General features: G+C 39.5%; 1 protein-coding gene across 9 annotated transcripts; it reads left to right on the top strand.

The window, feature by feature from the left end:
* Nucleotides 1-14958: 14958 nt before the first annotated feature.
* Nucleotides 14959-59189, top strand: EDA2R (ectodysplasin A2 receptor). 9 transcript variants are annotated; one of them, XM_030806783.1, is made up of 7 exons: nt 14959-15056; nt 38508-38604; nt 49621-49799; nt 50341-50426; nt 52044-52208; nt 54981-55367; nt 56750-59189. In XM_030806783.1, exons 2-6 carry the CDS (start codon nt 38518-38520, stop codon nt 55355-55357), a joined length of 894 nt encoding a protein of 297 aa, XP_030662643.1. In that variant the 5' UTR covers nt 14959-15056; nt 38508-38517; the 3' UTR covers nt 55358-55367; nt 56750-59189. The 9 variants fall into 9 exon arrangements, with proteins under 9 accessions (XP_030662643.1, XP_030662644.1, XP_030662649.1 ...); XM_030806781.1 differs by lacking the exon at nt 14959-15056 and adding an exon at nt 15207-15290; XM_030806780.1 differs by lacking the exon at nt 14959-15056 and adding an exon at nt 15207-15290 and having other exon boundaries at nt 54975-55367.
* The last annotated feature ends 12900 nt before the right edge of the window (nt 59190-72089 follow it).

The following is a 72089-nucleotide window of genomic DNA, read 5'->3' as shown; positions in this document are numbered from 1 at the left end:
TTCAGATTTTCTATTTCTCAATGGTTTAGTCTTGATAGGCTGTATGTTTTTAGCAATTTAACCATTTTTTTCAAATTTATCCAGTTTCTTGGCATATAGTTTTTCATAGTAATCTTTTACAGCCATTTTTATTTCCATGGTGTTAGTTTTAATGTCGTGTCTTTAATTTGTAATTTTACTTGTTTATTCTCTCTTATCTCAATCTAGCTAAAGTTTGTCAATTTAGTTTATCTTTTTCAAAAAAGCAACTCTTAGTTACATTAATCTTTTCTATTGCTTTTCCTTGTATCTATTTTATTTATTTCTGCTGTGTTCTGTGTTATTTTCTTTATTCTGCTGAAGTTGAGCTTCATTTTTTCTTCCTTCTCTAGTTCCTTGAAGTCTCAGGTTAGGTTGATTATTTGAGATCTTTCGTATTCCCTATTGTTGGCTTACATTGCTATAAATGCTCCTCTTAAAATTACTTTTCTGCTGCATAAATGTTTTGTTATGTTTTGTTTCCATTTTCATTTTTCTTAAGACTTTTATTTTCCTTTTTTGGACCCACTGATTGTTCAGAAGTTAGTTGTTTAATTTCAACTTATTAGTGAATTTTCTCATTTTCATCTTGTTGATGTTTAGTCTTATTCCATTGTGTTCAGAAAAAAATACTTGATGTGATTTTGTCTTCTTAAATGTTTTATTAAGAATTTTTTGTGGCCGGACATATGATCTATTCTGGAGAGTGTTCTGTGTGTGCTGAATAGAATGTGTATTCTGCTGCTGTTGGATGGAATGTTCTGTACATGTGTGTTGAGCCAGTTGTTCAAATCCACTGTTTTCTTATTGATTTTCTGTCCAGATGATCTATCCATTGTTGAAGATGTGGTTTTGAAGTTCTCTACTACATTTTGCATTTGCTACTATTTTTGCATTTGCATTTTCGCAGAAATGCAAAATAGTCTTCCTTCAGCTCTGTTAATATTTGCGTTATATATTTAGTTGCTGTCATGCTGGTTGCATATGTATTTACAATTAATTGCTATGTCTTCTTGATGAATTGACCCCTTTATCATTATATAATGCTTTTTTTGTCTTTTGTCACAGTTTTGACTTAAAATTTATATTTTGTTTGATATTAGTAGACATATCCCTGCTCTTTTTGATTACCCATTGTATGAAGTATCTTTTTCCATACCTTCACTTTCAGCCTATCTGCATCCTTCAAGCTGAAGTGTGACTCTTGTAGAAAACATAAGTGGGATCTTGTTTTCTATTTTGTCACTTGATTCCTTTTTATTGGAAAATTGAATCTATTTTCATTTTACATAATTTTTGATACTAAGAACATACTACTTCCATTGTGTTTTCTGTCTCTTTTGTAATTCCTTTGTTCATCTCTTCCTCTCTTGCTGTTTTTCTTTGTGATTTGATGACTTTTACCAGCATGTTTTGATTGTTTTCTCTTTATCATCTATGTATCTAATATTGGCTTTTTATGTAGTTACCATGAGACTTAGAATATACATCTTACATAAAATGGTGTACTATTTGCATATAAACTCCACATATCTATTCATGTACTTTAAATCATCTCTAGATGTAAGCATAATATGTAATATCATGTAAGTTCTATGTAAATACTAGTTATACTGTATTTTAAAATTTGTATTATTTTATTGTTATTGTTATTGAGTTTCAAAAAATATTTTTGATCTGTGGTTAGTTGATTATCTGGATGCTGAACTTTCACATATGGAGGGCTAACTGCGTATGGTTTCCTTGATGGTATCCCATAAGTCCCACATGCTTTCATCACCTTTTTCTTTTATTTTTGTTACTGTTGCTTTTGAGTGGGCAATTTCAAATAATCTGTCTTGGGGTCACTGCTTTATTTTTCTGCATTATTGAGCTGCTATTTCCAGCTTTCTCTAGGAATTTTTAGTTCAGTCATTGTGCTCCAGAATTTCTATTTGGTTCCCTTTTATGCTTTCTATCTCTTTGTCAAATGTCTCATTTTGTTAAAGTATTGTTTTCCTGTTATCATTTATCCACAGCAAAGGGCCTGGAGCCTGGGTTCATTGTAGCAGGACTTGATCCTGGATCTGCAGGTGGCATACTAGATTGTAAGTCTGCAGGTGGTGGTGTGGAAGCTAGGTCTATAGGGGTTGGCCTGGATGCTGGATCTGTGGGAGCAGGCCTAGTACGTGTCTGGGCCTGAAGGATGAGTCTGTGGGCTAAGCCTGGATCCTGGGGCTGTGGGGGGTAGTTCTGCAGCCTAAGGCCATAGGCTGGCCTGGTGCTGGGGCCTACTGAAGCAGGTCTGGTCTCGGGGTCCACTGGAGTGTGGGGCCATGAGTACTAGCACAGAACCTTGGTGTGTGCATGCTGGCCTCTTGCCTAGTGCCATGTAAGACAAACTGGAGCTGGGGTCTGTCAATTTTGTTCTGATACTCTAGCAGGCCTGGAGGCTGGGTCTGTGGATGCCAGCATGGAGTCTAATGCTGTGTGTGGGGACTAGCCTGGTGCTGGGGTTTCTCCAGAGTCTGAGACAGGCCTGGAACCTCAATATATAGGGACTGGCCTATAGCTGTGGTGAGCCTGGTAACTAGGCCAGATATATTAGCATGGATAAGTTACCTATCGTTTATGTGCCTCAATTTTCTCATCTATAAAATAGGAGCGATGTCATGGTTTTTGGCGAGACATGGGGGAGGGGTAATATGGATAATGTAAAACTTTCTTTCCTTCCTTCTTTGATGCATCTTTTCTTATTTCTGTGCTATGTCCAGGTGCTATAATCTCTCACCTGGATTCCTTTACTCTTGTGAACATATTTTTGTTCATGGATAGTTTTGTTTTTTGTTATTGTCATTGTTGTTGTTGCTTGTTTGTTTTGGTTTTTAAGAGAGTTTTGCTCTGATCACCTAGGTTGGAATGCAGTGGCATCATCTATAGCTCACTGCAGCTTCAAACTCCTGGGCTCAAGCAATCCTCCCACCTCAGCCTTTTAAGTAGCTGATACTACAGGCTCATACCATGACAATAGGCTAATTACTTTTTTTTTTGTAGAGATTGGGGTCTCGCTTTGTTGCCCAGGCTATGGATTGTTTTTCAAATTGATGTTTCTACAAGAGGATGAGTGCTGAAAAGTTCTATCCAACAATGTTGCTGCTGTCACTCCCACTTAATGTTTTATATGTTTACTTGTTTCACTTTTAAAAATGGAGTTAATTATGGAGGTGCTCTGGAAGGGTTAGTGAAATAACTTACATAAATTACCTAGTATAGTGCCTGTATATAGTGCACATCCAACAGACAGCCTTCTGCCCTTTCCAATTAGTAAATTGCTATAATAATAGCAATTCCACTTTCCTGTGATTATAAAGATTGAATGAGGTACGTGTGTACAGGACTTTAAAGGGTTATATCCCACATTACTTTAAAGTAATATTATTAACAAATACATGTGTAGAATAGTCAGTATTGCAGAGCCTTCTGGTCAGTGTGTGCTGGGCTTCTGAGTATAGGCCTGCTAAGATATAGAGTAGGCATAGAGGTTTGGCTACTTGTCTGAGTCAGAATTACATTTGAAGTGATTTGAGTAAGGTGAGAGCAGACAATAACAGGAAGTAATGATAAGGAAATTACTCATGTAACCAAGTACCACCTGTACCCCAATAACTTATGGAAAAACATTAATTTAAAAAATAAAAATAAATAGAAAGAAAAAGAAAAATAGAAGGAAGCCAGCGGACAGGATTTTTTTTTTTCAACATTAGAAAGAGTGTTTTCCAAAGAAAAGAGTGACCACTACTGGAAAAAGCTGTGGATAAATCAAGTAAGAAGATGAGTGAAAAAAGCAGGTCAGGTGGTTCCAAGATGGCCAAATAGGAACAGCTCCAGTCTACAGCTCCCAGCATGAGCAACACAGAAGATGGATGATTTCTGCATTTCCAACTGAGATTTGAAGACACTAATGGTTCTCCCAGAATGCAGCTTGAGATCTGAGAATGAACAGACTGTCTCCTCAAGTGGGTCCCTGACCCCCAAGTAGCCTAACTGGGAGGCATTCCCCAGTAGGGGCCGACTGACACCTCACATGGCCAGGTACGCATCTGAGACAAAACTTCCAGAGGAACGATCAGGCAGCAACATTTGCTGTTCACCAATATCCACTCTTCTGCAGCCTCCACTGCTGATTCCCAGGAAAACAGGTTCTGGAGTGGACCTCTGGCAAACTCCACAGACCTGCAGCTGAGAGTCCTGACTGTTAGAAGGAAAACTAACAAACAGAGAGGACATCCACAACAAAACCCAATCCGTACATCATCATCATCAAACACCAAAGGTAGATAAAACCACAAAGATGGGGAAAAAACAGAGCAGAAAACCAGAAAATTCTAAAAATCAGAGCACCTCTCCTCCTCCAAAGGAACACAGCTCCTCACCAGCAAAGGAACAAAGCTGGATGGAGAAAGACTTTGACGAGTTGAGAGAAGAAGGCTTCAGACGATGAAACTACTCTGAGCTAAAGGAGGAAGTTTGAACCCATTGCAAAGAAGTTAAAAACCTTGAAAAAAGACTGGACAAATGGCTAACTAGAATAACCAATGCAGAAAAGTCCTTAAAAGACCTGATGGAGCTGAAAACCATGCCACAAGAACTACATGACGAATGCACAAGCCTCAGTAGCCGATTCGATAAACTGGAAGAAAGGGTATCAGTGATGGAAGATTAAATGAATGAAATGAAGCAAGAAGAGAAGTTTAGAGAAAAAGGAAATGAACAAAGCCTCCAACAAATATGGGACTATGTGAAAAACCAAATCTACGTCTGATTGGTGTACCTGAAAGTCACAGGGAGAATGGAACCAAGTTGGAAAACACTCTGCAGGACATTATCCAAGAGAATTTCCCAAATCTAGCAAGGCAGGCCAACATTCAGATTCAGGAAATACAGAGAACACCACAAAGATACTCCTCGAGAAGAGCAACTCCAAGACACATAATTGTCAGATTCACCAAAATTGAAATGAAGCAAAAAATGTTAAGGGCAGCCAGAGAGAAAGGTCGGGTTACCCACAAAGGGAAGCCCATCAGACTAACAGCTGATCTCTCAGCAGAAACTCTACAAGCCAGAAGAGAGTGGGGGCCAATATTCAACATTCTTAAAGAAGAGAATTTTCAACCCAGAATTTCATATCCAGCCAAACTATACTTCATAAGCGAAGGAGAAATAAAATCCTTTCGAGACAAGCAAATGCTGAGAGATTTTGTCAGCACCAGGCCTGCCCTAAAAGAGCCCCTGAAGGAAGCACTAAACATGGGAAGGAACAACTGATATCAGCCACTGCAAAAACATGCCAAAATGTAAAGATCTTCGAGGCTAGGAAGAAATTGCATCAACTAACGAGCAAAATAACCAGCTACCATCATAATGACAGGATCAAATTCACACATAACAATATTAACTTTAAATGTAAATGGGCTAAATGCTCCAAATAAAAGACACAGACTGGCAAATTGGATAAAGAGTCAAGACCCATCAGTGTGCTGTATCCAGGAAACCCATCTCACCTGCAGAGACACACATAGACTCAAAATAAGGGGATGGAAGAAGATCTACCAAGCAAATGGAAAAAAAAAAAAGGCAGGGGTTGCAATCCCAGTCTCTGATAAAACAGACTTTAAACCAACAAAGATCAAAAGAGGCAAAGAAGGCCATTATATAATGGTAAAGGGATAAATTCAACTAGAAGGGCTAACTATTTTAAATATAAATGCACCCAATACAGGAGCACCCAGATTCATAAAGCAAGTCCTCAGAGACCTAAAAAGAGACTTAGACTCCCACACAATAATAATGGGAGACTTTAACACCCCACTGTCAATGTTAGACAGATCAACAAGACAGAAAGTTAACAAGGATATCCAGGAATTGAACTCAGCTCTGCACAAAGCAGACCTAATAGACATCTACAGAACTCTCAACCCCGAATCAACAGAATATACATTCTTCTCAGCACCACACCACACTTATTCCAAAATTGACCACACAGTTGGAAGTAAAGCACTCCTCAGCAAATGTAAAAGAACAGAAATTATCACAAACTGTCTCTCAGACCACAGTGCAATCAAACTAGAACTCAGGATTAAGAAACTCACTCAAAGCCACTCAACTACATGGAAACTGAACAACCTGCTCCTGAATGACTACTGGGTACATAACGAAATGAAGGCAGAAATAAAGATATTCTTTGAAACCAACAAGAACAAAGATACAACATACCAGAATCTCTGGGACACATTCAAAGCAGTGTTTAGAGGGACATTTATACCACTAAATGCCCACGAGGGAAAGCAGGAAAGATCTAAAATTGATACCCTAACATCACAATTAAAAGAACTAGAGAAGCAAGAGCAAACACATTCAAAAGCTTGCAGAAGGCAAGAAATAACTAAGATCAGAGCGGAAATGAAGCAGATAGAGACACAAAAAACCCTTCAAAAAATCAGTGAATCCAGGAGCTGGTTTTATGAAAAGATCAACAAAATTGATAGACCACTAGCAAGACTAATAAAGAAGAAAAGAGAGAAGAATCAAAGAGACGCAATAAAAAAATGATAAAAGGGATATCACCACCGATCCCACAGAAATACAAACTACCATCAGAGAATACTATAAACACCTCTGTGCAAATAAACTAGAAGATCTAGAAAAAATGGATAAATTCCTCGACACATACACCCTCCAAAGACTAAAGCAGGAAGAAGTTGAATCTCTGACTAGACCAATAACAGGCTCTGAAATTGAGGCAATAATTAATAGCTTACCAATCAAAAAAAGGCCAGGACCAGATGGATTCACAGCCGAATTCTACCAGAGGTACAAGGAGGAGCTGGTACCATTACTTCTGAAACTGTTCCAATCAATAGAAAAAGTGGGAATCCTCCCTAACCCATTTTATGAGGCCAGCATCATCCTGATACCAAAGCCTGGCAGAGACAAAACAAAAAAAGAGGATTTTAGACCAATTTCCTTGATGAACATTGATGCAAAAATCCTCAGTAAAATACTGGCAAACCACATCCAGCAGCACATCAAAAAGCTTATTCACTATGTCAAGTGGGCTTCATACCTGGGATACAAGGATGGTTCAACATATGCAAATCAATAAACACAATCCAGCATATAAACAGAACCAACAACGAATGCCATATGATTAGCTCAATAGAAGTAGAAAAGGCCTCTGACAAAATTCAACAACTCTTCAGGCTAAAAACTCTCAATACATTAGGTATTGATGGGACGTATCTCAAAATAATAAGAGCTATCTATGACAAACCCACAGCCAGTATCATACTGAATGGGCAAAAACTGGAAGCATTCCCTTTGAAAATCGGCACAAGACACAGATGCCCTCTCTCACCACTCCTATTCAACATACTGTTGGAAGTTCTGGCTGGGGCAATCAGGCAGGAGAAGGAAATAAAGGGTATTCAGTTAGGAAAAGAGGAAGTCAAATTGTCCTTGTTTGCAGATGATGTGATTGTATATCTAGAAAACCCCATCGTCTCAGCCCAAAATGTCCTTAAGCTGATAAGCAACTTCAGCAAAGGCTCAGGATCCAAAATCAATGTGCTAAAATCACAAGCATTCTTATACACCAATAACAGACAAACAGAGAGCCAAATCATGAGTGAACTCCCATTCACAATTGCTTCAAAGAGAATAAAATACCTAGGAATCCAACTTACAAGGCATGGGAAGGACCTCTTCAAGGAGAACCACAAACCACTGCTCAATGAAATAAAAGAGGCTACAAACAAATGGAAGAACATTCCATGCTCATGGATAAGAAGAATCAATATCGTGAAAATGGCCATACTGCCCAAGGTAACTTATAGATTCAATGCCATCCCCATCAAGCTACCAATGACTTTCTTCACAGAATTGGAAAAAACTACTTTAAAGTTCATGTGGAAGCAAAAAAGAGCCTGCATTGCCAAGTCAATCCTAAGCCAAAAGAACAAAGCTGGAGGCATCACACTACCTGACTTCAAACTATACTACAAGGCTATAGTAACCAAAACAGCATGGTACTGGTACCAAAACAGAGACATAGACCAATGGAATAGACCAGAACCCTCAGAAATAATACCACACATCTACAACTATCTGATCTTTGACAAACCTGACAAAAACAAGCAATGGGGAAAGGATTCCATATTTAATAAATGGTGCTGGAAAAACTGGCTAGCCATATGTAGAAAGCTTAAGCTGGACTCCTTCCTTACACCTTATACAAATATTAATTCAAGGTGGATTAAAGACTTACATGTTAGACCTAAAACCATAAAAACCCTAGAAGAAAACCCAGGCAATACCATTCAGGACATAGGCATGGGCAAGGACTTCATGACTTAAACACCAAAAGCAATGGCAACAAAAGCTAAAATTGACAAATGGGATCTAATTACACTAAAGAGCTTCTGCACAGCAAAAGAAACTTCCATCAGAGTGAACAGGCAACCTATAGAATGGGAGAAATTTTTTGCAATCTACTCATCTGACAAAGGCCTAATATCCAGAATCTACAATGAACTCCAACAAATTTACAGGAAAAAAACAACCCCATCAAAAAGTGGGTGAAGGATATGAATAGACATTTCTCAAAAGAACACATTTATGCAGCCAACAGACACATGAAAAAATGCTCATCATCACTGTCCATGAGAGAAGTGCAAATCAAAACAACAATGAGATACCATCTCACAGCAGTTAGAATGGTGATCATTAAAAAGTCAGGAAACAACAGGTGCTGGAGAGGATGTGGAGAAATAGAAACACTTTTACACTGTTGGTGGGACTGTAAACTAGTTCAACCATTGTGGAAGTCAGTGTGGCGATTCCTCAGGGATCTAGTACCAGAAATACCATTTGACCCAACCATCCCATTACTGGGTATATACCCAAAGGATTGTAAATCATGCTGCTATAAAGACACATGCACACGTATGTTTAATGAAGCACTATTCACAATAGCAAAGATTTGTAACCAGCCCAAATGTCCAACAATGATAGACTGGATTAAGAAAATGTGGCACATATATACAATGGAATACTATGCAGCCATAAAAAATGATGAGTTCATGTCCTTTGTCGGGACATGGATGAAGCTGGAAACCATCATTCTCAGCAAACTATCGCAAGGACAAAAAAACAAACACCACGTGTTCTCACTCACAGGTGGGAATTGAACAATGAGAACACTTGGCCACAGGAAGGGGAACATCACACCCCGGGGCCTGTTGTGGGGTGGGGGAAGGAGGGAGCTATAGCATTAGGAGATATACCTAATGTAAATTATGAGTTAATGGGTGCAGCACACCAACATGGCACATGTATACATATGTAACAAACCTTCATGTTGTGCACATATACCCTAAAACTTAAAGTATAATAATAAAAAAAAAAGAAGATGAGAGAAAATGTTTCCTAAAATTTGGCAGTTAAGTGGTCCCCTGTAGCTTTAGGGAGAACAAATGGGGCTAGAAGCCAGATTTTAGTAGGTTGGGGAGCTAATGGAAAATAAAGTCACGGAAACAGTTATTAGAGACAACTCTATCCAGAAATTTGGCTAAGAAAAATATGAGACAGGGCTGTTATTTGAGAAAGAGGAAAATGTGGTAGAATGGTTGATTTTATTTTGTAATGGGAGGAATTAAAATATGTTTATGAGTAAAAGGGTTAGGCACAAGAAGGCAGGTAAATAATGATGCCATAGAGAGTGGGGGTAATTGATGGAGAAAGATTCATACATATCAGGGGAAGCATTCTCTCCTCTTCTTCAAGAGGAAAGGCCAAGATGAGTGAAGACAGAGAGAACCTTATAGGAATTAGGGAAGAAGTTATAGGCACTAAATGCCTAATAGAATCTGTTTTATTGATGAAGAAGAAAAGAGTCAATGTTTCTGGGCTAAGAATTCAGTGCTAAAGTAGGAACTTAACCTTTACTTCTAAAGGTAGAGGTTTAGAATAGTTCTTCAGAGAGGATGGGGGGAGCCTCTGATTGGAAGGGAAAGCACGGATTATACATTTGAGTGTGACAGTGAATAATTTAGGCATCAGCTATTCTTGAGAATCCTGGGTCAATTGCCACTTATTGGTTGTGGCACTGATAGCTGGCATAGATAAGTTACCTATCATTTCTGTGCCTCAATTTTGTCATCTATAAAATAGGAGTGATGTCATGGTTTTTGCCTCATAGGATTATTTTGATGATTAAATGAGCTATTGCATACAGAACATTTGGCATAGGGCCTGACATATAGAGTTCATCAAGCATTGATCAAGTGTTGGCTATTATTATTATTTTGGATGTGGGCTTCAATTCCTTTTTAGCCATCTTATTTTTATTGTGGCACACCTGAGACCTGGGAGCTCATTACAGAAGGATACATTCAAATGTGAACATTTTACTCATTGGGCCCACCCATTTATTTATTCAACAGATGTACTGATATATAAAATATGTAAAAATGTATTGAGCACTTAAAATACTCTAAGTATGGTTTTGCATGTGGAAATTCGTGAAATGGTATATAAGGTCCCTGCCACATAGGTTCACACTCCAGTGAGAGAAGTTAGAATCAGGCCAGAGGGCCAATGGAGGATGGGAGGAACTCTATAAAATCCTTACACTTGAGGGGCAAGTGGAGAATGAGAATCCAGAAAATGTTGTAGAGAAATAAGTGAAACTAGAAGACATTAGTTCCATGAAAGTCAAGGGAAGAGAGTCAGAAAGAAAAGAATCCAGACAATGTTAGATGTTTTAGATAATTCAAATAAGAAAACAGAAGAATCCATGGGTTTGGTAGCATGGAAATCATGGGTGACCTTGAGAAGAGCAAAATTTAGTGAGTTTGGAAATGAAGAGGTGGAGGTGAGGATGTGAAAAGAATTAATCTTAGTTCAGAATTGAAAGACAATTTAGGAGAAAGAGCCAGAGGAAGAACAAACACAGATGGAGACAGGAAGAACAGGAGGAAACTCTGAGGTAAGAAACAGGACGAACTTGAATGTGGAGAGGTCAGAAGTTGTTTAGACTTCAAGTTTCATGCCCTTTTACATTCTCGATGAAACTAGAGGTGAAGTAATATGCTAGGAGTTTGAGAGCTGTGTTGAGCACTTGACTTAAGAAGAGTGAGTTTTAAAAGCCATCTTGGGCAAGTGGAATAGAAGATTATTTAAAATGAGAGATAACACTATTGGACTGTGCTAGAATCTAACTGAAGTTTGGAAATTCCCATGGCTAGAAGTAACTCTTATATCCCAACTTTCTAATTCAGAAGACCTAAGCCTGTATATACCACTGCAGCAGACATTTATGGTCAAGTTTATCTACACACATCTCACAGGCTAAAGAGAACAAGAAGCTGATATTTTGTTCAGGGATGTCCTTAGCAATGTTTGAGTTTACAGGGGTTGCCCCACAGGCCTCAGCATCCCCTTAGTCTTTCAGCCTCTTTTTCTGCCCCCTGGTCCCAGTCTTGAGAGGAGCTATAAGGGCCCCATTCTGCCTGGATAACCATGAAGCTCCTTCATGAAAGGTGGTCCTGCCATTGTTGGACACTAGAATTAGAGGCTACCCAGGATTCTCTGAGACACAGCCAAGGCCAGTATTCCCCGAGTGACCCTAAGTAACCTCTGAGAGAGAGCTGAGGGGTGGCATCAGAGAGCCCTGAATCTCACTGAGCCCCGGAATCTGTCTGGCCCCAGAGATAAGCACAGTGGAGGCTGGTCCTGCCTATCCTGCAGTCAGGTTAGGCTGGTTCCAGCAGTAGAGTGTAGGCAGAGAAACTCTGTACTGACAGTTCTCAGTTTGGGTTCATGAAGTGACTCCTGTTTATCATAAAAGGAGGGGCTGTGGAAAGCCCCCAGGAAATTAGCTGATCCAAACTTAGTTCTGCTGCACAAGCACATGGAGCTAGATTGGCTCCCCCATAGAGAGCAGAGTTGAGAGCCTTAACCCTACTCACCACCACACTGCACCTCAGGTCCTGGGGCTATGCTGAGAAAAAGCTCACCTACCCAGTGGATTTCAAAAGGCCTAGGCAATCCCATTAGCTTGTACTAGCTAGGGTATTCAAGAAAGTCCTCTTTGATAAAGTGACATTTAAGCAGGGATATGGAGGAAGTGAGAAAAGGAGCCATGCTGATATCTGGGGGAAGAATTGGCTAGGCTGAAGGAGCAGCAAGTGCAAAGACCAGAGTCTTGAGCATGCTTTGAGTGTTGGAAGAAATATCAAGGCCGCCAGTTGGGGTTGGGTATGGTGGTCAAGGCGAGTGGTAAGAGATGAGATCCGAGATAGAGGGGCAGGTTAGTGAGGGTGGGATGGTGTGGGATAGATTGTAGACTATTATAGACCATAGTTAAGGATTTTGGGTTTTCTGCTGAATTCAAAGCCAACCAGTAGAATTGCATGGACAGACTTAGACTGATGTACATTTAAAAGGATCATTCTGTCTGCTCTGCTGAGAATTGACTGGAGTGGGGTAAGGACAAGAGCAAGGAGAGCTATTGGAGGATATGGCAGTAATTCAGGTGAAAAGTAATCGTGGCTTGCAACAGAGTGGTTGCAGTGAAGGTGCTAAGAAGTTGTTGAAATTCAGAGTTTATCTCTGAGGCAGGAGGCAGAGCTGATAGGATGTGCTGATGGGTTGAATGTGAGGTGTGAGCAAAAGGAGAGTGGAGGATAATTCTGATTGTGGCTTCATAGATTTTGAAGATAAAATGAATTAATTCATGAAAAAAAATTGAACAGTGCCTGGCAAGTGCTTAGTGAGGGCCAGCTCACTGTTATAGTATTATTGGACAAGTTATGGTGGAGGACAGTGGTGTCATATTTGCTGCTTATAATCACTTTCTACAATAGTTTGTGGACTCTGACATATCCCTGGTACCTCTATCTCAAGTTTCCTCCTGTATTTCCAGGCAGAATCACAGAGTACAAGGAGCCTCTTCATCTACAAAATGAGGATAGTAACCTCAACCTCATAGAATGGTTGTAAGGTATAAAGGGACACATATGCATGATTTATAGATGCTCAGTAAATGTTATTCTTGTCCACCTTCTAGACCTTTGCTACTAAAACTATGGTCTGTAGCCCAGCACCATCAATATCACCTGGAAGCACTTAGAAAATCAGAGTCTTAGTCCCACACCAGAGCTGCTAACTCAGAATCTGTGTTTTAACAAGATCCTTAGGTGATTTGTGTGCACATTAATGTGAGAGAAGCACGGCTCTAGAGTTTCAAGGTCATCCAGTCCAACAGTCTCTTCAGGGTACAGATGCAGAAAGGAAAACTAAGAGAGAGGAAGAGATTTACATGATGTTACACTTAGTTTTGTCAAGACATCTAAATTCCAAGCTAGGGTTCTTTACACTAAAGTTTCAGAACTGTCTGTAATTCAGCCTCTCTGGGTAGGAAAGGATGGAGAAAAAGAAGAGGTCCTGTTTTCTAAGAAAGGACAGAACAGAATTAGGAGATACCCAGGGTAGCTATTTTCATTTTAATCTCACAGATGATTTCAGAGGGCCCTAAAGTGCATTCATGTGTTTATTTATATTTAATAAACACTTCTATACCACTATGTCCCAGAAGTCATTCTAAGCTCCTTACACATATGAACACTATTTTGTATATTAACTCATATAATACCTAAAACAATCCTATGAGTAAGGGATTGTTATTTTCCCCATTTTACAGAAGAGAATCCTGAGCCACAGAGTGGTTAAGTAACTTGCCTTAGGTCACAAAGCTAGTAAGGGGTAGACCTAGGATTCCAATTCTGGCAGTTTTCCCTCCTACTAGGCCTGAGCCCACAGTAGCCTATTCTGGTCTTAACTCTAGCTAGGAGACAGATATGAAGTTCATTTAGGACTTTTTCTACTTCAGCTTAGGGCTTATTCAGCCCTTTCCCACCAAAGGCTTTTCAGCTGCTTTACTGAGACCCCACCCTGAGCTGGCATATAGCCTCTGCCCAGTACAGGAGGGGCCCCTCAGAGACTGACAATGGCACATTTCTTGGTCCTCTCCCCCATACCTTTGCTCAAGCTTTTCTTTTCCTCTACCCGTTATGCTATTTCCTCTTTGACCTCTTTTAAAACCTCCTAATCTATTGAAAAGCATTTGCTTTCCTTGTCAGACTCTTTTTTTACTCCTTCTTCCTACTGGCCCCCTAACCCTTCCAGTCTGCACCTCATAGTTTGGCCCTTAATTCTCTGTCTCTGTTCAGTCTATTTTATCTTCCCAGCTCTGCAATCTCTTCAAGGTCAGGGACTAGTAACGTTTCGGGATTTATCCACCGCTACCTCTGAGATCATAGATTAATAAACTCCCAAAGTGTCATTGTTTGAAGTGCCCTTAGAGACTATGTAGCTCAACCCCCTCCTTGTACAGACACTCAGGGGCCCAGAGAAGATGCATAATCAAAGCTGAGTGCCGAATCCAGTTTTCCTTTATTTTTAGTGGTCTTTTCCCTGCTTCATGTCTGCTGTCTTCCTCCTGTCACAATCCTACCTACCCTTCTGAATGGAGGAGTATTTTTTGGAGGCAGACCCAGAGCTGGAAAGTGGCTTCTCCGTGTGTCTGAAAATTTTGGCTTTTCCAACAATAATTTGCCCTGTCAAACTCCAAGCCTGCTAAGTCATGAATAAACTTTGATGAGCTGAGCTGCATTCAGCTGTGAAAGAGACAACTTGATGCTTTCTCTGGACCCAACTCCCCGGCCCTCTAGTCTCTGGCCCCCGCTTCAGTCCCAGGAGATTTGCAGCTACTGCCATACCGGTGGCTCAGTCACTGTTCTTCAGCCTCACATTGTGCCTCTCAAAGGCAGTTTCTTTTCGTAGCCACGCCTAGGCACTCAAACAGTCCAATAGCTGCTCTAGGAACTTCACGGGGGCGGAAGAGGTAAGCTTACCGTGAAAGGAGGGTTTCGGCTGTTGTTGCTACACGTGGATGTGAAATGAGTCAAGAGGAACTTTGATTACAAGGAATTTCATATACTGTGAGTGTGTATGCAGGCTGGGGCCTGAGGGGCGGGGCTGAGAGGCGGGGGCTGAGGGGCGGGGGCTGAGGGGCGGGGGCTGAGGGGCGGGTCTGAGGGGCGGGGGCTGAGGGGCGCGGGGTGAAGGGCGGGGGGTGACGGGCGGGGGCTGGGTGAGATGTGTGCTCTGCGCTGAGGTGGGTTTGTACGGGAGTCCCATTTGGGAGCAAGAGCCATCTACTCGTCCGTTACCGGGTGAGTGTGGGAACACCCCCTGGTGTGGCAAGGCGGCTGGGACCTGCGGCATCTAGATGCAGAAGTACAGAATCAGGTCAGGATGATCCTGCTAGGGTACCGCAAAATCAGAACAATTGGGAAGGCGCCCCGTGGCTGGCTGTCAGTCCATCCATTTGTGTCCGGAGAGCGCTTTCTGAGGCACCAGGGATCTGGGCTGACATCTCTAGGATCTTGGCGAGCCAGTTCCTGTAGGCTCTTACTGGATCTGCATTGCCTCTGGGAACATGCCTGGACGTGTCCAACAACCTTGAGCATCTAGTGTTGGGAGATAAAGAAGAGAAGTAGGCTGGGTGTTAGTGAAGGCGGAGACAGTGGATCAGACTTGTGGAGCATCCTGAGGAAAGCAGAACTGCTAACCCGCGTGGCTCGAGGGCAAGTCAGGGCTTGTGTAAAGAGCATGCTGGCTCTGTTTGGGGGCTTTCAATCCACCCCCTCACCCGCCAAGCTTGGTTTCACTTGATCTCTCATTCCTGGAAGCTGAGCCCCGGAAAGTGTTATTTTGATCCTGTCTCACCCCAAACGCTGGCCAAGACCCAGCAAGCTGCAAGAACTGGGGGACAAGAAGGGACCTGCCAGAGACCAGGCTAGGAAAACAGAGACTTCAGGGTCTGACTTAGACAGGTGTTGGCAGCGTTGGCCAATGTCATGCTGGGTGGCTGGGGCAGGAAAGTTTGGAACATCTTCCCTAGATAACTCCTCTGTTCTTTTCTTCACCCCAACATACCTTCAACTCAGCAGACTCACTGAGCACCTAGTCTGTGCCACCATGTGTGAGACAGTGAGATGTCTGTCTGAGACCTAGGCTGTGCCCACTGGGGCCTGACAGTCTCATCCTGGATATAAAAACACAGATAAATATTAATATAACACAAGAGAGGTTTAAAAAGTTAAATAAAAATGCTTAGATGCTGCCAAGTAAGGATCGTATCAAGCTGAACCATACGAAATCAGAAGAAGGTGTTTTTTATTCTTTTTTTGAAATTTTTATTCCTTTCAGGGCTCCAGAGCTAGACTATTTGCGTTCAGATCCCATGCTCACCATTTAACTTGTGTTACCATGGACAAATAAAATTACTTCTCGCTTTCTGAGTTTCTGTTAACTTCAGGCTAAAGTGGATAATAATAGCACCCACCTCATCGGGCTGTTGTGAGGATTAGATGAGATAATCCATATAAAATACTTGCACACACTTAGCACAGTGGCTGGCCCAAAATAAACACTCAATAAATATTAACTATTATTATTTAAGATAGACTGTGGCACACAGATAAGATTTCAACAGGTGGAGATAGAGAAGACAGTTTAAGCAGAGAAAATAACAGGAACAACTGCTTTAAGGCAGGGAAGCTCAGGGCATATGAAAAGAACACCAGCTGAGCCGGATTTTAGAGTACAATTAGCGGAAAAATGGAAGTTAAACTTGCCAAGGCAGATTGGTGGTAAACTGCAAACGACAGTGGATGCTAGAGTTTTGATTTGATATGGCAGACAATGGAAAGCCATTGAAAGTTTTTGAGCTTAAAAAAAACGTCAGATCCTCAGCTTTAGGAAGAGTAATCTGGTAAAAGGTTAGTCAGTTGGATTGGAATAGGAAAACACAAGAGGGGGATAAACTAGGGGCAGAAAGGGAACAAGGCCCTGGAACTGAGGTGGTCGCTGTGGGAACAGAAAGGAGGTGATGAATTTAACAAGCCATCACAAAAGTTGAATCTACAGAACTTTGTAGTTAATACATTATATGGAATTGAAAAAGGAAGAATGAGAAAATCAGAATCTCACTTCTGTGGATAATGCAATAGAAAGGGTATGTACCTTCTGAGCTACACACAGCTATTTTCAAGTCCTGGGTCTGCTATTTATCTGCTGTTTGTGATCCTAAGCATATTATGTACCTGACATTCCCAACTAGGATCAGTATTTCCACAAAACATTTAGAAGTATGTGGGGTGTGTGTGCATGTGTGTGTGTGTTTTACACACAGTCTGAGGTACTACTGCATTTAATGCCAAACAGATGCAACAAATAATTGTTCCTCTCACCCACCATGCCAGTAGTAAGCCCAATGAGAAGTCAAATTCTTTGAGCCTCAGCTTTCTAACCTGAAAAAGAGGGATAATAGTACTCACATCATGGTGTTATTGGGAGGATTAAAAGATATATTTCCTTTTATATATAGGGTCTAGCACAGTGCCTGACAAGTAGAATTGCATGAATTGTAATTTTCCTTTACCCTAATGGACTCAACATTAAAACATCCTTGCCAGCCTCTGTTTGAACACTTCTAGAGGGAGGTTCATTACTGCTTTCTGAGAGAGCCCACTGTCTTCAGGGAAAGCCTTGGACTGTTAAAAGTTCTTCCTTTTGCTAAGCTTAACTTAGTTTTCCTAAAGCTTGTACCTGGATATACTAATCATTCTCCCTGAGGCCACCTAGAGCAGTCTGTTCTTTTTCTTCCATGACAGTTTTTCAGAGATCTGAAGACCAGAGATCAGATCCCCCTGCATCTTCTGCTCCCAGGTCAAACAGCTCAGATAATTGCATCATTTCTTATCTGGCATGGTATCAAGTCAAATATGACTCTGTGGTTTTGAAGTATATAAATTGGGGTATGAGTATGTCTTCATAGTGATGAGGAATACTGCAAAAGGAACAGGATGGGTAAATGTGACAAAATTCCTTGTAATTTATTATTTTTTAAATTATTTTTTCTGGTCAGGAAGGGTGGCTCATTCCTGTAATCCCAGCACTTGGTAGGAGGCGTAGGCGAGAGGAAGGTTTGAGCCCAGGAGTTCAAGACAAGCCTGGGCAACATGGCGAGACCCTGTCTATATAAAGTTTTTAAATAGCTGGGCACTGGGTGCTGGGCACTTGTAGTCCCCGCTACTTGGAAGGCTGAGGCAGGAGAATCTCCTGAGCCCAGGAGTTTGAGGCTGCAGTGAGCTATGATCATGCCACTACACTCCAGCCTGGGCAACAAAGTGAGACCCTATCTCAAAAAAAAAATTAAAGAATATAAATCATTTTTTCTACTATGTGCTAAATACTTTCAAATCCATCATCCCACTGATTCCTTATCCCCAACTGAGGGAATTGCAGATTTATTTATATATATTATACAGGTGGCCAAACAGGCCTAGAGAAAATGAAACTTGCTAGAGATCATTTAGTTAGTAAGCATCTGTGCCAGAACTGCAAGACACATTTTTCTTACTCCAAGTTCAGTATGGCTTTTCATTTTCCACAGCTGTTAGGGTTTAAGGTGATAGATAGCTGGGCAATTACGCCAACTCTGGCACTAAAGAATGAGTCAAAAGAAAGAGGGATCCTACAATTACCTTATACCAGTTATTCCCTCTTTGAGAGAATTCCTTTCTTTAGATGTCTTCTTGACCTGCTCCACTTGAATGCTTCCTGCAGAGAGTGAGTCATCTTTTGGAGCCATTCCTCAGTGCTGAAGCTTCATATTGAAGCAGAAGCTGCTTTTCATTGCTTTCTTTCTAGAAACTAGCTCCACCCATGTATTGTCTTCTTGGGAGCTTAACAAGAAAGATATGAGTAAGTTTCACCATCAGTATGTAAAATACGACTACTATTATTTTGTGCACATAGATATGAGGATGGCTATACTTTGTCTTGGATTAGAGTTTACTGTATATATTTTCTATGTTCCCCACCAGACTGCAATCTCCTAAATTTGGAGAATATGGTTTATTCACCTCTGTTTTTCTCTCTTGCCACTAAGTTCTAACAGAACGCCTAGCATAGAAAGTACTCATCAAGTGGTTGCTGAGTGACCAGAAATTAACTCTCTCTATCTTGGGATGACAACAGTTATTATAGCTTCCAAACACCACCAAAAGACATCGTGCTATTCTCAAAAATAAAGGAGTTTCCATGTAATATATGGTGGAATCAAACACTGACATGTCCTCCTTCCAGGAGATTATTAGTCACCATTGTGGATAAGCCAAAAAGAGTGGGCATCACTTCTTCCCTTCTACGATCCACCTCTCCATGACCCAGCCCACCCTTTGGAATTGTTTCTGTTGAGGATAAAATGAGCCATTATTGGGCTGTGGGAGTTAGGAAAAAGAAGCTGGAGCCTTGGTAGTATAGTCACTGAGTAATTGGTCCTAAAGCTGGACCAACTCCTTTCTTTGTATATGGGAAGTAGAGAAGCCACTGGGCCGTGAATATGCAGACCTGAATTCTACTTTTAGCTCTACCATTGACCACTGTGTGACTTTGGGCACATTTTCTGAGCATTAGTTTCCTCATCTTGGATCATCAGGGAATGGGGTTAAGTTGTCCTAAATAATACTTTTAGGATCCCATGACTATATGTTTTCAATTATCTGACAGTCTGAAGTTTTAACTGGTTGCCAAAGAGGAGGAAAAAAACAACAACAAATGATGGAATGTGCTGTCTTACGAGTACTGAGGTGCCTGTTACTAAAGGACTTCAAGTAGAGCTGGATGATATTTCTTTACTGGGCAAAAGGCCACTGGGACTAAGATTAATTTTGAACTTCCCTTTGACACTAAGATTGTCAGAGTCTAAAAATGGTCTCAAAGAATGTGCATTTACATATGAAGTCATAGGCTTCTTGTTATCAGTCTCACCTTCCCTCCACAACCTCGCAAAGTACTATACCTTTCTCCCTTTTCTTGGGCATCTAAAGAAAAAATGAAGAAATATTTTGGCAGCAGCATTTCATTTTGTACAGACATGCCTCATTCTATAGTGCTAATTCTATTCTTCCAGTCCTTTGTTAAGGATGTGGACCTGGGTTGTGCTTGTATTTGCCCACTGGTTCGTATCTCTGCTCCTTTAGGATATTTTATTCCCAGGCCTATGAGGATGGGATGGAGTACTTGATTGCCATGGGAAAAAAAAAAGAGACCGTTCTTATCGACATCTTCAGGTACAGCTATTCCAGATTGCTTGGTAAATGGGACAGGGTGGAGGGAGTGTGGGGCAAGACAAACAAACTTAATAGAAATCAGAAATTGGAGTACTTGACTGAGTTTTATCCAGTCCTAGCCCTGCAAATAAATCATATCATGAATTCAATTCCCAACTGGGACAACTCAGCCAAAAGCCTTCTTGGGAAGTCAGCTTATCTCCCCTTCCAGTACTGCTGGTTGAGTAATTTTTTTATGATACCATAATTTTATGGAATCTTGTGGTGATTGGTACATGACCAGTGACTCACTTTGGCTGGGATAACAGCAGAGCAAAGCAAGAGGTTTCGGGTGTTAGCTGAGTGCTGGTCTGGCTTGGGGTTTGTCTCCAATACCCTTTGTTCCCCAGCTCTGGGTGGGATAGTAACAACAATCATAGCAACTCCTCACATGCGTAGCACAATCTGGAGTTTCCACAGCACTCTCACATACATTATCTCATTTTTCCCTTGAACATAATCCAGGGTAGTTTCTGTGCTTTTGCTCCCACTTGGGAAGAGTATTTTAGCAGTCAGTAGAAGAACATTTTCCCTCAAAATCAGCCTAGAGTTTGCTGTTCTTAATTTCATCCTATTTCTTTTATAACGGTATCTTTGTATTCTTGGCTACACAGTCTATTTTCCCCATTTGTTTAATTATTTTTCAGCAGTTGCCAAACACTAACCAAATATTTATATTTTCAATTTACAGTCTTCTAAGTTGTATTTGTCTTTTGAGGTTTGTGCTTTGTTTGTTGTGTGTGTGCACGTACGCATATGTTTTGAAGGCAAAACAATAGGCTCATCTGGTTAGCATTTACTTTTGGCCAACTGGAAGTAGCCCAGTTCAGTTGGTCATTAATTTTGTCTGTACAATGACAACAGCTTTTAGTAAAGATTTTTTTTTTTTCTTTTTCTTCCCCAGCTGGGGCATTACCTCTTGCTCTGTGCGCTAGAATAAAAGACAAAGGAGAATAGATGAGACTTCTTTAATTTTGTGCAGGTTCGTTCTCCTCCGTTGATATACCATTCCTGACATTGCTGGGCCAGATGTTGCTATCACTAACAGTTAAAATTCTTCAGCCACTTTGGAAACGTTGAAAGTAGCCCATTAAAAACTGTAGTACCCACCTGTGGTCTCTACATTATGTCTATTCCAGGCACAGATTTTAGTATACTTAAACACAAAAAGATAATTTACTTTTATCACATGCCCATGAAATAAAGTAAAAATGACACATCCTCAGTCTTGGCCTCCTCCACCTCCCAGTATCAATAGCTGAGACATTACTCATCCCTTACTTCTTAAAGCTTTGTCCTATACTACCCTATCAAGGTTCTTTTTTTTTTTCTTCTCTGGCTTCCTCTTCTTCATTACTGTCATGTATTCCTCCTCTTCCAGCTTCAAGTATATGAGTGACCCTCGATGTTTGGTTCTTCTTCCTCTTCTTCTCCCTTCTTCCTTCCTTCTTTCTTCCTTCTTCCTTCTTCCTTCTCCTTCTTCTTCTTTGTTTGAGAATGAGTCTGACTCTGTCACCCAGGCTGGAGTACAGTGGCACAATCTCGGCTCACTGCAACCTCTGCCTCCCGGGTTCGAGTGATTCTCCTGCCTCAGCCTCCCAAGTAACTGGGACTACAGGCGTGCACCACCACGCCTGGCTATTTTTTATATTTTTAGTAGATACAGTGTTTCACCATGTTGACCAGGCTAGTCTTGAACTCCTAACCTCAAGTGATCCACCTGCCTCGACCTCCCAAAGTGCTGGGATTACCGGCAGGAGCCACTGCACCCAGCCATTCTTCTTTACCCATGATTTAACTTCTGCCATGATTTACTTAGGCCAGTGGTTATCAAACCCCAGAGGTTTTTATTTAATTAATCTAGAGCATAGGATTTTTTTTTCAGTGCTCCATATGATTCTGATGTGCAGCCATAAGCAAGAACTGTTATTCTGGTGTTTTTATGCATTTGACACATCTCCAACTTCAACTTATATTTTACATATTGTATATGCTTGTTGGGCATGACCATTGAAATGTTCCTCTGTCCGCTTCAACTTCTCTATACTGAAAATAATTGAAAAACAGTGCATTTCCTTTTCTTTTACCAAGCTGCGCTCCTTTCACGCTTCTCATGGCACTTGAATTCTTCTGGTTTCCCAGGCGGAAACTCTCAGAATCTTCTCTGACTCTGGTCATTCTGTTTGTCCTCACTTTGTAAGGTATGTATCTCCCACCATCATTCCTCTCTGTTCCTATTGTAACCACCTTTGACCTGGCCCTTATCTCCTAAAGCTTGGGCAGGGGCAGTAACCCTATCAAACCATTATTTAAAATGCACTCAGGTTAACATTCATAAAATGCTTTTTTGCCCATCCTAAATTGTCACTGAAGAAAAAATTTCAGTGAAGGCTGGGAGGACCTCCATTCTCTATTTTAGAGTTCAATACTGCCTTGCAAAGTGTGCCAGACTCATAGCTTCTAAATGACCTTTGAGTTCTGTCTTGCTTTTTACTAGCCAAATAAAGATAGGTGTATACCTTCCCTCTGAGCCTCAGTATTTTTTAATCTATTAATTAAAAAAAATTCCATAAGTTATTGGGGTACAGGTGGTATTTGGTTACACGGATACGTTATTTAGTGGTGATTTGTGAGATTTTGGTGCATCCGTCACCTGAGCAGTATACACTGCACACTATTATCACCTGAGCAGTATACACTGCACACTATTTGTAGTATTTTATCCCTTGCCCCTCTTCACTCCCTTCCCTCCAAGTCCCCAAACTCCATTGTATCATTCTTACGCCTTTGCATCCTCATAGCTTAGCTCCCACATATCAGTGGGAACATACAGTGTTTGGTTTTCCACTCATGAGTTACTTCACTAAGAATAATAGTCTCGAATCTCATCCATATATATATGTGTGTGTATATATATGTCTATATATGTGTCTATATACACACATATGTGTCTATATATACGTGTGTGTGTGTGTGTGTGTGTGTGTATATGATTCTTTTTAGTTCTTTAAGGAATATCCACACTGTTTTCCATAGCGGCTGTACTAGTTTACATTTCCACCAGCAGTGTAGAAGTGTTGGCTCTTCACAACATCCACACCAGCATCTACTGTTTTTATTTATTTACGGATTACGGCCATTTTTGCAAGAGTGAGGTGGTATTACATTGTGGTTCTGATTTGCATTTCCCCAGTCATTAGTGATGTTGAGCATTTTTTCATATGTTTGTCGGCCATTTGTATATCTTTTTTGAAAACTGTCTATTTATGTCATTAACCCACGTTTTGATGAGATTGTTTGATTTTTCTACCTGATTTTTTTGAGTTCATTGTGGATTCTGGATATTAGTCCTTTGTCAGGTGTATATATTGTGCAGATTTTCTCCCACCCTGTGGGTTGTCTGTTTATTCTGCTGACTGATTCTTTTGCCATGCAAAAGCTCTTTAGTTTAATTAGGTCCCAGCTATTTATCTTTGTTTTTGTTGCATTTGCTTTTGGGTTCTTGGTCATGAAATCATTGCCTAAGCCAATGTCTCGAAGGGTTTTTTCAATGTTATCTTCTAGAACTTTTATAGATTCGGGTCTTAGGTTTAAGTCCTTAATCTATCCTGAGTTGATTTTTGTATAATGTGAGAGATGACATTCCAGTTTCATTCTCCTACATGTGGCTTGCTAATTATCCCAGAACCATTTGTTTAAAAGGGTGTCCTTTTCCCACTTTATGTTTTTGTTTGCTTTGTCAAAGATCAGTTGGCTGCAAGTATTTGGGGTTACTTCTGGGTTTTCGATTTTGTTCCATTGGTCTATGTGCCTATTTATATACCAGTACCATGCTGTTTTGGTGACTATGGCCTTATAGTATAGTTTGAAATCAGGTAGTGTGATGCCTCCAGATTTGTTCTTTTTGCATAGTCTTGTTTTGGTTATGTGGGCTCTTTTTTGGTTCCACATGAATTTTAGAATTGTTTTTTTGTAATTGTGTGAAGAATGATGGTGGTGTTTTGATGTGAATTGCATTGAATTTCTAGATTGCTTTTGGCAGTACGGTCATTTTCACAATATTGATTCTACCCATCGATGAGCATGGGATGTTTCCATTTGCTTGTATCGTCTATGATTTCTTTCAGCAGTGTTGTGTAGTTTTCCTTGTAGAGGTTTTTTGCCTCCATGGTTAGATATATTCCTAAGTATTTATTTATTTTTTTTTGCAGTTGTTGTAAAAGGGGTTGAGTTCTTGATTTGATTCTCCACTTTGTCGCTGTTGGTGTATAGGAGAGCTACTGAATTCTGTACTTTAATCTTGTATCTGGAAACTTCGCTGAATTATTTTGTCAGTTCTAGGAGCTTTCTGAGGGAGTCTTTAGAGTTTCCAAGGTAAATGATCATATCGTCAGCAAATAGTGACAGTTTGACTTCCTCTTTACCAGTTTGGATGTCCTTTATTTCCTTCTCTTTTCTGATTGCTCTGGCGAGGACTTCCAGTACTATGTTGAAGAGGAGTGGTGAGAGTGGGCATGCTTGTCTTATTCCAGTCCTCAGAGGGAATGCTTTTAACTTTTCCCCATTCAGTATTATGTTGGCTATGGGTTTGTCATAGATGGCTTTTATTACATTGAGGTATGTCTCTTGTATGCTGGTTTTGTTGAGAGTTTTATTCATAAAGGGATGCTGGACTTTGTTGAATGCTTTTTCTTCATCTAACGAGATGATCATGTGATTTTTGTTTTAAATTCTGTTTATGGGGTGTATCACATTTATTGCCTTGTGTATGTTAAACCATCCCTGCATCCCTGGTATGAAACCTACTTGATCATGGTGGATTATCTTTTTGATATGTTGTTGAATTCAGTTAGCTAGTATTGTGTTAGGATTTTAGTATCTATGTTCATCAGGGATATTAGTCTGTAGTTTTCTGTTTTGGTTATGTCCTTTCCTGGTTTAGGTATTAGGGTGATGCTGCCTTCATAGAATGAATTAGGGTGGCTTCCCTCTTTCTCTATCTTGTGGAATAGTGTCAAAAGGATTGGTACCAATTGTTCTTTGAATGTCTTCTAGAAATCAGTTGTGAATCCATCTGATCCTGGATTTTTTGTTGTTGTTGTTGTTGGTAATGTTTTAATTACCATTTCAATATCTCTGCCTGTTATTGGTCTGTTCAGGATATATAATTCTTCCTGATTTAAGCTAGGGGGGTTGTATTTTTCCAGGAATTTATCCATCTCTTCTAGGTTTTCTACTTTATGTGTGTAATGATGTTTATAGTAGCCTGAAATGATCTTTTGTATTTCAGTGGTGTCAGTCCTAATGTCTAACGTTTTGTTTCTTAATGAGGTTATTTGGATTTTCTCTCTTCTTTTCTTGTTTAATCTTGCTAATGGTCTATCAATTTTATTTGTCTTTTCAAAGAACCAGCTTTTTGTTTTATTTATCTTTCATGTTTTTTTTTGTTGTTTCAATTTCATTTAGTTCTGCTCTGATCTTGGTTATTTCCTTTCTTCTGCTGGGTTTGGGTTTGGTTTGTTCTTGTTTCTCTAGTTCCTTGAGGCACAACCTTAGAATGTCAGTTTGTGCTCTTTCAGTCATTTCCATGTAGGTGTTTAGGGCTATGAACTTTCCTCTTAGCACCACGTTTGCTGTATCCTTTTGATAGGTTGTGTTGTTATTGTCATTCAGTTCTAAGAATTTTTTTAATTTCCATCTTGATTTTGTATTTGACCCAGTGATCATTCAGGAGCAAGTTATATAATTTCCATATATTTGCATGGTTTTGAAGGTTCCTTTTCAAGTTGATTTCCAGTTTTATTCCACTTTGGTCTGACAGAGTGCTTGATATAATTTCAGTTTTCTTAAATTTATGGAGGCTCGTTTTGAGGCCTATCATATGGCCTATCTTGGAGAAAGTTCCATGCACTGTTGAATAGAATGTGTATTCTGCGATTGTTGGATGAAATGTTCTGTATATATCTGTTAATTCCATTTATTCCAAGGTATAGGTTAAATCTATTGTTTCTTTGTTGACTTTCTCTCTTGATGACCTGTCTAGTGCTGTCAGTAGAGTATTGAACTCCACCACTGGTATTGTGTTGCTGTCTGTCTCTGCTGTCAGTAGAATACTGAAGTTCACCACTATTATTGTGTTGCTGTCTGTCTCACTTCTTAGGTCTGTTAGTAATTGTTTTATAAATTTGGGAGCTCTGGTATTATTTTCATATATGTTTAGGATTGTGATATTTTCCTGTTGGACAAGGACTTGTATGATGATATAATGTCCCTCTTTGTCTCTTTTAAGTGCTGTTCCTTCAAGGTTTGTTTTGTCTGATATAAGAATAGCTACCTCTGCTCACTTTTAGTGTCCATTTGCATGAAATGCCTTTTTCCATCCCTTTTCTTTAAGGTTATGTGAGTCCTTATGTGTTAGGTGATTCTCCTGAAGGCAGCACATAATTTGTTGGTGAGTTCTTATCCTTTCTGCAGTTCTGTATTTCTTAAGTGGAGCATTTAGGCCATTTACATTCAATGTTAGTATTGAGATGTGAGGTACCATTGCATTCATTGTGTTATTTGTTGCCTGTGTATCTTGCTTTTTTGTTATTTTTAAATTTTATTTTTGTTTTATAGGTCCTGTGTGATTTATGCTTTAAAGAGGTTCTATTTTATGTGTTTCCAGAATTTGTTTCAAGATTTAGAGCTCCTTTTAGCAGTTCTTGTAGTGGTGGTTTGGTAGTGGTGAATTCTCTCAGCATTTGTTTGTCTGAAGAAGACTGTATCTTTCCTTCATATATGATGCTTACTTTCAGTGGATACAAAATTCCTGGTTGATAGTCATATATTTTTAGGAGACTGAATATAGGGCCCAAATTCCTACCAGCTTGTAGGGTTTCTGGTGAGAAATTTGCTGTTAATCTGATAGGTTTTCTTTTGTGGGTTACCTGGTGCTTTTACCCTTTCCCTCCCCTCCCCTCTCCTCTCTTCCTCTCCCCTGTCCTCCCCTCCCCTCCCCTTCCCTTCTCTTCCTTTCCCTTCCAGTCTCACAGCTCTTAAGATTCTTTCCTTTGTCTTAACTTTAGATAACCTGATGACAATGTGCCTAGGCAATGATCTTTTTGAGATGAATTTCCCAGGTGTTCTTTGTGCTTCTTGTATTTGGATGTCTAGATCTCTACCAAGGCCAGGGAAGTTTTTCTGTTATTGCCACAAATACGTTTTTCAAACTTTTAGATTTCTCTTCTTCCTCAGGAACACTGATTATTCTTAGGTTTCGTTGTTTAACATAATCCCAGACTTCTTGGAGTCTTTGTTCATATTTTCTTATTATGTTTTTTCTTTGTCTTTGTTGGATTGGGTTAATTCGAATACCTTGTCTTTGAGCCGTGAATTTCTTTCTTCTATTTGTTCAATTCTATTGCTGAGCCTTTCCAGAGCATTTTGCATTTCTAAAAGTTTGTCCATTGTTTCCTGAAGTTTTTATTATTTTTTCTTTATGCTATCTATTTCCTTGAATATTTCTCCCTTCACTTGTATCATTTTTTAGATTTCCTTGCATTGGGCTTCACCTTTCTCTGTTGCCTCCCTGATTCACTTAATAACAAACCTCCTGAATTCTTTTTCAGGTAAATCAGAGATTTTGTCTTGGTTTGGATCCATTGCTGGTGAGCTAGTGTGATTTTTTAGGGGGTGTTAAAGAGCCTTGTTTTTTCATATTACCAGAGTTGTTTTTTTGGTTCCTTCTCATTTGCGTGGCCTCTGTCAGTGGGAAGGTCTAGAGCTGAAGGCTGTTGTTCAGATTCTTTTGTCCCATGGGGTGGTCCCTTGAGGTAGTACTCTCCCCCTTTACCTATGGATGTGGCTTCCTGTGAGCCAAGCAGCAGTGATTGTTATATCTCTTCTGAGTCTAGCCAACCAGCAAGTCTATCTGGCTTTGGGCTGGTACTGGGGGTTGTCTGCACAGAGTCCTGTGATGTGAACCATCTATGGGTCTATCAGCTGTAGATACCAGCACCTGTTCTGGTGGAGGTGTCAGGGGATGAAATGGTCTCTGTGACAGTTCTTAGCTTTGGTGGTTTAATGTTCTATTTTTGTGGTGGTTGGCCTCCTGCCAGGAGGTGGTGCTTTTCAGAGAGCATCAGCTTCGGTAGTATGGAGAGGAACCAGTAGTACACAGGGCCCTAGAACTCCCAAGAGTATATGCCCTTTGTCTTCAGCTACCATGGTGGGTAGGGAAGGCCCATCAGGTGGGGGTAGGCCTGAGCATGTCTGAGCTCAGACTCTCCTTGGACAGGTCTTGCTGCGGCTGCTGTGGGGGTGGGGGTGAGGTTCCCAGATCCATGGAGTTGTGTACGTAGGAGGATTATGGCTGCTTCTGCTGAGTCATGCAGGTGGTCAGGGAAGTGGGTCAAAGCCGGCAGTCACAGGCCTCACCCAGCTCTCATGCAATCCAAAGGGCCAGTCTCACTCCCACTGTGCTCCCATAACAGTCCCAAGTCTGTTTCCAGGCAATGGTTGAGTAGGGCTTGAGAACCTGCCCTAGTTTACCCACCTCCCAGCTGTGAAAGAAAAGGGCTTTGGTTCTTCCCACTCCTGTAGAGTCTCCACACCAGATTCATGCCCTACCCCAAGTTCTGGCCAGGATGCTTCTCTCCTGGTTCAAATTGTTACAAAGTTCAGCTGGAGACTTCCTTTCCCCGTGGCATTTTCCCCTCTGCCTCTGGCCACCCTTCTGAAGGTTCCCTGTGGTTCCAGGCCTGCTTGGGGATCCAGCAAACTCCTGGGGCTTTTCCCGCTGCTTCCTCTACCCCTGTATTTTGCTCAGCTCTCTAAATTGACTCAGCTCCAGGTAAAGTCAGAAACTTCTTCTGCAAATTAGACCTTTAGTTTCCCCAGTGCGGGTGTGTGTTAAGGAATGGAGGATCTCCCTTTCCCACTTCTGCTGTTGGCGTGCTCACAGTATTTGGAGTGTCTCTTGGGTCCTGCAGGAACAGTCCACTTCCTAAGAGTGTCTGTAGGTCCTCTCAAGATCCCTGGTTTGTTCTTTCAGTCGTCCTGGAGCTAAAATGCATGATGCAAACCTCCTCACACTGCTCTGTCCATCCGAGTTGGAATTGCAATCTAGTCCTGCCTCCCGTCTGCCATGATGATCCCCCAGTTCTACTTCTTTACTGAGATCTTGAGCAAGATCTCAGATCTGTCTGTTCCTTCCTCATCATGTGATCTTCTTCTTTAATGTGTTTATTCATTTATTTATTTGAGACAGAGTCTCGCTCTGTTGCCCAGGCTGGAGTGCAGTGGCACAATCTTGGTTTATGGCAAACTCAGCCTCCTGGGTTCAAGCAATTCTTGTACCTCAGCCTCCCAAGTAGCTGGAATTACAGGTGCATGCAACTACACCTGGCTCAATTTTGTATTTTTAGTAGAGTCGAGGTTTCACCATGTTGGCCAGGCTGGTCTTGAACTCCTGACCTCATGTGATCTACCCATCTCGGCCTCTGAAAGGGCTGGGATTCCAGGTGGGAGCCACTGCGCCTGTCCAAATTTATTAATTTTTCATAACAATCCCTAGCTTCCTCCTAGGGATATGATGGTGATCTGTTGAGCTAATTGATGTAAAATCCTTTATAAACTATGAAACCTTTTACTCAGACAGGAGAGTATTCCCAGTATTCTGTAGATTTTCACCATTTTCTGATTCAACAAATATTTGTTTAATGCCTACTGTGTGCCAGGCACTATTGTAAGCACTGATGATGAAGTAGCAAACACAATATGTACCATGGTCTCATAGCATTTACATTCTAACTGGGGAAGAAACAAGCAATAAAGTACATTAGATTTATGATATGTCAGAAGGTCATATGTGCTATGGAAAAGAATAAAACTGGAAATGGGGATAGGAATTCTGGAAAGAAGGTGAAAATTTGAGAGAGTGGTCAGAGAAGCCTGACTAAGAAGACTGTATATGAACAAAGAACTGAAGAAGATGAGGGAAGTAGCCATGTAGGCATCTGAGGAAGAACATTCCTGCATGAGGGAACAGCAGATGTGAAGACCTTAAGATGAAGGCATTTCTGGTTAGTTTGAAGATCAACAAGGAGGCCAGCATGGGTGGAGTGAAGACAATAAGGAAAAGAGTAGTAGAACATAAGGTCAAGAAATAATGGGGGAAATTGAGGTAGGCATATCATTTAAGGTCTCCATTGGCCATTATAAGAACTTAATTTTTTTTAAATATGAGCCGTTTATTATATGCCAAACATCACTGTGTATATTTTGTGTTTTTACATACCCATTCGTTTTTGAAGTTATATCCAAAGCTATGTAGGGCTTATGTGCTATTATGAGTGAAAGAGGGAGCCATCAATGGCTTTTGAGGCTGGAAATGACATAATCTAACATGTTTTATCCCCTTTATCTTTATTTTCTATTCTCCCTAGAAAAAAATGGGTAGACCCCAGGTTTCTCTCTCAACAGATTCTCTCTGAATATGGGGGAGAGACACAGAAAAACCTTTTTTTCTGACTGCACTTTATTTTCAGGTGAAACAGACAAGGTCAGAGCTAAAAGAAAAGAGCCCTTAAAACTGTGATTTTCAACGTTGACTGCACATGATAATCACTTGGTGAACTGTAAAATGTTGCGTGCTCATGCCACATTTTTTACTAACTACAACAGAATCTTAGGGGAGGGACCCAGGTGTCACTATTTTTTGGCACTCCCAAGGTGCAACCAAGACTGAGAACCACTGGTCTAAGAGGTTAGCCAAACCAACTCCCTCGTGGTATGAATGGGGAACTTGATTCTAGCATTGGGAAGGGATATTCTCCTGATGGCAGAGCTAGGACTAGGACCATTCACTATGCTGAGCTAAAACAGGAAGCGCAAACTTTACAAATAGTGGGGCAGAAGGAAGATATGATGTTTGATAGTTTGGAAGGAGGTTATAGACAATATAAACCTTGGATAGAAGTGGCCTTGGATCAGGTCAGAAAATGGAAAGGCCGAGTGCCAACACCAAAAGGTAAAGCAACATTTGAATTACAGGCCAAGCATCTGGAAATGATGACACTGTACAGTTTAGAAGCTTGATTTTCAAGAAAGCAGTGTTCTCAAGGCTACGTTGAGCAACTTCTTTGATTCTGTCTTGTGCATGTGGGTGGATGGATGGGCTCACAGGAGAGGAATGGGCAAGGCATGGAGACCATCTGCTGTCTTCTTCACTGTTTTTAATCCCACACCTCCTGCACTGTCCAGGAAAAGCAAATATCCTGAAGTACTGAGTTCTTAATTTAGACATGTCCTTCTTTCCTGCCTACCCATACTACATAGAGAGAGCATGTTTCACCCCACAGGCATGTGTGCAAGTTGAGAAGAGCAGCAGCCACAAGCTGCAGCAAGAAGCAGCTGCACCCCCAGCAGCCTGGGTACCTCGCATCCAGCAGAAACTTGGCCACATCAATTATTCAGGGCATGATGAGCTAATTTGGGGATTACTATTGATGTCAGCTGTATTGTTTCTCCTGTTTCCTGTCTGCTTGCGTTCTTAATCGTCTGCATTATTTTTTGAGGAATTAGGACAGGAGGATGGATGGGAAGAACAGCCACATGACAGACAGGCAAAATAAGGGGATAACTCTAGTCATATTGCCACTTGTTGGCCCTTGTAAACACAATCAATGTATATACAGCACATACTTGGATAAGTTTGGGTGAGAAATTGGATTAATCAAATTATATTTGGAGGCCTGTATAAAAATATTCATAGCAGCTTTAACATTTTTGGGCGGCTAACTTAAGCAGTATCCTATTGGAATAATAAATTCAAAGTATTAAATAAAGCTAAAGAACCATCTTTTAAAATGAGATATAATTCACATACTATAAGATTTACCCCTTTAAAGTATATAATTCACTGGTTTTAGCATATTCACAAAGTCACACGACCCTCACCACTATCTAATTCCAGGGCATTTTCATGATCCTAGAAAGAAACCTACCTATTCAACAGTCACTTCCCATTTCCCTTTCTATCCAGGCCCTGATAACCACTAAAACTAGTTTATGATTGATTTCCTATTCTGGACATTTCATGTAAATAGAATCATACAACATTTGTCCTTTTGTGTCTAGCTTCTTTTATTTAGCATAATGTTTTCAAGGTCCATTCATGTTATTGCACATGTTAAGCACATCATTCTTTTCTCTGACTGAATAATTTTCATTGTATGGATAAACCACATTTTGTTTACCATTTATCAGTTGATGAACATGTGGATTTTCCCTACTTTTTGGCTATTATAAATAATGCTGCTAGGAACATTTGTTTACAGGTTTTTGTGTGAACACATGTTTTCAATTCTTTTGGGTATTTACACCTAGGAGTGAAATTGCTGGATCATGTTGTAACATGATGTTTAACATGTTGAGGAACTGCAAATTAATTTCCAAAGGGGCTGCATCATTTTGTATTCTCGCCAGCAATACACAAGGATTCCAGTTTCTCCACATCCTTCTCCCCCAGGCTGGAGTGCAATGGCACAATCTTGGCTCACTGCAACCTCTGCCTCCCGGGTTCAAGCAATTCTCCTGCCTCAGCCTCCCAAGTAGCTGGGATTACAGGTGCCTGCCACCATGCCTGGCTAATTTTTGTATTTTTAGTAGAGTCAGGGTTTCACCATATTGGCCAGGCTGGTCTTGAACTCTTGACCTCAGGTGATCCACCTGCCTCGGCCTCCCAAAGTGCTGGGATTACAGTTGTGAGCCACCGTGCCTGGCCGGCTACTATTTTTATTTTTTGGTAGTGGATATAAAGTGTTGTTTTATTGTGGCTTTCATTTGCATTCCTTTTGTTGCTGATAACACTGACCGTCTTTTCATGTATTTATGGGCCATTTGTAAGTCTTAGAGTGATATCTATTCAAATTCTCTACTCATTTTTAAATTATCTATCTTTTTTATTTTTGAGTTGCAAGAGTTTTCTATATATTTAGATACAATTCTCTTATCAGATATGTGATATAAAAATTTTTGTCTCCCATTATGTGGATTGTCTTTTCATTTTCTTGATGGTGTCCTTTGAAGCACAAACATTTTTAATTTTTAAATTTTGTTGGCATGTCATTTTTCTGTTTTTCTCTCTTGTTGCTTGTGCTTTTGTTGTTATATCTAAGAAACTACTGCCTAATCCAGTGTCACAAAAATTTACACCTATATTTTCTTATAAGAAAAACATTAATTACAGAATTACTATGTTTTCTTATAAGAAACTTTTATAAGAGTTTTATAGTTCTAACTCTTACATTTGGGGATTTAGTCTATTGTGAGTTAATTTTGTATATGATGTGAGGTAGGGGTCTGATTTGATTCTTTTGCATGTGGATATCCAGTTTCCCCAACACCCTTTTTTGAAATGATTTTTTTTTCTCATTGAATTTTCCTGGCACTCCTTAAAAAATCCATCAACCATAGTATAGCAACTCAATTTATAATGGCCTCAAATTAAAAGCAGCCCAATGTTTGCCAAGAAAAATATATAAACTGTGGTATATCCATACAATAGGATACTACACAACAATAGTAATTAACAAATGTTGCTATACAAAACATAATGGATAACTATCACAGACATTATATTTAGCAAGAGAAACCAGAAACAGAAGAGCGCATCTTGTATGATTCAAATTTATGTGAATTTCAAGGACAGGTATAACTAATTGTAGTGATAGAAGCCAGTGCTGTAATTACCTGGGGAGGAGTTGATATTGACTGGGAAGGGGCGTGAGGGAGCCTGCTGGGGTAATAGAAAGGTTCTGTATATTTATCTGGGTGGTGTTTACATGGGCATGTACATAGTAAAAATTTATTAATTTACTTAATCTTTGTGCTCCTTACTTTGTATATGTTGTACTGCAATCAGAAACAGATAGACAAAAAATCCCAGCATGTTACCCACATGAATTTTTAGAGCACTTCTACATTACCTCATCTGTGTAACTTCTGAGTTACACAGATCAGATATTCTCTGGGCAAGCTGGGAAGTTGGAGGAAGTATTTCAGGGTGTAGCTGACAAACAGTACAACTGAGTGGGTGATGGGCTTTAGTAGAATCAGAACCTCATCATGTGTTATACTCCATGGGATTGAGACGAGAGGCATCTGCCACTTCCCTTCCTCTCCCCAACCCTCAGTAATGTAAAGAGAACACAACCCCATGTCAGAGTTGGGGTGAAAAAAATTTTCTTGAGCAGCCATAACCTTAGGTTGTGGAGGTGAGAGGGACTGTTCTGTGGAAAATGATGTGCTATTTCGTAAAGTCCATAATAACATCCTCACTTACTTGCAAAATAATTTTTGCAATATTTGCAATAATATTTGCAAATCTGATTTTATTTCTTTTTCACTTCCATTTCAAAGGCAATTGTCTCAGAAAAGTTTCCAAACATTTGCTGACCAAGTTAATCCTATACCGAAATGTCTTGATGAAAAAAATCCAGCAAACACTTAGAACAATGTTTCTTTTAGCCAAGGTGGCTTAGGCACTGAGGGTGTCACGGAGAATCTTTTCCTTAAGCATCAGGTCACTGGTGGTTGCGATTAATGAGGAGGAAATTGCTATAGTGGCATCCATCTTAAACATGGCCTTCGTGCTCCAGCTGAAATGGTCAGTGAAGAAGCTTGGGTGCCTTTCCCTTTTCTTCCCCACACATCCCAAAAATGACAAATGTCCCCCCCTTCACTATAAACCTCACTCTTCTGAAGAGGAAAGAAGAAAGGGAACCTGCTAATTACCAAACGTCTCATATGTATCAAGCCCTATACTTGGTCCCTTAATATGTATTATTGAATTTAATTTTCTAAATTACTGTGCAGCATATTATTTAAACCTCCATTTTGCAGATGAAAAAACTGATGCTGACAAAGGTAAAACCATTTGTTTGAGGATGCAGAATTAAAATTAAAACTCAAGTCTACATGTCCCTAACTAAGAGCTTCGCTCTTTTCTTGAAGTGAGGTTACTACTATTGTTTGGAAAGTCATTATCTTAAAGAGAAATGATCTATGTTGCTAGATTCATATGCATAGTTAACCATAGTCCAGGGAATGTAGCATGTTGATAAGCTAACAAATAGTAAGCACTGTTGAGGTACACACTCTGTGCCAGGTGCAGGGCTAGGCACTGGGCATGCAGTGGTCTCTACTCTTGGGAACTTTACAGGTCTGTATATATTGCCAACTTAGCCAGAAGTTTAGAGGATTCAGCCACATCCTTTGTGATACTTTGGAAGAGTGTCTAGCTGCAGTATGGAATACCTCAGAGTAACTCTAATTTTCTGAAAACATAATTATTCTTTCTTTTTATTTTAAAAGGCAGTTACATATGCTACAGGAAACTGTTGATTACAGGGAAAAATTCATATAAGGTCTGACTTTGTCCCTAGGTAATGACATTTAACCCTTATTAGGTAGTTTTACACACACCCCCTGACCTCTTCAAAAGAGTCCAGAATCTATGATTTTGTTCTCTTTAATAAAGTCAATTTGTTAAGCGTTGAATGAAAGATAATTTAATTTGTATGTTTTGAATAAATAGTGTGAGAAAAAGAGAGGGAAGGCTGGGCATGGTGGCTCACGCCTTTAATCCCAGCACTTTGGGAGGCTGAGGCGGGCGGATCACATGAGGTCAGGAGTTCGAGACCAGCCTGACCAATATGATGAAACCCTGTCTCTACGAAAAATACAAAAATTTGCTGGGCATGGTGGCATGCACCTGTAATCCTAGCTACTCGGGAGGCTGAGGCAGGAAAATCACTTGAACCCAGGAGGCAGAAGTTGCCGTGAGCCAAGACTGTACCATTACACTATGACAAGAGTGAAACTCCATCAAGGAAGGAAGGAAGGAAGGAAGGAAAGAAGGAAGGAAGGAGAGAGAGAAAGAAAGGAGGAAAGGAAGGAAGGAAAGAAGGAAGGAAGGGAGGGAGGAAGGGAGGGAGGGAAAAAAGAAGGGAGAGAAAGGCCCTCTGTTCAATTTGGCATCAAGCCTGCCTTGCCTAGACAGAGGTTTCAAAGCCATGGTTAGAGAGACATGTTGGGGTTTAGGACACATGATGTTTATTAGGTGGGTGGAGCTCTAGAAACCAAATGAAATAGGATGTCTCAGACCCTCAAATGCCAGCAGCAGTTGTCATGGAGATTTTAAACGTCTATGTTGGGAACTTAGCTCAAGAAGAGGGCTACTTCTTGGTTCCTGCCAATGTTTTTCTGTTTTGTGGGCAAAAAGGGATATGAGAAAGTTGTCCAGAGCAGTTTCCTGGCCCTGTTACCGTGGTGCTTAACTTCCTGGTCATGAAGGCTATGAGAATACTGATGTTTTTTGTTCTCAATGAGAAGAGTGCATAGCAAGGGGAGGGAAGCATGCCTACTGAGACCAACACCACGGGCCAGCGATCAAATCAGCACAGAAGACAGTATGTTTAGGCCGGGCGTGGTGGCTCACGCTTGTAATCCCAGCACTTTGGGAGGCCAAGGCGGGCGGATCACGAGGTCAGGAGATCAAGACCACGGTGAAACCCCGTCTCTACTAAAAAAAAAATTAGAAAAAATTAGCCGGGCGTGGTGGCGGGCACCTGTAGTACCAGCTACTCGGAGAGGCTGAGGCAAGAGAATGGCGTGAACCTGGGAGGCAGAGCTTGCAGTGAGACGAGATTGCGCCACTGCACTCCAGCCTGGGTGGCAGAGAGACTCTAGTCTCAAAAAAAAAAATAAAGGAGACAGTGTGTTTATCTTATGCAAACATGGATCTTGTAGCCCCCTTTCCTTTGAATGAAGGAATGGGAAAGAATGGCCCAGCTGATGATGGAAAAAAGGTGCACTTATGGAATGCCATCTAGAATGATTTAACCTATCGCTTTTGGGGACTTTTGAGTAGAGGAGTGGTGGCCTCTGAAGGTACACATGTACACTCTCCTCTCTTCTGACTAAGAGTACACATTAAGGACTTTGGCACTTTTAGAAACCACTTGAAATTCACCCTAGTATGAAGTCATGAGTAAGTAAAGAACCTCATGCTACCTTTCTCTTTGAGTAGGATAAGCCCCATTTATGAATTACTTGAGCCCCTTCATTAAAATTCCTCTTTGTAGAAGACAACCTTTCTGCATACTTAACTCTGTCTTATTTTGTATAGCCCTTTAGAATGATTTGATGGACCTTAGCTCCTTTAACCCTCCCAAGAGCTATATACGGTAGGTGAAGAACATTCTATCCCTTTTGCTTAGATTAAGTAACCGAGGCCAGAAAAGACAAAGTGATCCATCCCAGATTATAGATTGAAAGGGTAAGAGCCAGGCATGGTGAACAGCCATCCCACTTTGCCCAGAACTGTTCCAGTTTTAGCACGGAAAGTTCCGTGTACTAGGAAACCTCTTCGTCCTGAGCAACAGGATTATTTGCTATCCTATAGCCAGGAATAGAATCCGTATCTCCTAATTCTCAGTCCAATGCTAGCTCTACTGCTATATGCATCTGTATTCCAAGAACTATTATCTGAGTAATGTTTCCCTATCTGTGCACCTTTGTGCACCAAAATATGTCTACATGCTGTGTCAGTCTCCCCTCCCATTCTGCCTAAGACAGAAGCTATGGCAGCTATTGGTCCTCAGAGGTACTGTGGCCACTGTTGGCAAAGAGAAACCATGTTCCAGCTTTTTCAATTATAAAATAAAGATGACAATCCCTATACTGCTTACCTCACTTGGATGTTGTGTAGATCAAATAATAATAGATGTGAAAGTACTTTCTAAATTGTTATGATCTGTTCACACATGAGGGATTGTGATTATTCTTTACCCCCTGGGCAGAAGCCAACTCCTTGTCTTATTACTCTCTTTACAAATTCAGCTCCTGGTATAGCCACTGACTGAATTTGAGCAAATTGCTTAGTCTCTTTGCCTCAGTTTCTTCATCTGTAAAATGTTGCTAACAATAATTCTTAATATGATTGTCTTGAGAATGGAATGAGTTACTACATGCAAAGCATTTACAAGAACTCATGGCACATGGTCAGAGCTACATAAGCATTCATTCTTTTGTGTTGGCTTCCTCGGCCCCACTATCTCAGATCTAGAGAATAGATTAAGGGGACCCAGAAGCCAAGTGGCATGGAAGCCACTACTTATAGTCCCTTCTCACTAGCTTGCTAGTTCTTGTGTTCTCTACCCACAGCCTTCCCACCATGGATTGCCAAGAAAATGAGTACTGGGACCAATGGGGACGGTGTGTCACCTGCCAACAGTGTGGTCCTGGACAGGAGCTATCCAAGGTAAGTTCTCCTATTCAGTACACTTATTTTGGTTGCATCTTAGGAACCAGCCCAGCAACTGAAAGAGGCCAAGATTAGGGGAGTCAGCCCTACTTATGACTGATCCAGTTCAGCGGGTAAAACCTGGGATCCACAGAGTATGCAATAGCAGTCATGATTCCAGCATGAAGTCACCCTAGCAAGATCAAGGTCAAGGGAAGTTTCCATGAGATAACAGAGTATTTCAAGAAGAGATGTGTAATGCAGAGACCCATGAGGACTGTTCAGCATTAGGGTAATCTGTCAGCTAAAGCAAGGCCCAACCACAGGGTGTTCAAGAGCCAGATATCAGATCTTAGGAATGAGAAAGAGAGAAGAACCAAGAAGGCCTCTGTTCTAGAGGGTCTGCACTACTGAGGAAGCTGTGCAATGGAGAATATAGGGATAGGGAACCACGGACGGTCTAAAATCCCAATTAAAGATAAGGATCAGAACAAAATGACCAGCAAGGCACAGACTTTATGTAACTTACTTGTTTCAAGCCTGGATCTGCTTAATTGTTCTTTCCTCAGGTCCCTTGTTGGTCCCTGAACTTGGGGGTGGTATTAAATTTTGGCTGCAGCTGGGGCTACAGAGGCCATCTGCATACTCACACCCTATTGTATGCAATTTTCATTTATTCAGCAGTTGCTTATTGAACACTTGCAAAATGGCAGGCATGGTTGTAGACACCATGGATATGGCAAAACGGACAAAAATATTTGCCCTCATAGACCTTACCTTCTATTATTAGTGAAAAAATAATGATTGAGACACATACACAGATAAATGAAGAATCTGGATATGAAGATATGAGAAGAATCAAATTAGGGTGACTGGGTGGCTACTTCAGATTATGAAACAAGGAAGGGTCTCCCTAAGGAGACAGCCTCTGGGGAGAGGATACTCTTGCAGAGTCCCAAGGTGAAAATGAACTAGGCATTTTGAAGGAAAAGGAGGAAGGTTAGTGCAATGAGTGTATGGTGAATGAGAGGGAGGGTAGTACACAAAGAGGTCAGAGAGAGAAGTATGGACCAGACCAGATAGCAGCTTGAGGTCTGTGAGAAGTTTTCATTTTTCTCTAAGTGCATTAGGAGCTCTTTGGAGGGTTTTGGGTTGGAAAGTTACAGGAATCTGTGGCTGGAAAACAACGTAGTAATTATCTAGCCCACTTTATTCCTACCTTTGTATTTTAAAAAATGAAGAGAATAAGGCGCAGGGATATCAAGACATACAAGCACTAATTCTAAGTTTTTATACATGGCATTATGTCCCACAGTGGGGTACCCACATGGTTGATAAAGGATCCCAGTACCAAGGAAAGATCGCCAGAGGTTAGGTCATGCTGGACATTAAAATAGATATTAAAGCTTATATATGTGTAATATATATAAGCTTTAGAGCCAGATACACATGGGCATGAGTCCCATCTTTGCTCTGGGCAAATTATTTCACCTCAGAATCAATTAGGATGTAGTAAGTTGAAAGTAGCATAAAATTTAACCATGACATGAACCATAAGTATATTTATTTATGTAATGAAGTCTGGAGACAGGCAGCCTTTTTGCTTGTTGGGCAGATCAGCAATGTTCTCAAGGATTCAGCCTCTTTCCACCCTTCATTTTGGACATCTTGCTGTTTTGTTCTTATTATTGTGGCCTCATGATTGCAAAACTCAAAGCATCATATCTTCATACAATAGTCAAAGTCAGGAATCAGGGGCAAGGTCAAAATAGCTTGCCTTTTATAGGGAAGAAGTCTTTTCTCAGAAGTTGTCCAATAGATTTTTCCTTATATCTTATGGTCCAGAACTGGGTGACGTAGCTATCTGTAGCTGGAATAGAGACTGGGAAATAAGTATCTGGCCAATGAGAATGGGATTGTGTGATTAAGACCAATCAAGAATCCGTTCTGGAGGCTGGTCATCATGCCACCTAGAATGAAATCAGTGTTTTTATAGTAAAGAAGAAGAGGGGCAATTGTTTGAATAAGCAGCTAGAAGCATCTGACAGCCTTTTTAAAAGTTACTTTTATTTACTTTTAAATTTTACTCATGAATTATAAACATCACTGTAAATAAATCATTGCAGAAAATTAACACCATTTCCTCAGGACATTTTTCTTGATGTATAATTGCCAAGCTAAATAATGTGTACAATTTTAAGACTCTTGAAATATATCAGCAGATAACACTTCTGAATTTTTTTTATACTAATTTCCATTACCATTACATTTATTTTCAACAGTGCATAGAATTCCTGTTGTGGCCCTCCGTTTGGAGTCCCTGACTTCCCATAACAAATTCCCATGTCCCAGAAGCCTAAACGCAAATGAATAATAGACATTTTCATGATCTATTAATTTTATGCCTTCCTCTTAATATTAATTACTAATTTATGAGGACTTTATGAGAATTTTGGTTTTACTTTTTTTCTATTTGATAGGGGAAATGTACCAACTTTACTGTGTTTATTTGCCCATTTGCCTTTCCAATTTTGTGATCTATTTCTGATTGTTTCTCTTTCTATTCTTTCTATTCATTATTTATTGTTATTTGTCTGCTCACATAAGGAACTTAAGTAGACAGACATATAGTAGATAACAGAGTATTTTAAAAATCATTTATATAAAATATATTAAAATATAAGTATATTTGTATTTAAAAACCAGAAATGCTTTTAAATTTTGTTTCTTTTTAGCATCATCTATTGATTTGTAAATATATTTTCCCTTTGATGTATTAATTTGATGACATATATTAATAAATTCCTAAAATTTAAATATCTTCCATTCCCAGTATAAACCATTCTTGATTATAGTTTTAAGGTAAATACCCTTTTATGTTGTATAAGTTAGTATTTTAACTAAAACAAATAATTATTATTGTAACACCATCAGCATCAAAATTTTGGATCAGCATTGTACTACCATGGCAAAATCAAGAATATCAATGTTTTCTGGATATAAAAGTGGTTAAAAGCAAAAGAATTTTTGCACCTTAATCATTTGAAAGAACTTCCTTTGCCTCCTAATTATGAAGGAGAATTCTCAATAAATTTTTAATGATAATTTGCTCCTTCTTAATTTATTAAAATTGATTTATTTATTTAATTTTTATTGAGTACAATTTGATAGTCTTTGGTTTTATTTCACTGTGCCAATCCCTGTCTTTTAATTGGCTTACTTAGAACATTTATATTTAAATAATCATTGATATTTTAGGATTTAAGCCTAACATTTTATTGTTTTTGTGTTTGTTTTCTCTATTTTTTTGTCCCTCTATTTGTCTTTTCTTGCCTTCCTGTGCTTTCCATGAACATTTTATTTAGGATTCCATCATGATTTATTTGTAATGTTTTTGAGTGTATCTCTTTGTATCATTTTTTTAGAGGTGGTTCTGAGTATTACATGAAAAACTAACACATGTTACTTTTTCAGTGTCAGCTGGTATCAACATTTTGCCATTTCAGGTGAAGTACTGAAATATCTGTTCCATTTAGATTCCTTTACTTTCCCCACTTTTAAATATCATTGTCACGAATATCAGATATAATTTTTGTTAAATTTGTTTTAGTCATCAACTATGATTTATAAAGTGTGTGAAGAGAAAGACAGTACATTTTATACAACCATATTTTTTTCTCTCCCAGTGTTCCTTCCTTCCTGATGCTCCAAGATTTCTTCTTTTATCACTTCCACTCTTTCTTAAATCATTTCATTTCTGTTTTATGAACTCCCTTTATCATTATTTAAGGGTAGGCCTACTAGCAACTCATTCTGTTAGTTTTCCTTTGCCTGAGAATGTTTTTGTGTCCCTTCATTTCTGGGGCTACTTTCATTGGATATAAATTTGCAGTTGACAGTTTTTTTATTTCAGTACTTGAAAAATGTAATACTTCCTTCTGGCCTCCATTGCTTCTGACAGAAACCCACTATCATATCATTTGAATGGGTGTTTTTCTATAGGTAATGCCATTTCTTCTTGGCTAGTGTCAATATTTTTTTAATTTAGGTTTCAGAAGTTTTATTATGATGTGTATTGGTGTGCATTTCTTTGGATTTATTCTGTCTGGGGTTTGTTCATCTTCTTTAACTTGTAGGTCTTTTACCAAATTTGTGAAGTTTTCTCCCAATTTGTTTGAAAATATTTTTAGATAAACATTTTAAAAATTTTCTTTTCATAAGATTCTGACAATATGATTGTTCTTTTTTTATAGTCTCATAGGTTCTTGAGGCTTTGTTCATTTTATTTTATTTTGTCGTTTTCTCCCTGTTGTTCATATTGCATAAATTCTATTGTTCTGTCCTCAAGTTTACTGATTCTATCATCTGTCTCTACTACTAAGCCCATTCACTGAATTTTTAAAATTTCTGTCATTTTATTTTTAATAATTACCATCTGTTTATTTAAAAAAACTTCTGTTTCTTTGATGAGATTTTCTATTTTTAAGATAATTTTAAATTGTTTTTTAAAACATTTTTATTATGGGTGCTTTAAAATCCTTGTTCAGTCATTCCAACATCTGCTTTATCTAGGAGTTGCTGTCATTTAATTGACTTTTCTCATTCATGTTGTGATTTTCCTTATTCTTATTATCATGGGTGGTTTTTCGTTGTGTTCTGGACATTTTGTCAATTAAGTCAGGAGACTCAGGGTCCTATTTAAACTTTTACTTTAGCAGGCAGTCATCTGTTTAGGTTTAGCATACAGGTTTTGGCCCACATTTGTGAGCTGCAGTTCTAAAGACTATTTAATTTCTCGGACCTTTGTAGTGTGATTTTTTTGTCTGTGGGGTTTATCTTGTGCTGCCTCAGGTATAAACGATTTCCTGGGCCAGGTCACTTGGTCCATTTAGGTCGGCATAAAGAAGTGTCTGAGTTGTAGAGTCAAAGGACGTTTCCCATACTGGACCATTTGTTATTAGTAGGATACCACTTGCCAGTATACCCCAGCCACCTGTTCCTATGTGGGGGAAAATAATCTAAGACCCACAGGACAAAGAAGCATTTGAGCTGGGTACTTATGGTGGAATCTCTGGTGCCCCCTGCAGCCCACTGTCTCTAGTTGTGTGTGGGAATCGCAGGCCCATGGGGAAGAGGCTTCTCAGGCCAACAATTTGTGCCTCAATTTTGCTTATTTGTGAAACATGGATTATAATGCACCCTTATAAGGTTTTATGATGAATAAACAAGTGTATAAATTCATGCGTGTGTGTGGATTTTTGTCTGATTGATTCAATTATTTAGTCACAATATTCAGGATAGCATCCTCATGCATTGTAGTTGCTTCAAAAATGTTTTCTGAGTTAACCAATAAAATAAAAGGGAGTGCTAACCAATTAATCAATCAATCACTCAACTTATTGGTTAATTTTCAATAAATGCTAGCTTGCTTTTGTCATTCCCTTCTCTAGCAAGTGAGTAAGTGAGGAGTCAGGCACGGGTCTTCTGATTCCAGTGCTATAGATAGAATAAAAACTTGCTTTCCAGCAGGACAATACCTAATGTTCATCCGTTCATTGAAGGATTTCTATGTTCTAGGCATGGTGACAAGCACTACACACAACCCACACACAAAGCTATATATGTATCTGTGTGTGTGTGTGTGTGTGTGTATCTGGTTAAGAGACATCCTTTATCTAAATAAGAGCTGTTTGTGTTTCTTTGTCTGTGAATATACATTTAGTTTCTCATAAGGTGGTTGTCATTAATTTATACTAGTTCTGTATTTTAGGAATATAAATCTTTAGTCTGTGATATGGTGTACATCTTTTTACTAATTCGTTATGCATTTTCTAATTTTGCTTATGAATCTTTTACCCTGAAACTTTTTAAAATTTTTATGTAATTAGAACTATCTTTCCTTTACTGCTTCTGGACTTTGTGTTGCAGTTAGAGAAAATTTCTCCACTCCCAGATTAAAGAGGAATTTATTTATATTTTGTTTTGGTACTTTATGGTTTTAATTTTTATCTATAAATTTCTGATCTATTTTGAATTCATTCTGGTGTATAGTGTGAGGAATGTATCAAATTTTATCATTTTTCACATTGTCATTCGATTATCCAACATAACCTATTTAAAAAGCCAGCTATTCTCCATTGCTTTGAGATATTCCCTTTGTTCATTTCGACAGCTCATGTAATCTCAACAAACCTATAAGTTGGATAGCATTAATTCCAATTGGATTGACAAGAAAATTCAGTCCCAATGACTTGCCCAAGGTCACATCACTGGTCAGTAGTAGAAGTGGGAGTTAAAGATAGGTCTTCATTACCTTGGATCAGGGATTTTCATCACTACCTTATATTTCCTAATAGTTTGACACCCAGCTCACTGTTTCAAGCAGATATGGAAGCTATCACCATTCCAATGGTGCACATAAGGTAGCAGAGATTCCAAGAAACCCTTTGCCTTTTCAAGAAACTTAGAGTATGAGTAAAATGGCTAGTGCCCCTGTCAGATCCCATTGGTAGATGGTATCATTGTGAGTGAGGCTGCAAGGTATTGAGTAAAGCCTGAGTGCGCAAACACAGGGACAGAATGGAAGGAGTATTTAGAGCCTGCCTGATGCTCACTTTTTCCAACTCCTGGGAAAGTATAACTTAAATGTTAGTTCAGGTAATACTAACTGCTGTAACAAATACTAAAATTTGGTGACATAACAGGTTAAGGGTTTATTCCTGAATGTGACTCCAATCCATGTTGGGGAGTAGGAAGATTCTTCTCAGCCATTCAGGAAGCCAGGCTTATGGGAGCTCTGTATTTTTTAAGAAGCCTTATTAAAATACAGTTCACATACCAGACAATTCACCCATTTAGGTTTACAATTCATGGTTTTTGGTACACTGCATTATGATTTTTAAGATTGTGGTAAAATATATAATCTCAAATTTGCTGCATTAGCCATTGTAAGTGTATAATTCAGCAGCATTAATCACATTAACAATGTTATGCAACCGTCACCCCTTTATTTCTAAGACTTTTTATTACCCCAAATACAGTCTCTGTATGCATTAAGCAATAACTCCCAATTTCCCCCTCCCCAAAGTGCCTGATAGCCTCTACTCTCTATCTCTACAAATTTTCCTATTCTAGATATTTCATATAAGTGAAATCATATTTTTTCATGCAATCACCTTTACCAGAGATATTTACTCTTTGCATGGCTTTGGGTTACTCTCCATTGTCTGTTCATTTCAGCCAGAAGGACTCTCTTCTTGTAGTCAAGTCTAGTGATATCAATAAGCTATTGTTTATCTAGGGATGTTTTAATTATTCCTTTATTTTTGAAGAACCTTTTTCTGCATGCAGAGTTTTTGGTTAACAGTTTATTTGTTTAGGCACTTATATATGTCATCTCACTGACTTTAAGTCTGCACTTTGTGATGAGAAATATGCTTTGAATCTTATCGAGAATACCTTTACTTGACAAGTAATTTCACTCTTGATTTTCAATATTTTCTCTTTGTTTTCAGCTATAAACATTTTGTTGATAGTGTATCTCAGCATGGGTCTCTTTATGTTTACTCTGCTTGGAGTTTCTTGAGCATCTTGGATGGGTAAATTTATGTCTTTCATCAAATTTGAGAAGTTTTAAGCCATTATTTCTTCAAATACTCATTCTTGTCCCCCATCTCCCTATTTTTTCTGGGAATCCCATAATGTATATATTGGTCACCTGCATGATGTTCCACAAGTTCCTTATGTTCTGTTTACTTTCTTCTCCTCAGACTTGGTAATTTAAATTGTCCTACATTCAGGTTTGCTCATTCTTTCTTTTACCTACTCAAATTCTCTAGTGAAGTTTTCATTTCATTTATCTTACTTTTTAGCTCCAGTATTCATGTTTGGTTCCGTTTTACAATTTTTCTTTACCAATATTCTCACTTTGTTTATACATCTGTTTCCTTATTTCTTATAGTTCTTTGTCCATGTTTGTCTTTGAGCAAATTTAAGACAGTTCTTTTAGTCTTTGTCTACTAAGTGCAATGTCTGGGCTTCCTCAAGAATAGTCTCGGTTCTTTCTTTTTCTTGTTCCTTTGAATGGGCCACACTTGCCTGTTTCTTTTTACACTGTGTGATTTATTTTTTTGTTGTTAAAAACTGGGCAGTTTTGTATTGTAATGAAGTAACTCTGGAAGTCAGATTCCCCCTCTTCCTGTTTCATTTTTGGTTTTGGTTTTGTTTGTTTTCTAGATTTGTGTTGTTGAAGGCTATAGTAGTCCATCTGTTGTTGTTATTATTATTATTGTTGTTATTATTATGATTTTGTTTGGGACTGGGTATTGCTCTGTCACCCCGACTGGAGTGTAGTGTCATGGTTATTGCTGACTTCAGCCTCCACTTCCTGGGCTCTAGCGATCCTCCCATCTCAGCCACCTGAGTAGTTGGGACCACAGGTGCATGCCACCATTCCCAACTAATTTTTGTATTTTTGGTAGAGACAGGGCTTTGCCATGTTGCCTAGGCTAGCACTTCATTTGTTTAGATGTTTTTCCAAACTATTTTTATAGAGAGTATTTTTTGTCATGTATCGTCATTGAAACCTATGTTAATTTAGCTCATGTTTAGCTAATGTTTGGACAGCAGTTTCATTGAATGCTAAAAGTTAAAAAATGACAACAACAACCAAAAGAAAAAAATAGTCACACACTACTCTCACATTTTTAGATTGGCTCTGTGCTGGGGAACTACTTAAACAGCCAGATGTGCACTTAGCTTAGGGATCAGCCTGACATGTAAGCTTTAGGTCTCCACTAGTATTTTCTGAGCATGTGTCTTGTATGCGCACACCTTTCTAAATTCCTCCATGTGGATACTTTTGAATGTCCTTATTTCTAAAGGAACCTCCCCCAGCTTTTGCTCCCAGACAGTCTGTTTTATGTCCTAATCCATAATCATTGCCCTAGGCATTGTGGTTTGTTAGTTTGCCTTGCAGCATTTTGAAACAGTGCCCATCACTTTTCCAATCTGCATTCTCAATTGAGTGGAACGTACATAAATACCTCATATCAGTCCTTCAAATAGCCCTCAAAGAGGTTAGGACAGACATACACAGTAATTTGTCAATAAGTTTTGCTTAGCTCACTCTGGAATCAGGTACTGAGGTCTCACACTAGGAATACAGGCTGAGGCTACTTTAAGACTTCCACTACTTGGGCCGGGCGCGGTGGCTCACCCTGTAATCCCAGCACTTTGAGAGGCCGAGGTGGGCGGATCACGAGGTCAGGAGATCGAGACCATCTTGGCTAACATGGTGAAACCTCGTCTCTACTAAAAATACAAAAAATTAGCCGGGCGCGGTGGTGGGCGCCTGTAATTCCAGCTACTCAGGAGGCTGAGGCAGGAGAATGGCATGAACCCGGGATGCGGAGCTTGCAGTGAGCCAAGATAGCACCACTGCAGTGAGCTGAGATAGCGCCACTGCAGTCCAGCCTGGGTGAAAGAGCGAGACTCCGTCTCAAAAAAAAAAAAAAAAAAAAAGACTTCCACTACTTTAGGACTGCCACTGCTCTGGGGTGAGGGATGTAACAAGTACAAGTAAAAATAGCAGAAAACTTTCCTATTATTTTCAAGTGACCTTTTTCTTGATTTCACATTTACATGGTTGATGTAAACCTTTGAATGTTTCCGAGAGTTCTGACAACATTGATTATGACAGTTCCTGCTTGTTTTTCTATGTTTTTGTGGGGGCATAAGAGCTTGAAGCTGCCTACTCCTCCATTTTATCTGGCTTCCGCTATCATTCTTAATATATTTATTCCAAGGTTTCCAGGGGTGTCAGCATGCACTGGAAAATGACTGCATGAAGAGCATTTAAGTATCACACAGGACATGTTTTTGAGTCAGGCCTGGGAATGGCAAACAATATTAGTATCCATATTTCATTGGCTAGAAATTATACATATGCCCCCACTTCATTGCAGTGGGGTTAAGGAATGTTGGCTAATGGTGTTCTCAGGAGAAATAAAGAATAGGTTAAGCGAACGACCAGCCGGCTTCTGTTACAACTAGCATACAATTAATATCCTTTCACAACTAGAGTTTTTTCTTTGAGAAAGAGCTGTGACTGGTATCAGGCAGGAGCCTTGTTCCTGTTGAGGTTAGGCTGTCATCTCTAAGAATCTCTAGAGAGCATTTATTCCAATTTCCTCAGTGTTGGGACTTCTGATGCCCAGAAACTGGGGGTCGGGGGAAGGAATATGGCCAAAGTTAGTACCAGAGCTGAGACAAGAGCCAGCTAGAGTGTTTGCCTCTCATCTATACCATTGGCATTCAAACATTTTTTACCATGACCTAGAGTAAGAAATAACTTTTTATCACAACCCAACATATACTTTCATGCATTTTATCTGTAAAACTTTTATAAAACAGTACCGATGTGGGTAGTGCTTATGATTATTTGTCAAATATTTCAGCTCCCCATATTCTGTCACATTGTAGAACTGCATTTTCTTGTACCCGTTGTAGTTATTAATGATCATGTGATGTGTATGGCCAAGGACATGTGAGTAAAGCAATATGGGTCATTTCTTGGGGAAAACTTTAAGAGCTTGTACACAGTTCACAATGTTTCAATCATAAAAGCAGAAAAGTAAAGCTTCTGTAACCCCAGGTACCCCATTGAGGATGATGTACAGCAGAGTCCTCAGGAACCCCCTGGTAGGCAAATATGATGAATGAGAAATAAACTTTTATTCTTTTAAGACACTGAGATTTAGGGTTTGACTTTCGCCATACTACAGCATAGCCTATGCTGACTGATACAAATACTTAGCTTTACTTCATTCTGTGTACTCTTATATTTGATATTATTCTTCTATTTCATTCTATTTTATCTTTTAATGCTGGCTGGAAGCTAGTGAATTGGTTTTATGATTTAGTAATGGGGTTGCAAGTTGCAAAATACTACTCTGTACATGTCCACTTGTCCCACAGGTGATCCCATCTCCAAGCTCCTATAAAGCAGTATTAACAACTCCCATCTGTCTACAGGATTGTGGTTATGGAGAGGGTGGAGATGCCTACTGCACAGCCTGCCCTCCTCGCAGGTACAAAAGCAGCTGGGGCCACCACAGATGTCAGAGTTGCATCACCTGTGCTGTCATCAATCGTGTTCAGAAGGTCAACTGCACAGCTACCTCTAATGCTGTCTGTGGGGACTGTTTGCCCAGGTGAGCCTGCTTTATGAGACCAAGCTTCTCTGGGTTTTTCCAGCTGTTGGAGGTTTCTCCCATCCTCACTTCTCAGAATTTAGTTGAAGTATTCTACCTATAAACATAATATTCAGTTTAAGCTCCCAGAAGAGAGAAGTGGTGTCTTCCCAAGATACCTCTATAAAGTGCTTAGCACATTGTCAGTCACAGATGAGTACTTTACAGCTTTTTCATCATCACTCTCAGCTGAAGACCAAAGTTCAAGGTAAATCTCACTTTAGACTCAAAAGAAGTTATGATGTACTTGGTAGCAAAGCAGTGCACCCCTCTCTTGTGGAATTAGGTCGCCTTTTTGCTACATGGTGTCATGAATGGGGGAAGAAGTAGAGTGTCTGGGTCTCTGAGTCAGAAAAAGACACAGAGGCAGATAACTCAGAATGAGGGGTGGGCATTTACTTTCAGGTTAGCAAGATTCTTAGGAGCTGCTTTCCAAGGAAGAACTAGTCCAAGTGCATTGCTTGTTTGATCACCCTGCCATTCCTAATTGCTCTGAACACAGGTTCTACCGAAAGACACGCATTGGAGGCCTGCAGGACCAAGAGTGCATCCCGTGCACGAAGCAGACCCCCACCTCTGAGGTTCAATGTGTGTATCCAGTTCTCTTCTTCCCTTTTCTCCTCATCCCATTGGGTGGCAGCAAGATAGGATAGTAAAGACTTCCCATATCCCCTCATACCTTTTCATGTAGAGTAGAGTGGCAAGGGAATCAGATTAGAATTCTGGTTTTACAACATATTATCTTTGTAACTCTATGCAAATCATTCAATCTCATTGAAGCTCATTTCCCACTTCTGAAAAAAGGGTGAGTCATGATAATCATTTTTCTTCATACCTTGTGTGGTGGGTGTCTAGGTCTAATGATAAAATGGATATTAGGAAGCATTTCACAAATTATAATATTTGTAAACCTATGAGATATTATTATTATACAAAGTATATAGGAGCCCCTGCGGCTGAGGACTTGTAACAGGCTGAATGAAGAACTAGGGTCCAATCTATGCCTATGCCACTATCCATTTATCTGATCGTCTATCTTTTTTGTCTACCTTCTATATACTTACTTACTATTTTAAAATTATTGATATATTTTTTAAATCATGAAAATTTTCAAACATGTAGAAATATTTTTAAATGCAGAAAAATATAAAATTAAAATGCAATCACCCAGCATCTACCCAAAGTTAATAAATCATAGCATTTTGCATATTTGCTTCAGATTTTTTAAAAGAATGAAGATTCCACAGATATAATGGAATTCTCTTCTAGATTTTCTCTGAGTCCTATTACCTCCCTACCTCCTCAGATACAACCACTATCCTGAAATTGTATGTATTCTGTTGGTAGGCTATGCTACAGTAACAAACAAACTGCAAAATCTTAGTGACTTTATACAATAAAAATTTATTTTTTTAACTATGCAAAGGCCTTCCTACATCATTTCACTGTGCATTCTAGACCATATGTCTTCCAGGTCAATGATACAGGGGAAGAGATGGAGGAGACATACTGGTTCTTAACTGCCTCAGTCTGGAAGTGACACATGTTATTTCAACTCACAGTTCATTGGCCAGAAGTACTCTGATGGCCTTACTGCAAGGGTATAAGGGAAATACGTGGGAGTATGTGGATAATTGGTGAGCACTATGCCTCTGCCATACTCTCCACTAATATTTTAATACTTGGGTTCTTTTGTGATATATGTGCATATTCATAACAAATATATGCTATTATTATGTATTGTATAATGTTTTATAGAAATGATATCAAGCTATATGTTCTGTTTCTCCAACTTTCTTTTTCCCCTCTAGATTATTTATATTGATCCATAAAGGCCTTTAAGTGCTGTATAATAATGTAAGATTTTAGGATTATATCATGATTTGTTTATCTTGTGCTCTACTGATGAATGTTTTAGCTTGTTTCCATTGATCTGGATTGTATAATTAGATGTGGCATAGAAAGATCTTAGGATATGTGCATCTTTGATTAATTGTACTAATTTGTACATACCAGCAGTATATACAAATTATTTTGCCTTGTTCTTTATAATTTTGCCTGCTCTAGAAGTAAAACTAGCATAGCCACCCTAATTGGGGAAGGCCCTAGGGAGAAGGGTGACAGCCTGAGGAAGTCCAGGTCCAGGGTCAGGGTGACTGTTTACTGCCCACGCTAACTGACCTCCCTCATTTTTTTGTCTCACAGGTGCCTTCCAGTTGAGCTTAGTGGAGGCAGATGCACCCACAGTGCCCCCTCAGGAGGCCACACTTGTTGCACTGGTGAGCAGCCTGCTAGTGGTGTTTACCCTGGCCTTCCTGGGGCTCTTCTTCCTCTACTGCAAGCAGTTCTTCAACAGACATTGCCAGCGTGGTAAGGGTGGCTGTTTCATGTTTCACATGAATCAGGAACAAGGCTCTTATTGGCAGAAGAGAGGAATGTTTTGGGGTTGAGAGACAATGGGTCTTTTCTACCATGCTTGAAAACCCCATGAATAGTCTCCTGTTGGCCTGGGGAACTATCTGGGGCTGCAATAGAAAGCATGGGACTTACGAGATTACTGAAGCCAACCCTGAGAGTTTAGAAGACCTGGTTCATTATGTTTCAAGGGTTTTTAAAGGAATGTGGTATGGTGGGAAATCCCTCAGGAAAGGAATCGGGAGACCTAGGTTCTACATCTACCTCTAAATCACCATGTAACCTTAGACAAGTCATCTAGCCTCTTCAGACCTTTTTCTTCCTAATCTTTAAGATAAGAGATAGGATTGGATTTGTTGATTTCTGGGTTCTTTTCCAATTCTTTATATCTATACTAGTAGGTATAAATTCTAGAGCACATCATGAATTGAGGAAGGCTCGGCTATATCTGAGATATGACTGTAATAAAAGTGGTTGAGGTCTAAGGCCACTGCTATCAGTATAATAACTTCACAAATGGGGATAACTGAAAGCTCTGTGTCCAGAGTAGTTGGCAAACCTAGACTTTTTCCCTCAGATAATGCTGATGTCCAAGAGGTCTGGCCCAGTCCATATCAGATGGCCATGCAAAATTCCAGATGGAAAATCATATTTAAAGTCACAGTAACACTGTGATCTCTATTAAGCACAACTTCAGCTACTAGACAAGAATGTGGGACAGAAAATCCAGCTCACTGAGGACAAAGATGGGGGAGGTGGGAATGTGGCTGGTCAGGACCAGGCAAAGAGTTAGAACTGCAGCCAAGAATACCAAGGTTCAGTGCAGCTTCATTGCCATTAAGGGAACTGAGAGTTAGGCAGGGACACTGAAACAGGAACTCAGATCAGACAATGAAGTTGATTTATAAGGGGGAGAATAAAGTTTACTAGACAAAAGAGTGCTCAGGACTCCTTTTCAGCCCACTGGATACTGTGTGCAAAGCAGCAGTATTTGTGTGGGAAGATCCTGCTAATGTAAATTTGCCTTGGGTCAGTTTGGCTCTGGGGCCTAGCAGATGATCTTGAAAAGCCCAAAAGGTATGTTTGGTTGTGCCCTGGCTTAATTGGAGATGAATATAGCATTTCATGGGCTGCAGGATACACAGGGAACACTGTTGTTCCTTTATAATTTTTCTCAAAGTCTACTTCTTGCTAGCTCCTGGGACACTGTGACTCAAGGTAGACCTTCCTGTCTCTGACTTTGGAGGCCAATGTCCCAGATAAGAGCTGTTGCTTAGGCCCTGGGTGCATGGACATGAAACATGAGCAATGAAGCATTTGGACTCCAGGGTCCAGAAGATGAAAATGAGAGAATATCCGAGAGCTGCCTCAGAAGAAGAGAGATGGGTAACCCTTTTCTGCTCTCCTTCTATCCTGAAGATAATAATGTGGTAACCTGCTTGGAATATGAGGGCAGGCAGTTTCCTCACTGTTTTTATAAGGGGTAGGAAGGCTAGACGTTTTCTCACTTTGGAAAACTGTTTTTCAGGAGTCACTGACTTACACACATACTAGGGTGAGATGTATGTGAGATTTAGATCCAGTGTAAGGTTGCAAGAGAGAAAAGTGCAACTGTGGCAAACTACAGAGCATATCCCTTACCTAAAGGGGAATCCCACTACTTGGCTCCAGCTCTTTGTAACCATATGGAAATATTTAATGTTGCAAGATCTTCTACATTTTCAAGAGAATTCAGAAATCTGGGTTTTTTTATGAAATTGTGTTAAACATAGTCAATGAATTTGAATAAAGAGTGAAATCACAACCAAAGCAAAGAGGCCAAACACAAATCCCATAGGTTCTCAGTTTGTGACCTGATGTTGAATCAGATCCATGCATAAAGGGGATATTACTTTTCTATCATGGCCATAACAAATTACCACACATTTAGTAGCTTATTATCGCACAGTTTCCATAGCTCAGAAGTTCAGCAGGCTCAATTTGGTCTCTGCTTAGAGTCTCACAATGCCAAAATTAAGATATTGGCAGGGCTGTGTTTCTTTCTGGAGTCTCTGGAAGATAATCTGTTTGCTTGATCATGCACAAACGTGGCAGAACTCAGGTCTATGCAGTTAAAGGACTTAGGTCCCATTTCCTTGCTGGCTATAAGCTGAAGGCCATTCCTAGCCTCTAGGGCCACTTATATTCTTTGGCTCACGGCCCCCTTGTATTTTCAAAAGTAGCAATGGTGAATTGAGTTCTTCTCATGCCACATCTCTCTGATACTCTCTGTCTCCTCTGCCTTCCTCTTCTGCTTTTAGGGACACAGGATTACATTGGACCCATAGAGTAATCCAAGATTCTCTCCCTATTTTGAGATCCATAACCTTAATTCCATCTGCAGAGTTTGCCATGTAACTTAATGTACATAGACATAAGACCAGGCCATGAAGATTATGGCAAGGGAGATGGTATCAAAATCCTGTTTCCCACAAAGGTTTCTTTTTCTCTAGAGAAATTGATTATTTTCCCTGATCCAGTACCAGGTAGCCTCAATCTGATACCCGACTGTAAGTATGTTTCTCAACTGTGTCACCTCAGCCTGGTGCTAGGTGCTCTAGACCCCAGGGAGAGGAAGGAAAGAATCAGCTCCCAGACCTTTACCTATCTTGTGCTCAGTACCCAGTGCCCAGCTGAGAAGAGCCCCTGCTTTTGGGTAACCCAGTGGCTTTCTGCTTCGAGTTGCAGGAGGTTTGCTGCAGTTTGAGGCTGATAAAACAGCAAAGGAGGAATCTCTCTTCCCCGTGCCACCCAGCAAGGAGACCAGTCCTGAGTCCCAAGTGAGTGAGAGCATCTTTCAGACCCAGCCACTTAACCCTATCCTCGAGGACGACTGCAGCTCGACTAGTGGCTTCCCCACACAGGAGTCCTTTACCATGGCCTCCTGCGCCTCAGAGAGCCACTCCCACTGGGTCCACAGCCCCATCGAATGCACAGAGCTGGACCTGCAAAAGTTTTCCAGCTCTGCCTCCTATACTGGAGCTGAGACCTTGGGGGGAAACACAGTCGAAAGCACTGGAGACAGGCTGGAGCTCAATGTGCCCTTTGAAGTTCCCAGCCCTTAACTCTAATGAGGTGAGCTGGAAAGGTGGATCAGAAAAAAAACAAAAAAGCAAAACAGAAATTAAGGACTAGCCTCAAGGAATTCTCTTCTTGAATATTATTGTTCACTAGGAGTGGAGGAACAGCAGCAAGCTAGGAACGCTTGTGGATGGAGGGGCAATAGTGGTGATGCTAAACTTTTAAGCCAGACAGATATCACACTTCTGGGTCTACAATTGTCAGGGAACTGGCAAGGTTGTCATGATACCAGTCTCTCCATTTTGGTCTTTTGTAAGCTCTCTCAGGGCCCCACTATCTAATGGTCATATTCAGGTATCTCCCTTTATGTGTACAAGCAGCATAGCATGGTAGAAAAAAATATACAAGCCTTGTCATCTGGAAACCCTACATTTCAAATCAACCTCCATTTCCTAATAGCTATACAAACCTTGTGTGTATATCCCTTCATTTTACATTTTACAGAGGCGGGAACTGAGACACCCAGAGGGAAAGTTAGCTTCTCAAAGTCACAGGGCAAATTAGTGGGCTAGAACTGGGCAGGAACCCAGATTTGGGGGCTACATTTTAGAGTTGGTCCAACTCCACCATTGCAACCGTTTGATAGCCAATGTTACTTTCTCAAAGGCTTATGTAGCATGAGGTAGGAGAGTAGGTAGATTCCCAGTTTTCAACTATCCAAATATCTTGCAGTGCCCACTTCTGTATTTCTTCAGTTAATACGTTTTCAGTTATCCCAATGACTTCCCTGCTCCCTGCATCCAACCTAAGAAAACGTGAACAAATGTATATTTGAAAGTCATAACTGATATCAAATTTGAAAGTTATAACTGATATCAAATCAATCAACTTAGGTACCTTCAAGGTTGTCTAGTCCAGTTCTTCTTCCAAGGCTTGGGTGCATTTTATAATATCCCCACTAAGAGTTTGTGTAGTCCTTGCTCACATACTTGAGGTGGCAGAGGGCTGACTACTTCTCAATGTATATTACAATATACACAATTGTGACTGGTGGGTTTGAGCTCAATGTAAGAAAGAGCTTTCCCTATAGTACCCGCAAATCCATCCTGGCTCTGTTCCTTGTGCCAGACAGACCTCATCAGTTTCCTCTGCTTTAAGATAGCCCTGCAGAGGCTTGAAGACAACACCGCCTCTCTGGAGAATACCACTTTAGGTTCCTCTAAAGTATGTGGAGCTTAGAACTAAATCCATCTTCAGGATAAATGGTTTCACTAATGTAGAATAAGGTAGAATTGTCATATCCCTGTCTAGGTAATGTATTTCTGCTATTACATCCTCAACCATTGGCTTAACCTATGATATTTGGAGGGGTAGGGAAAGAAGGGTGCTAGTGAGATTTCCCCACATGTTTCTAACTTGATTTGCTCTCTCCCTAGGTCTCTTGGGCTCCTGGCAGGCTTGCCCAGTTGTTCTCTCTGGACTCTGTTCCTATACCACAACAGCAGCAGGGGCCTGAAATGTGGTGTCCACAAGAGCTAATACTCTACAGTTGGGGCATATCCTATCCCATCCCACCAGAGGATTGATTCTCCATTTCACCAGGACTGATCTGGAGCACTTCTTGCTTCCCTGTTGTAGTCTGGGGAGCCAGATTCCACATTCATGGGACTACCAGACATGTTCCTAGCTCAACTTGATTATAGAGAAGAGGAGAGAGGACAGTGAATGGGGTAGGGTTTTCATGCCTGCATTTTTGGTCAGGTAAGCCTCTCAAAATTGTGTTGGCACATCTACCTAGCACTTTAGGGACAAAATAAAACCCTTCTCCCCTTTTAGCTCCTCCACACTGCCTCCCTCCTCAACACACACACACACACACACACACACACACACATACATAGACACACACACACACACACACATATTAATATTTATCTTGGGGGAGGCCTGGTGCCATAATTCCCAAGTTCATGTCTCAGACTGCTTGCTGCGTTGCAGCATGAGGCAGGGCAAACACTTTCCCTCTAGATCCCTGGGGCCTCACTGTGTATTTGAGGTGCTCACCACCCTCAGCAGGGAGAAGGGCTGAAGTTTGCCATTTTGGAACCTTTCTGAGCCAAAGTAATCTTCCTTCTGGGGCCTGGGTTCCGCAAACTACCCCCCAGCAGTCCCTCAGAGACAGCCCTCAATCCATTTAGGGACATCTGAGTATGACTCTTTATATTGAAATGTCAATTCAATCCCAGCTCTCTCACCACTGTTCCCCTTTGATTCTTTCTCAATTGTCTTTTTGCCTTTAGCTCCCACCTATACATCTCATGCTCAGAGAAAAACAAGTTCCTTGGAGGTTGTATTCTTTATTATCTGAGAATCTGTCTGAAACTTGTACAGCTAGTTCCTGTCCCACAAGTATTAAGTGGTTTATTAAGTACATTAGGCAGAATGTGCACTTCATCACCAGGTTCTAGCTCTGGCAAAGGAGTGCTGTCTACAGCAAGATTTTTGCTTTTAGAATTTTATTAAATACATCTTTTGGGTTTGTCCATCTACAAACACTGATTAAGGGCCCCTGGGGCAACCAATTGATCAGATTACTAAAAGCACTTGGGAAAAAGCAAAAAGGTCCCATTGTACTGGACTGAGGATTAGAAGCAATTGAAATACAAGCCTGTACCAAGCAAGCAGCCTGGCCCCACATAGGTATTAGCAAATATGTGGTAACCACTGTTTTAGGCCTTGGCCTTTAGGTTTCCTGTTTGTTTTTGTTTTTGTTTTTCTGCAACAGGTTATTCTTATCTCACTGGCTTTCACTGATCATGTGTATACCTTCTGGTAGAAGAAATAATATCCAGACAGGGGATGATTCGGCTTGAGCAGGCTGCAGGTGTTCAAAGGTTGCCTTGTGGCTGGCTGTGGTTCAAGCCCGCATTTAACACTGCTGCTCTAGAGGAAAGATAATGATTGTAACACAGTAATAATAATAATAACAAAAATATGATAAAGTGACAGAGTAAGCCTTCTTCAGTGTGCTTGCTCATGGCATGAATGTTATGTGGACAGCCCAAGCCATACCCAGAATCACCTTAATTCCAACTTTTTGAGGTTCAGCAACTGGAGGTGGCAATTTGCTTTGCATTTTAAGGTATTTCGGGTAAAGGTGAAGTGAAGGATATTTGTCTTTATAATTTCTGTTTGGCCATGGCAAATATCATAGTTGAGTATTTGCTTCAGGAGAGTTCTTTTCACGGTTTTACTTTTCAATGCTGAGGCATATTTCTTTGAGCACTGTGCTTTTATGTGTCTTTCTACAGAGGGGTTCTTGGTCAGTGGAAGAACAACGTACACTTGATAAAAATATTTTCAACATACATTGAGCCTAAACAGTAGTTAAGTTGTCTCTAAATTAACTAGCAAAAAGAAAAAATCTAGTTTTTGTTTGTAAGGAAGGGGAGGTATTTCCTGAGAATGAATTTTTTTTTTTTTGGATTACTGTTTTTCTCTCCATATACCTTGACTTGGATTTTGACAGGAGGGAGTCTGGGAAAATAACTTTTTCATCCAAGATTCTCAGATCCAGGCTAGGAAAGGATTCAGCACTACAGCATACCCCTCTACAACATACAGCCCTGTCACACTGAGATCATAATCCCTCCTGTCCCACTCCTCTCTACCAACCCCACCCTACTAGCTAGGTCTTCAGTGTTTTACATTGAATATTGGTACATTTTAATTATTTTTTTCTCATAAATGGGTTATTTATAGAGATTTTGTTAAGTCTCGAGCCATATGCATGTGTAGATACTGGCAGGGCTATGTTTGTTTACGATGCTCTGCAAACATTTCATATTGGCCAATAAACAGAAATATATCCAAAAACCTTGTTTATTCCTCTACTTTCAGAGAAACTGGTGAATCATTTTGCTCGTGTGTCTTTTCTCAGTGAGCACAGCAAAAAATGTGTTTCTGATCATTGGACATAGCATCAGTAGTGATGGGATTCACTGACTTGTCACACAGGAGATCTGGGTTATAGTTCAAGCTCTCTTTCTTTTTCTAAAATTGTTTATGCCATTTATATTCTCCTCTGAGATAAGGATCTACTAGAAACTGTTGTGTTCTAAGCTAATACTTATCAAACAGGGTTCCATGGTCCTAAGGGAACTGTGCACGTCTTCTGAGGTCTGCAAAATCTTTAGGAATTTAAGTGTGTGTGTGTTTTTTCATTTTCATTGTAATGTCTTAAAATACAAGCATATTCTAGCTAGACCTGTTAGGAGTACTGCCTTGCCATTTCAGGGTCTGTATTTATGTTGATAATCTTACCAGGTTAAAGAGACCACCTAAAGAGACACTATTTAATTTTGAATGCTATACTTTACTATAATTTAAGAGGCAGGAAAATCAACTCTCCTTCCATCTTTAATATTCTATAATCTTGACAACAACACATGTTGGCAAGGATGTGGAGAAATGACAAGTCTCATATATTGCTGGTAGAATTACAAAATGGTATAGCCACTTTTGAAAACAGTCTGGCAGTTTCTCTAAAAGCTAAAGCTAGAGTATGATCCAGTAATATCACTCCTAGATATATACTCAATATAATTAAAAACATATGTACACACAATACTTGTATACAAATATAGAAACATTATTTATATCCAAAAAGTGGAAACAACCCAAATGTCCACCAACTGATGAATAGATAAAAAGTTGTGGTATATACATATAATAGAATACTATTCATTAATAAAAAATATTGAACTTCTGACACATGATACATTGTAGATGAACCTTAAATCATGTCAAGTAAAATAAGCCAGATACAAGAGACCACATATTGTATGATTCCATCTGTATAAAATGTCCATAAAAAGCATGCTAATCAAGACAAAGTGTGGATTAATAGTTGCCTTGGAATGGGCGTGAGAAAAACAATTAAATGTTAATAGGCATGATGGATCTTATTTAAAGGATAAAGATGTTCTAAGATTTAGTTATGGTGATGTCTGCCCCACTCAATAAAGTTAACAAAAATCATTGACTTGTATACATGAAATTATGAATGAATTTTATAATACGTAGAATATTCCTCAATAAAGCTGTTTTAAAAAATATTCTATGATTACTGATCTCTGATCTCTGAGTAGACTGCTATTGGTTTACTAATTTACTTTCTTAAAAACGTTCAGGGCTGATTCCATAACCAATCTCTCTCTCTCACACACACACACACACTCACCACTTAATTAATTGCTCAATTCAGAGCAAAAGAAAGAGACAGAACTTGAGTCCTATTCAGTTCTCTTCTTTTTAGTCTCTCTACACCCTATGTAGCCTAGAGAAAAGAGGGAGAGAAAACATCTAAGCAGAACTTAGAGGAGGACGACTTAGGAGGTATCACTGAAACCAAAGGAGAAAGGACGGAGGAAACCACTAAGCCTTAGGGGTATGTATAGGAAAAGATATATTGGGAAATAACTATCACACGCTGTAGAAGGATTTATTGATGGAACTACTACAGAATGGGGGAGAAGTGACTGGAATTACCAGGAGGTAAGAGGCCAGGGCTTGTGTATTTATCATGCCTCTGTTTGATAAAAAGCATTTTTTAAATCCTAACTGGGCCTTGCATTCTCACTTGATAAAATTATGAATGGTGGTACAGTGGGGGAAACGGAATCCTCTGATTTATGGATGATAATAAAGGCATAGGAAGGGTTAGCATTTAGGCAACCCTTGTCTGTTTTGGAGTTGATTTCAGTGTGTGCCTGTGTCAGTCAAAGTGCAGTGAGCCCCTACTCTATACCCCAGAAGGACATGGGGAACCAGATCTCTGTGAATAGATGGATCAAAGCAGCAAACAAGTCATCAAACTGTCAGACAAGTTTCTTAGGTGATTGTTAATAACCTTTTCATTAGGGACCAAAAGCACTTGCATATTTCTGGGCTGATATGATGCTACTGCATTTTATACTCACAGTGTGATTGTCAAGTTTCTGTGTACCCAGCAGTTAGGCTTAATTTTAAGTCCTCAGAAATTGTGTACACATGAGTGTTAGGGGTTCACATGCTGCCTGTCAGGATAAAATGGATCCCCACTGAGGGCAGCTGTGCAGTCACATGGCTATCTTCTACAAAGCCTTTCTTCCTTGTGGTTTCTAGTGGGAGCAAATTACCTTCCTTAAGAACTCTTTTCTAAGGAGTAGTGCAGTGAAAGAGAAGGTGGATGAAAAACTAATATTTAGTGATTATTGCTTGTGTGCTTTTTTACTTCCATACATTGTCTTATTTAATACTCATGATATTCCCAGGTGGTAGGCATCCTTTACAATCTTTATTTAACAAAAGAAGAAACTAAAGTTCACAAAGGTTTAATAATTTTTCTGTGAATATACAGCAGCAAGTGATATGCTGAATTTCAGCCCAAGACTGTCTGACTCTGAGGCCCAGCACTATCCACTACACCACAGATGCCTCCTTAAGACAGGCCTCAAAAAAGAGGACGTTTATCCCATTGAGTCCCTCATAGTGTTCAACTTGGAAAACTACATCAGACAGTCTCCCTAGGAGTTTCCAAAACCACATACTAGTGTCAAAATATCATCAGTTATTATAAAATCAGTTATATAAAATCAGTTATTGCACTTATAAAAATGCAAAATGCTCTGGAAAGTCTCAGCAATAGAATCAAACAAGTAGAAAAAAGAAATTCAGAGCGCCAAGAAAAGGTCTTTGAATTAACCCAGTCCAACAAAGATAAAAAATATATAAGAAAATATGAACAAAGCCTCTAAGATGTCTGGGATTATGTGAAATGACTAAATCTAAGAATAATTGGCATTTCTGAGGAAGAAGAGAAATCTAAAAGTTTGAAAAGCTTATTTGGAGGAATAATTGAGGAAAACTTCCCCAGCCTTGCTAGAGACCTAGACATCCAAATACAAGAAGCACAAAGAACACCTGGGAAATTCATCACCAAAAGATCATCAACTAGACACACTGTCATCAGGTTATCTAAAGTTAAGAAGAAGGTAAGAATCTTAAGAGCTGTGAGACAAAAGCACCAGGTAACCTATAAAGGAAAAGCTATCAGATTAACAGTATATTTCTCAGCAGAAACCCTACTAGCTAAAAAGGATTAGGGCCCTATCTTCAGCCTCCTAAAGCAAAACAATTATCAGCCAATAATTTTGTATCCTGTGAAAATAAGATTCGTAAATGAAGGACAGATACAGACTTTTTCAGACAAACAAATGCTGAGAGAATTTGCCACCACCAAGCCAGCACTACAAGAACTGCTAAAAACAGCTATAAATATTGAAGCAAATCCTGGAAACACATCAAAACATAACTTTTTTAAAGTATAAATTTAACAGGACCTATAAAACAAAAATACAATTTTAAAAACCAAAACAAACAAACAAACAAAAAACCAAGGTATAGAGGCAACAAATAGCCTGATGAATAGAATGGTACCTCATATCTCAGTACTAACATTGAATGTAAATAGCTTAAATGCTCCACTTAAAAGGTACAGAATTGCAGAATGGATAAGAATTCACTAACCAACTATCTACTGCCAAAAGCAAGCAGGAGTAGCTATTCTTATATCATACAAAACAAATTTTAAAGCAAAAGTAGTTAAAAAAGACAAAGAGGAACATTATAAAATGATAAAAGCCCTCATCAAACAGGAAAATATCACAATTCTAAACATATATGCAAATAACACTGGAGATCCCAAATTTATAAAACAATTACTAATAGACATAAGGAATGAGGTAGACAACAACTCAATAATAGTGGGGGACTTTAATACTCTACTGACAGCACTAGACAGGTCATCAAGAGAGTAAGTCAACAAAGAAACAATGAATTTAAACTACGTCTTGGAACAAATGGAATTAACAAATATATACAGAACATTTCATCCAACAACCACAGAATACATATTCTATTAAACAACACATGGAACTTTCTCCAAGATAGACCATATGATAAGCCACAAAATGAGCCTCAATAAATTTAAGAAAATTGAAATTTTATCAAGCATTCTCTAAGATCACAGTAAAATAAATCCAGAAATCAACTCCAAAAGGAACCTTCAAAACCATGCAAATACATGGAAATTAAATAACCTGTTCCTGAATGAGCATTGGGTCAAGAATAAAATTAAGATGGAAATTAGAAAATTCTTCTAAATTAACTACAATAGTGACACAACCTATCAAAACCTCTGGGATATGGCAAAGGTGGTGCTAAGAGGAAAGTTTATAGTCCTACAGGCTTACATCAAAAAGTCTGAGAGAGCACAAACAGAAAATCTAAGGCCAGACCTCAAGGAACTACAGAAACAAGAACAAACCAAATCCAAACCCAGCAGAAGAAAAAAGTAACCAAGATAAGATCAGAACTAAATAAAATTAAAACAAACAAACAAAAAAACACAATACACAAGAAAAATGAAACAAAAAGCTGGGTTTTTTGAAAAATAAAATTGATAGACTGCTAGCAAGAATATCCAAGAAATGAAGAAAGAAAATCCAAATAAGCTCAATAAGAAATAAAATGGGAGATAATACAACTGACATCCCAGAAATCCAAAATATCATTCAAGGCTACTATGAACACCTTTATGCATATATAAATAGAAAACCTAAAAGAGATAGATAAATTCCCGGAAAGATACAACTCTCCTAGCTTAAATCAGGAAGAATTAGATACCCTGAACAGACCACTAACTAGATGCAAGATTGAAATGGCAATTTAAAAATTGTCAACAAAAAAAGTCCAGGACCAGACAGATTCACAGTAGAATTCTACCAGACATTTAAAGAATAATTGGTACCAATCCTCCTGACAGTATTCCACAATATAGAGAAAGAGGGAACCCTAGTGAAATCATTCTATGAAACTAGCATCTCCCTAATACCAAAACCAAGAAAGAACATAATGAAAAAAGAAAACTACAGACCACTATCCCTGATAAACATAGATGCTAAAATCCTTAACAAAATACTAGCTAACTAAATCCAACAACAAATAAAAAAGGTAATCAACCATGATCAAGTGGGTTTCATACCAAGGATGCAGGGATGGTTTAATGTACACTAGTCAATAAATGTGATACACCACATAAACAGAATTAAAAACAAAAATCACATGAACATCTCAACAGATGCAGAAAAAGGATTTGACAAAGTCCAGCTTCCTTTTATGATTAAAACTCTCATCAAAATTGGCTCACAAGGAACATACTTCAAGGTAATAATAGCCATCTATGACAAACCCACAGCCAACATAATACTGAATGAGGAAAAGTTGAAAGCCTTCCCTCTGAGAACTGGAACAAAACAAGGATGCCTACTCTCACCACTCCTCTTCAACATAGTACTGGAAACTGGAACTCCTGGCCAGAAAAATCAGAAAACCAAAAGAAATAAAGGGCATCCATACCAGTAAAAAGAAACTAACGCTGTCAATGTTTGCTGATATGATTCTTTTTTTTTCCTTTTTCTTTAATCTTTTTCTTTCTTTTTTTTATTATTATACTTTAGGTTTTAGGGTACATGTGCACAATGTGCAGGTTTGTTACATATGTATCCATGTGCCATATTGGTTTGCTGCACCCATTAACTCATCATTTAGCATTAGGTACATCTCCTAATGCTGTCCCTCCCCCCTCCCCCCACCCCACAACAGTCCCCGGAGTGTGATGTTCCCCTTCCTGTGTCCATGAGTTCTCATTGTTCAATTCCCAATTTTTTAAAAAGAAAAGAATAAAATGGAACTGATAGAACTGAAAAACTCACTTCAAGAATTTCAGAACACAACCCAAGTCCTAACAGTAGAATCAACCAATCTGAAGAAAGAATCTGAGATTTCCAAGACAGGTTTTCTGAAATAACTTAGGCAAAAGTAAATAAAAACAACAAACAAGAATGAGCAAAACTTCTGAGAAATATGGAATTATGTAAAGAGACCAAATCTATGAAAATTGGCATTCCTGAAAAACAGGGAGAGAAATCAAGCAACTTGGAAAACATATTTGAGAATATCATCCATGGAAATTTTTCTACCCTCACTAAAAAGGCCAACATTTAAATTTAGAAAAATGCAGATTGCCCCAGTGAAATACTACACAAGAAGAACATCCCCAAGACAAATAGTCATCAGATTCACCAAAGTGGAAATGAAAGAAAAAAATGTTAAAGGCAGCTAGAGAGAAGGGTCAGATTACCTACAAAAGAAAACCCATCAAGCTAACAGTGGACTTTTCAGCAGAAATCTTACAAGCCAGAAAAGGTTGGGGGTCTATATTCAGCATTAATAACAACAAAAAAAATTACAACCAAGAATTTTATATCCAGCCAAACTAAGCTTCATAACTGAAGAAGAGATCAGAGTCTTTTCAGACCAGGAAGTGCTCAGGGAATTTGTTACCAGCAAAACTGCCCTATAAGAGGCCTTTAAAGGAGTTCTATATATGAAAAGATCATTACCTGACACTACAAAAACACAATTGTGTATGTAAAACATTGACACCGTGAAGCAACCACACAATCTAGTCTGCATAGAAACTGGCTAAAAATACAATGACAGGATCAAATCTGCACATATCAATACTAAACTTGAATGTAAATAGGCTAAATGCCTTAATTAAAATGCACAGAGTGGTAAATTGTATAGAGAAGCAAGACCCAGTTATGCTTTCTTCATAAGATTCATCTCACATCTCACATGCAATGTCACACATAGGCTTAAACTAAAGAAATAGAGATCAATCTACCAAACAAGCGAAAACAGAAAAAGACATAGGTTGTTATTATAATTTCAGACAAAGCAGGTGATAAACCAACAAAAACAAGAAAGAAGAGCATTACATAATGATATAAGGGTTAATTCGACAAGAAGACCTAACTTTCTTAAATATGCATGCATCCAACATAGGAGAACTCAGATTCAGAATGGAAGTTCTCAGATACCTAGGAATAAACTTAAATGTCCAAAAATGATAGTGGGAGACTTCAACACCCCACTGACAGTATTAGATAATTGAGGCAGGAAACAAGCAAATATATTTGGGACCTGAAAGTGACATTTGACCAAATGCAACCAATAGACATCTACAGGATGAAGAGCAGGATAGAGAAATAGAAAACTCCACCAATTTTTCCCCCACAAAGACACCAAGTTAACAACTATCTATGCAGAAAAAAAGAAAGAAAAAGAAAGAAAAGAACCTTCATAAGAACAAAAAATCAGGTGAGCACTCATAGTACCTGGTTTTAACGTTATATTGCTGAAAGAGGCACTGAAGAGATAGAAAAAAAGAAAACAGTGCTCAATTGTGGACACCACACCTTCCTCACCCCCAGAAGTGGTGACCTGTTGGGGAAGCATCTCTGGGCAGTGGGGAAGAAGAACCTGGAAATTGTGAGGCACTGAACTCAGTGGTGCTCTGTTAGAGCAGAAAGAAAAGCCAGACCAAACTCAGCTGATGCCTGCCCACAGAGAGAGCATTTAAATCAGTCCCAGCAAAAGGAGAATCACCAATCCAAGCTATCTGAACACAAGTGCCTGCAATACTGACCACTGAGGGCCAAAGTGTGCTTGGTCACTAAGTAAACTTGAAAGGTACTCTAGGCTGTAAGAACTACTGCATGTATTAGGCAAGTCCTAGGACTAAAATTGGCCCAGACACAGTGGAATGGGGACAACACATGACATACTGAGACACCGGGCAGACAAGGGAGTACTGGCATTACCCCTCCTCTAACTCCAGCTTTACAGCTCAGGGCTCCAAAAGAGACCCCTTTTTCCACTCCAAAATTGACCACCTCCTTATGCCTGAAGAGAGAAGAGGGAAGAGTGGGGAGAACTTCGTCTTGCATCTAGCAAGACACAGCCACAGGGCGCTGGTGAGAGTAATGAGGACCCCATACCAGGCCCTAGCTCCCAGATGACATTGCTAGTCACACTGTGGGCAATAAATAAACCTGCTGCCTTGAAGGGAATGCCCCTATCCTAGAAGCATTCATCACCTGCTAACTGAAGAGCCTTTGGACCCTGAATAACCATCAGCAATAACCAGGTACTAAAACATTGGTCTTGGTGAGACTTTGTGTCTTGCTGGCCTCAGGTACCAACGCTGTCACGGGGGGTAGAACACCAAGTGAAAACTTACATTCCCCCATTCCAGAACTTGACATTTAGATGACATTTCTGGACCTATCCTGGGCTAGAGGGCTACTCACTACCCTGAAGTATGAGTCCCAGACAAGGCAGCAGTCACCCAAGTTGACTTAAGAAACCTTGGGCATTAAGGGAACATCAGTGGTAGTCTGGAAGTAGTCCTCATTGACTGGGGTGGTAGTGGCTACTTGGTGAGGCTCTTCTGATTTTGCAAAGTAGAGGAAAGAGTGGGAAGAACTGCCTTTTGTGGTTCAAGTGCCAGCTTAGCCACAGTACAATAGGATACCAGATAGAATTCTAAGGTTTTTGACTCTAGTCACTGACTCCCTGATTGCACTTCTGGAACCACCTAGGGCCTGGTGGACCCTGTCACCCCGAAAGGAAAAACATAATCCTGGCTGGCATTGCCTTTTGCTGATTGTAGAGCCCTAGCAACTTAAGTGAACATAGGCAGTAGCCAGGGAGTGGTTAGAGCAGGCCTAGGTAAAGACCCAGCACCGTACTGGCTTCATTTCTGACCCAGCACACTCATAGTGGTGATCACCAAAGGAATGCTTGTGTCACTCTACCCCTACCTTTAGGTGGCTCATCACAGAAAAAAAGACTTCATTTGTTCAGGAAAAAGTAAGAGAACAAGAGTCTCTCCCTAATAATCCAGAGAATTCTCACAGAATTTGTCCAAGACCATCAAAAGAGTATCTCTATGGGTCTGCAAGAAACACAGTGTTACTGGTCTTGGGGTGCCCCCTAAAGCAGACACAGTTTAGATCACAAAACAGAAATCATTTTAAATATCAAAAAAGCCTTCCCAAGGAAGACAGCCACAAATAAGCCCAGACAATAAAGCCTGCAAAAAGTACCTAAATCTTCAATACTCAGGCACTGAAAAACATCTAGAAACATCAACACCATTCAGGAAAACATGACCTCACCAAATAAACTAAATAAGGAACAAAAAAATCTAATCCTGGGGAAACAGAGATATGAGACCATTCGGAAAGAGAATTCAAAATAGCTGTTTTGAGGAAACCCAAAGAAATTCAAGGTAACAGAGAGAAGGGATTCAGAATTACATCTGTTACATTGAAAAATATTGAAATAATCAAAAAGAGTCAAGCAGAATTTCTGGAGCTGAATGGTGCAATTAACATACTGAAGAATATATGAGAGTTATTTAATAGCAGATTGAATCAGGCAGAAGAAAGAATTAGTGAGCTAAAAAAACAGGTTATTTGAAAACACACAGTCAGAGATAAAAGAAAAAAGAATAGAAAAACAATAAAGCACAAACAAGATATAGAAAATCACCTCAAAAAGGCAAATTTAAAGCTTATTCACCTTAAAAAGTAGGTAGAGAAAGACATAGGGGTAGAAAGTTAATTCAAATATATAGTAAAAGAGAAATACATAAGCCTAGAGAAAGATATCAATGTCCAAGTCCAAGGAGGTTTTAGAACACCAAGCAGATATAACCCAAACAAGACTACCTCAAGGCATTTAAAAATCAAACTCGCAAATATCTAGTATAAAGAAAGGATCCTGAAAGCAACAAGAGAAAAGAAACAAATAACATACAATGGAGCTCCAATAAGGTTGGCAACAGCCTTTTCAGTGGAAACCTTACAGACTAGGAGAGTAGAATGACATATTTAAAGTGCTGAAGGAGGCTGGGTGTGGTGACTCAGGCCTGTAATTCCAGCACTTTGGGAGGCTGAGGCAGGGAGACCACCTGAGGTCAGGAGTTCAAGACCAGCCTGGTCAACATGGCAAAACCCCGTCTCCACTGAAAAAAAAGAAAAAAAAATTAACTAGACATGGTGGCAGGCACCTGTAATCCCAGCTACTAGGGAGGCTGAGACATGAGAATCACTTAAACCCAGGAAGCAGAGGTTGCAGTGAGCTGAGATCACACCACTGCACCCCAGCCTGGGTGACAGAGCAAGACTCCATCTCATTAAATAAATAAAGAGCTGAAGAAAAAAAAAAAAACTACCCTAGAATAGTATATCTGGAGAAAATATTCCTCAAACATGAAGGGGAAATAAAGACCATCACAGACAAACAAAAGCTGAAGATTTTATCAATACCAGATCCATCCTACAAAACATGCTAAAGGGGGTACGTCAATCAAAAAGAAAAGGACGTTAATGAGCAAAAAATAATGACCCCAAAGATGAAACCTTACTGGTAATAGTACGTACAGAGAAAAACACAGAATATTGTAACTCTGTTACTGTAGTGTGTAAACTACTCTTACCCTAACTAAAAAAGATTGATGAAAAAATAAAAAATAATAACTACAACAACTTTTCAAGTCATAGTACAATAAGATATAAATAGAGTTAGGAACAGGCCCCCAAAAATCTGGCCATAAACCGGCCCCCAAACTGGCCACAAACAAATCTCTGCAGCACTGTGACATGTTCATGATGGCCATGACGCCCACACTGGAAGGTTGTGGGTTTACCAGAATGAGGGCAAGGAACACCTGGCCCACCTGGGGCAGAAAACTGCTTAAGGGCGTTCTTAAACCACAAACAATAGCATGAGTGATCTGTGCCTTAAAGACATGCTCCAGGCTGGGCGCGGTGGCTCACGCTTGTAATCCCAGCACTTTGGGAGGCCAAGGCGGGCGGATCACCAGGTCAGGAGATCGAGACCACGGTGAAACCCCGTCTCTACTAAAAATACAAAAAAAAAATTAGCCGGGCGTGGTGGCGGGCGCCTGTAGTCCCAGCTACTTGGAGAGGCTGAGGCAGGAGAATGGCGTGAACCCGGGAGGCGGAGCTTGCAGTGAGCCAAGATCGCGCCACTGCACTCTAGCTGGGTGACAGAGCGAGACTCCATCTCAAAAAAAAAAAAAAAAAAAAAAAAAAAAAAAAAGACATGCTCCTGCTGCAGATAACTAGCCAAATCCATCCCTTTATTTCCGCCCATCCCTTTGTTTCCTATAAGGAATACTTTTAGTTAATCTATAATCTATAGAAACAATGCTTATCCCTGGCTTGCTGTTAATAAATATGTGGGTAAATCTCCCTTTGAGGCTCTCAGCTCTGAAGGCTGTGAGGCTCCTGATTTCCCACTGCACACCACTATATTTTTGTGTGTGTGTCTTTAATTCCTCTAGCGCCACTGGGTTAGGGTCTCCGCAGCCGAGCTGGTCTCGGCAAATAGATACAACAAAATGTTAAAAAGTGGGGGAACAAAATTAAGGCTGATTATTTTACTAGATATCTTTTTGCTTGTTTGTTTATGCAAATAGTTTTAAGTTGTTATAAGGTTAAAACACAGTTATAAGAGAGTATTTGCAAGTTTCATGGTAGCCTCAAACCAAAAAACATACAATGGACACACAAAAAATAAAAAGCAAGAAACTAAATCATATCACTAGGAAAAAAATGACCTTTACTAGAGGAAAACTGAAAGAAAAGAAAGAAGAGTAGCCCACAAAGCAACCAGACAACAATAAGGTGACAGGAGTAAGTCATTACTTATCAATAATAACATTGAATGTCAATGGATTAAACCCTTCAATTAAAAGACACAGACTGGCTCAATGGATGAAAAAAAGACCCATTAATCTATAGCCACCAAGAAACACACTTCATCTATAAAGACATAAAGAGACCGAAAATAAAGGAATAAAAAAGATATTCCATGCCAATAGAAACCAAAATATCACAAAAGTTACAATACTTGGATCAGAAAAAATAGATTTCAAGACACAAAGTATAAGAACAGACAACGAAGGCCACTATGTAATGATTAAGGGGTGCATTCAGCAAGAGGATATAACAATTTTAAATATATATGCATCCAACACTGGAGCACCCAGACATATGAAGAAAATATTATTACACCTAAAAAGAGAGATAGGCCCCAATACAATAATACCTGGAGATTTTAACACTCCACTTTTAACTTTGGACAGATATTCCAGGCAGAATATCAACAAAAAATGTCAGAATTAATTTTCACTATAGATAAAATTGATATAATAAATATTTAAAGCATTTTATCTAACAGCTGAAGAATACACATTTTTTTTCTTCAGCAAATAGAGTATTCTCAAGGATAGACAATATGTTAGGTCACAAAATACTTCATAAAACATTTAAAAAATTGAAATTATGTCAAGCATCTTCTCTGACCACAATGGAATAAAAGTAGAAAATAATAAAAAGCAGAATTGTGGAAACTCTACAAATTCGTGGAAATTAAACAATATGATCCTCAATGACCAGCAGGTAAATAAAGAAATTTAGAAATAAATAAAAAAATTCCTTGAAATAAATGATAGTAAAAACACAACATACCAAAACCTATAAAAACTAGCAAAATCGGTACAAAGAGGGAGTTTATAAACATAAGAAAATACATCAAAAAGGAAAAAACTTCAAATAATAAAACTTAACAATGAATATTAAAGAACTAGAAAAGTGGGGCAAACCAAGCCCAAAATAGGTAAAAACAATATAATAAAAAGAAACAGAGAAGAAATAAATGAAACTGAAATTTAAAAACATATAAAAGATCTTGGCAATGTGGGCTCTTTTTTGGTTCCATATGAACTTTAAA

The sequence above is a fragment of the Nomascus leucogenys genome, chromosome X (genome assembly GCF_006542625.1).
Source record: "Nomascus leucogenys isolate Asia chromosome X, Asia_NLE_v1, whole genome shotgun sequence".
Taxonomy (NCBI): Eukaryota; Metazoa; Chordata; class Mammalia; order Primates; family Hylobatidae; genus Nomascus; species Nomascus leucogenys.
The sequence above is the reverse complement of the archived record's forward strand: the minus strand, read 5'-3'. Positions and strand labels throughout refer to the sequence as shown.

Excerpts from the sequence above, each read along its gene's own strand:
- EDA2R (XM_030806779.1), top strand. The coding sequence starts at position 38,518 with ATGGATTGCCAAGAAAATGAGTACTGGGACCAATGGGGACGGTGTGTC. Across the intron at positions 49,800-50,340 it reads TGTGGGGACTGTTTGCCCAG|GTTCTACCGAAAGACACGCA; the intron begins GTGAGCCTGCTT and ends CTCTGAACACAG. Across the intron at positions 52,209-54,745 it reads CAACAGACATTGCCAGCGTG|AGAAATTGATTATTTTCCCT; the intron begins GTAAGGGTGGCT and ends CTTTTTCTCTAG.